This window comes from Salmo salar, chromosome ssa09 (assembly GCF_905237065.1).
Source record: "Salmo salar chromosome ssa09, Ssal_v3.1, whole genome shotgun sequence".
Lineage (NCBI taxonomy): Eukaryota > Metazoa > Chordata > Actinopteri > Salmoniformes > Salmonidae > Salmo > Salmo salar.
In genome coordinates this window covers 115223107-115295195 of record NC_059450.1, presented here as the reverse complement: position 1 = coordinate 115295195, position 72089 = coordinate 115223107, and the positions used below count along the sequence as shown (strand labels likewise).

General features: G+C 42.1%; 1 protein-coding gene across 2 annotated transcripts; it reads right to left on the bottom strand.

Moving 5' to 3' along the window:
- Positions 1-39132: 39132 nt before the first annotated feature.
- si:ch211-195m9.3 (uncharacterized) lies at positions 39133-54140 on the bottom strand. 2 transcript variants are annotated; one of them, XM_014213460.2, is made up of 13 exons: positions 53955-54140; positions 52734-52766; positions 51134-51191; positions 50727-50869; positions 50442-50576; positions 49916-50106; positions 49781-49812; positions 49293-49426; positions 48564-48664; positions 47578-47807; positions 41737-42059; positions 41429-41485; positions 39133-41292 (listed from the first exon to the last, which is right to left on the bottom strand). In XM_014213460.2, the coding sequence occupies exons 1-13, from the start codon at positions 54001-54003 to the stop codon at positions 40994-40996; spliced, it is 1785 nt and encodes a 594-aa protein (XP_014068935.2). In that variant the 5' UTR covers positions 54004-54140; the 3' UTR covers positions 39133-40993. The 2 variants fall into 2 exon arrangements, with proteins under 2 accessions (XP_014068935.2, XP_045580328.1); XM_045724372.1 differs by lacking the exon at positions 53955-54140 and adding an exon at positions 52867-52929.
- Between the last annotated feature and the right edge of the window lie 17949 nt (positions 54141-72089).

The window sequence follows — 72089 nt, the reverse complement described above, 5'->3', positions numbered from 1 at the left end:
GAAGCACAAACATTAAAGGTGTTCAGAGGTTGTAGCAAGAAAGGTGTCCACAGGTGGTAGTCGAAGGATGGGAGAAGTCCAGAGGTGAAGGTAGCAGCACAGAGATACAGGAGCAGTTGAAAAAGGTCAGGGTGGTGAGAGAGTTCTACAGCCAGACACACATTGTAGAGGTCTGCCGTGGCACAGGCAGCTACGCAGATGGATCAGCTGACTCAGGATCCAGTGCATCCCGTTTGATGATGACAGAGAGGGCATTGAAGAGGGAGTAGGTACAGCATACCCCCAGGAGCATGAGGAGGTAGTTTGAGAGTGACCGAATACACAGAGGGCCTCCACCCTTCTTTCCCACCCTCCTTGGTTGTTGTTGCCCCCTAGCCTGATATTGTGTGTTCTCTTCTGGTGGCACCATCGCATGAGGAAGCCCAACATGGTGATGATCTTCTCCAGGAAGAGGTTGAAGAAGAGGATGGTGGCAGAGCAACCCAGCAGGCCGTAGATTACCAGGAGGACTTTGCACTCTGTTGTGGATGGGGCCGTCATCCCAAAATCTGCCCGAGAGGGAATTGGAAAGAGAGAGAGACGGAGAGAGATAGTTACATCTGTGAGAGAAATCAAATTTCAGACATGATCTCTTTTCAAATAAACCTACCATTAAAATTATAGACTGATCCTTTCTTTGTCAGTGGGCAAACGTACAAAATCAGCAGGGGATCAAATACTTTTTCCCCCCACTGTATTTTCTTGCTCACTATCCTCTAATTTCTTGCCAAGTCACCTAAATTGTTTCTGCCACGTTTCAATTCCCATTACGTTTTCTTTGACCGTTATATTACTTCTCATGCACTATTTTTGAACCACGTCATAATTCCGACAGTTCCGATCTATTTTTTGGCGCCAGGGGAAAACCGGCGTAGGATCCGCTAACCGGTGGTATATCCTATTGCTTTCTTCAATCATCTACAGATCAGAGGCAGGAAGCCTATACAAAGCCGACCCTGGCCCCACTGCCTGTAGGTGTCTCAGGGGGCGTTGGGATGTGCAAAAAAACACATTTCCATTACAGAACAAATAAAAGCACCCCGCCCCCCAGGGAGAACCTTACGGAAGAGGAGATATACTTTTATTTATCAAACACCCTTGAGAAACTGTCAAATCAGTCCCTTCCATTATTTTCAGAATATTTGTAGGAATTTTTTACGACTTTTTTAGGAAGACTATAATTATAAGACTAGAACATGTTTGCAGTGTATACAATTGTTTACCCTGCAATTGCATACCACCATTCATGGAACTGGACAGCTTTGATTAGTTGTTTATGTCGAGTTGTCTTTCACACAGTAATTCTGTTATCATGCAGATGCCAGATTGGCTGTGGCCTCCCACCCAGCCATGTAAAATAATCAGCCTATACTTAGATTGTGCTGAAAGGATTACACCTTTATTTTTAAACAGTTGTTCAACAGTTGTATTTTTTACAGTCTATGATTTAGCCTTATGCAGAGATCAGATATCTCTTTGTCTTTTAAGGCTACTGGGCTGTACCCTGAATTCCGGATGACTGACATGCCCAAAGTAAACTGCCTGCTACTCAGGCCCAGAAGCCAGGATATGCATATAATTGGTAGCATTGGATAGAAAACTGTTAAAATAATGTCTGTGAGTATAACAGAACTGATATGGCAGGCAAAAGCCTGAGGAGAATCCATGCGGAAATATACTTTTTTTTTAGGTCACAGGCCATTTCAATGCAAGCCTATGGGATATTCAAAATAATTCCTCCCAGATAGTAGTTCCTATGGCTTCCACTAGATGTCAACAGTCTTTAGAAAGGGTTTCAGGTTTGTTTTTTGAAAAACGAATGAGTAGTTGTAGTTTTTCCAAGGTGTCTCTCATTAGAAAAGTAGTCTTGTTGCGCGCGAATGAGGTGTGCGCTCTTCGTTATTATCTTCCCTATTGAACATACTATTCGCAGTCATAAACTTGATAGTTTATTTAGATATTAGAGTACCTGAGGATTAATTAGAAACATTGTTTGGCTTGTTTGGACAAAATTTACTGGTAACTTTTTGGATTCATTTGTATGCATGTTGAACGAGTGGATTACTGAATCAAGCAACCCAACTAACATTTTTTGGATATAAAGAAGGACTTTATCGAACAAAACGACCATTTGTTGTGTAGCTGGGACCCTTAGGATTGCAAACAGAGGAAGATCTTCAAAGGTAAGGGATTTATTTTATCGCTATTTGTGATTTTGTGATGCCTGTGCTGGTTTGGAAAAGTATTTTGGTGTGGGGCACTGTCCTCAGATAATCGCATGGTATGCTTTCGCCGTAAAGCCTTTTTGAAATCTGACAACGCGGTTGGATTAACAAGACGTTACGCTTTTAAACGATGTAAGACACTTGTATTTTCATGAATGTTTAATATTACGATTTTTGTATTTTGAATTTCGCGCTCTGCAATTTCACCAGATGTTGTCGTGGTGGGATGCTAGCGGGACACCTAGCCCAAAGAGGTTTTAACTCAAGTGGGAGAGAGCATCAGCAAGGCTATTAAATCAAACAACAGTGAGTTAATGTCACATAGCTTTGATACAGACTGTATCCTGTCGATACATGCTTTGTGTGTTTGTTTAGCAAAGAAAATAATAATGATATCCCAAGATATGTATAATTGAGTGCATTATATGAAAATAAAACAGCAATTTTTACAATAAATTAAATAACTTAATTCCCACCAAAATGCCTGAACATTCATTATTTGTCCATGCCAGCACCATGCTGTAATTCATTTAATATCTGATGGATTAAACAAATTAAAAGTTTGGAGTATCTTCAGCCAATATCCAACTGCTGCATTTACAGTGCATTCAGAAAGTATTCAGACCACTTCCCTTTTCAACATTTTGTTACTTTACAGACTTATTCTAAAATTGATTAAATAACATTTTTTTCCTCATCAATCTAAACACAATACCTCATAATGACAAAGAGAAAACAGGGTTCTGGAATGTTTTGCTATTTTTTTATTTTTTTTAAAGAATACCTTTACATAAGTATTCAGACCCTTTGCTATGAGACTCAAATTGAGCTCAGGTGCATCCTGTTTCCATTGATCATCCTTGAGATGTTTCTACGACTTGATTGGAGTCCACCTGTGGTAAATTCAATTGATTGGACATGATTTGGAAATGCACACACCTGTCTATATAAGGTCCCACAGATGACAGTGCATGTCAGAGCAATAACCAAGCCAAGAGGTTGAAGGAATTGTCAGTGACCACCAAGACAGGATTGTGTCGAGGCACATATCTGGGGAAGGGTACCAAAAAAACGACTGCAGCATTGAAGGTCCCAAAGAACACAGTGACCTCCATCATTCTTAAATGGAAGAAGTTTGGAACCACCAAGAATCTTCATAGAGCTGGCCACCCGGCACAACTGAGAAATTGGGGGAGAAGGGCCTAACTAAAAGGCTAATGTTAATGCTAATGTTGTCCATGATGAAATTTGAACACGCAACCTTTGGGTTGCTATACGTTCAAGTTATTCGGTGCACTCCATAATTATTAGGACAGTGAATAATTTTTTCTTCTTTTGGCTTTATACTTCAAAATGTTGGATTTGAAATCAAACAGTGGCTATGAGGTTAAGGTGCAGACTGTCATCCATATCGGTTCAACCACTTAGAAATTACAGCAGGGGTTCAAACTTTAGAACCCAGTTCCTACATTTGAATATAAAAATTGATTTTATCAAACAAAACTATGCTACATGATCCAGGCTGTATCACAACCGGCGTGATTGGGAGTCCCATGGGGCGGCATACAATTGGCCCAGCGTCGTCCGGGTTTGGCCGGTGTAGGCCATCATAGTAAATAAGAATATGTTCTTAACCGCTGAAGGCTCTGGGCTGCAGACCACCGCTGAAGGCTCTGGGCTGCAGACCACCGCTGGAGGCTCCGGACTAGGGATGCGCACTGGAGGTCCGATGCGTGGGACTGGCATAGGTGGAGCCAGACTGGTAACACGCACCTCAGGTCGAGTGTGGGGAGCAGGAACAGGACACCCCGGACTGGGCAGGCGCACTGGAGGCCTGATGCATGGAGCTGGCATAGGAGGCGCCAGACTGGTAACACGCACCACAGGGCGAGTGTGGGGAGCAGGCACAGGACGTACTAGGCTATGGAGGCGCACTGGAGGGAGAGTGCGAGGAGCAGGAATCGGTCTTGCCGGACTGGGGAGACGCACTACATCAATGAGTCAAAGAGCTTCCCTTAAAAGGAGATTGGCAAGAACATTGGAAAGCACTTCAAAGGCCAAAGTATTAAGTCATGTTTCCTTTCATTCTGTGCTTCAAGCTGGAGGCCTTATCTCTGAAAGTAAACAACAGTCTAATCAAATGAGCTAAGACAGAAACAGAATCCAGGCAGGGACCCATCAAAAGACAACCCTTTATCTTTTATGAACTACACATAGAATCTTCATATCACTCGTCTGGCCTGTAAGTTGGTCTTTCGGTGACCATTCAGAGATTATTTGGTATTTTATTATGATCCCTAATAGCTGTTGCGAAAGTAGCAGCTACTCTTCCTGATGTAACATCTGCTTGCAACTCACACTTTCAAACACATAGATCCCCTGAACGCAGCTCACTCTCCAGATCCCAATCACATGAATTCTGATCACCTGTTCACACACCTGTATGTCATTATCACACACTATTTAGTTCAGTTCTTTGCACCCCACCATTGTGAGGTATTGTTTGTTTTGTGACACACTTCTATTTGGAGCGCTGGTTTTCCCTGGAATGTACTCCTCCTGTGGATGATCGTTTTTAGCTGACTCACTATTGATGCCTTTTTGCCTATTCCCTGCCTGTACTTTAGCCTATCAGATTTCCCGGATGACGTTACTAGCCTTTTCCCTGCCTGTACTGTTGCCTTTTTGGACCCCCTGTGTATGACTTTCTGCCTCTGGACCCAATTACCTGCTGCCTCCTGTGGTCCTTTACAATAAACACCTGCTGTGCCCTGCGCTTGAAACCAGGTCTCTGTCTCCCATCGTGTTCATTGCAAATGGGGTGCACACAAAACATGGCATAATACACAACATTAATAGCCAAGAACAACTCAAGGACAGAAATATATTAATACAAAAAGGCTCACGTAGCCTACATATCAATACATTCACACAAACTATCTAGGTCAACTAGGGGAGAGGCGTTGTACCGTGAGGTGTTCCTTTATCTGTTTTATAAAACCAGGTTTGCTCTTCATTTTAGCAATGTGAGATGGAAGGGAGTTTCATGCAATAACGGCTTTATAAAACACTGTACTCTTTCTTGAATTTGTTCTGCATTTGGGGACTGTGAAAAGACCCCTGGTGGCAGGTAGCCTAGTGGTTAGAGCATTGGACTAGTAACTGAAAGGTTGAAAGATCAAATCCCTGAGCCGACAAGGTAAAAATCTGTCTTTCTGCCGCTGAACTGTTCCTAGGCCGTCATTGAAAATAATGATTTGTTCTTAACTGACTTGCCTAGTTAAATAAAGATAAAAAGGTCTTGTATGTGTAAGTTGACTATGCAAACAATTTAGAATTTTCAACTCATTAATCTTTCTTATAAAAAGAAGTGATGCAGTCAGTCTCTCCTCAACTCTTAGCGATAGAGAGACTGGCATGCATAGGATTTATATCAGCCCTAGGATTACAATGAAGAGCAAGACATGCCGCTCTGTTCTGGGCCAGCTGCAGCTTAACTAGATCCTTCCTTGTAGCACTCGACCACATGACTGGACAATAATCAAGATAAGACCCAACTAGAGCCTGCAGAACTTGCTTTTTGGAGTGTGGTGTCAAAAAAGCAGAGCATCTCTTTATTGTGGATATACCTCTCCCCATCTTTACAATATTGAATCTATATGTTTTGACCATGACAATTTACAATCTAACGTAACACCAAGTAATTTAGTCTCCTCAACTTGTTCAACAGCCACACAATTCATTACCAGATTCAGCTAAGATCTAGAGCTTAGGGAATGATTTGTACCAAATACAATGCTCTTAGTTTAGATTGACAGCCGTCACTCAAACTGTGACATAAATCATGGATCGATGAAAAATGGGAATCAAGTTCAGATTGTATCCTGTTCCCACTGACCTGGAATCATGTTTTTGCTGGTGGTGTGTGATTCAGGCCTTGGGTGCAGGACCCCCACGCAGCAAGACCACAGAGTGGTGTTGGGGTAGCGGTGCCCACGGCAGATGAACCCTGGCTGGGTAGGGTAGAGCAGGTCTTGCCCTGGGGCAGAGCAGCAGGTCTGGGTGGAGCTGACCTCCATCAGGACACTCCCAGAGCACTGGGCCTCCTCCGAGAGCCTGTCCTGAACCTGCAGGTTGTACAGAGTCCCTTCACAGCACATATTCTTGCCACTGCTGGGGTCGTAGGCCTTCCCTCCAGATACGTTTTTTGGACGTCCCAATACCAAAAGAGCCCATATCATCTCTCAGAATTTGGTGCCTATTGTGGTGTCATGTTGGGTGAAAAAGGGCCATGTACTGATGATTATTTATAATTGATTGGATTTTACCCGTTATATTTCGATGAATAGCACTCAAGGAAATAAAATCTAGAGAGTTCTAGCTATAAGAATTATGAGTTTTACCCCATTGATTACTTGAATAAACAGATTGAGCAATGTAGAGAGATGACCAAAACCAGCAGACACTGCCATCCTCAAGTGGGGAGGCCTTCCATTTAGGCAATTAAGAGAAACAAATCACCAAAATCTATTTTATATTGTCTTTTTTTGGTTAGGACAGTGTATTCAAACTTTTACTTTTGAAGCCACTGTACATCATTCAGGGAATCCCAAACCAGCCCCACGCCCCTACCAACCCGCTCGGAGGGCCCTCCATTGTCACATGTTGCTGACGAAACTCAGAGGGTGACGTCAAGAGTGGCGAGGGGATCAATAAACCCTTCAGCTTCCGGACACACTCAATTCATGTTCCACATTCAAATAATAAAACAAGCATAAAATTCAAATGAACAAATTTCCCCCTGTGATTTTCCAATATATAAACCTCAGTAACAGTTAAACATTTAATTTGGGGTGTATTTATTTTGTTACATGTCATAACTCGAAATCAGAGACAAACAAAATACATGTGGCTCATAATTAGAAACTCCTTTCATTCTTTTGTATGAAATTGTGCAAACTCCAAAACATGCTGGCTCAGTCAAAGTGGCTAAGGGTCCAATTCAAAACTGAAGCAGATTCAAGTGCGTCACCACAGCACTGTTCTCACAGACTATCCGCTTGTTTCATTGCCAAGGTGTTGAATAATGGGTATAAATTCAGACAGCCAAGCAAGTCCCTGGGGAAAGCACTAGGGATCGTAACCCACAGTTTGAATGTCAGGATTCGAGACTTTCTTCTCTTGCTTTACAGGAAAGTAGACAACACCCCTGTCTGAATGCCTCTAAGGAGACAGGGAAATGGGAATACGCCTTTTCAAAGATGCCAGAAAGGCTAATTTACAGTAGTCTTTGCCTCTCTGGAGACATGGTGCATTTCATTGAGCCGCTGCCACCCACACAATTCTCTCACATATGGGGATTGGAATTGTCGGGATGTCTTTTTTTCCCAATGTCTCAGACAGAGAAAATTGTTTCCAAGGTTTGTCATAGTGCAAACACGCATGAACGCACACACAAACACACACTCATCAACTCTTAAGAAAGGGAGGCTGGATACAGTCTGCTGTAGAAAAAGTGATCCAATCGTTTGCCCTTAGGCACTATGAACTGTGTTTTTATACAACAGTTGGTCTAATGCTGATTGGTTAAAACCGCCATCCAGTCAGTGTCTATTGCACAAGTTGCCACCAGCTAAATCTATGACGTTATAATGCCTATTTACTCTGTTCCATCTGACTGCGCAATCCACTGTCTCATCAGCCCAGGCAGGCAATATATAAACTGGGACGCGTCTCTAGCAACCCTAGATTTGTGTTGGGAATATATCTTGTGGAAGGACAAAATTGTATGAATAAATTAATCAAAATAATGTTTTTAATGTAAATTATTTGAATATGTCAGTAAACCATTGTATTAAAGTGATAATGCCCTCAAAGCCAGTGTTTGGAGGATATATTGGCACGTTTTGCCACAGTTTGCTCGACTTCATCTTAGGCCAAACACCCGTGCCAATATATCCTCCAAACACCGGCTTCTTTTGTCATTTCCACTTTGAAATTTCAGACTGGATTTTCCCTTACGAAAAATGTACCAACCATTTAAAAAATGTCCATTCATTATCATTTACATAATAATTAACATTTCCTGTTGCTGCAGGATTATTTTCTTGCTGTTGCAAACTGGCTCAAATTAAAATCCTACATCTGCACAAACCTTAACAGTTTCCACCCTACAGAGCAACTCACTTGAGTCCGTCGCAACAGATTTCATCCTGAGTGTCGTATGTCTCCTCTCCACAACAGTGTTTGCTTGGATCATCGAGATGAACATGTGACACACACACCATGTCACGGGATGGCAGATACAAGTGGTCACCTGGGGACCACTGGTGCCCAGCCTCCACCCCACGGTGCAACGTACAGCACAGCACCCGTCGTTCCTCTACAGCATAGGGAGTTTTCCCTCAGCACTGGGAGAGAGAGACACACCAGTCAGCAGGGTAACACACACACACACACACACACACACACAAATAACAGACACACATACAGACACCTTCATGCACTAACACACCGTAGTACGCACAAACACAAAATTTACACACAATCAAAAAAGAAAGGCCACATGCTAGAAAGTTCCAAGCGATAGAAAAGAGATCCAAAGCGAGCTCTCGTTGCCCACTGTCTGATACACCATCACACAGAATAGAATCCGCTCTACTCTAACTTGCTACGGGGTGGGGCTTACATAACTAACTGTGCAGCCAAAACTGACATAGTACCGCATATAGCCCAAAATAAAGCAAGCACCACTTTAACGAGTCATTGTTACTGGCAACATTAGCAGATGTTAATGCGAGTGTCACGGGCGTCGTATGAATTGGACCATAACGCAGCGGGAATGTGAATGCTCACCATCTTCTTTATTAAAAAAAAATGAACACTGAACAAAAAGAACGACGAAAACACTCGTCAGGTGCAACAAACACTAAACAGGAAACAACTACCCACAAATCCCATAGAAAAAACACCCCTACTAAATAGGACCTTCAATTCGAGGCAACGAGGAACAGCTGCCTCCAATTGAAGGTCAAAACAATAGACTAGACATAGAAATAGAAAAAATAGAAAATAGAACATAGAACATAGAAATACAAAACATAGAACACAACCCAAAAACCCCGACAACACAAAACAAACTCACCCCTGCCACGTCCTGACCAAACTACAATAACAAATATCCTCTTTTACTGGTCAGGACATGACAGCAAGTGTAGCGAAGTGCTTGTGCTTCTACTTCCGACAGTGCAGAAATATCTAACTAGTAATCCAACAATTCCCGAACAACTACCTAATACACACAAATCTAAAGGGGTGAATGAGAATATGTACATATAAGTATATGAGCGATGGCCGAGCGGCATAGGCAAGGTGCAATAGATGGTATAAAATACAGTATATATATATATATATATATATATATATATATATGTGTGTGTTGTGAGTAATGTAAGATATGTAAACATTATTAAAGTGGCATTATTTAATGTGGCATTGTTTAAAGTGACTAGTGATCCATTTATTAAATTAAAAAGTGTCCAGTGATTGGGTCTCAGTGTAGGCAGCAGCCTCTCTGAGTTAGTAATTGCTGTTTAGCAGTCTGATGGCCTTGAGATTGAAAAACAGCTTCTATCTCTCGGTTCCAGCATGGATGCACCTGTACTGACATTTTTCCTTTTTTTTTTTTTTTTTTTTACATTTTAGTCATTTAGCAGACGCTCTTATCCAGAGCGACTTACATTTCATACATATTTTTTTTCTTCCCCGTACTGGCCCCCCGTGGGAATCGAACCCACAACCCTGGCGTTGCAAACACCATGCAATGCAAACACCATGCTCTACCAACTGAGCTACAGGGAACCCGCCTTCTGGATGATAATGGATGATAATGGTGTGAACAGGCAGTGGCTCGGGTGGCTGTTGTCCTTGATTATCTTTTTTGGCCTTCCTGTGACGTCGGGTGCTGTAGGTGTCATGGAGGGCAGGTAATTTTCCCCCGGTGATGCGTTGTGCAGACCGCACCACCCTCTGGAGAGCCTTGCGGTTGAGGGCGGTGCAGTTGCTGTACCAGGCTGTGATACAGCCCGACAGGATGCTCTCGATTGTACATCTGTAAAAGTTTGTCAGGGTTTTGGGTGACAAGCCTCCTGAGGTTGAAGAGGCGCTGTTGTGCCTTCTTCACCACACTGTATGTGTGGGTGAACCATTTCAGTTTGTCTGTGATGTGTACGCCAAGGAACTTAGAACTTTCCACCCTCTCCACTGCTGTCCATTCGATGTGGATAGGGGGCTGCTCCCACTGCTGTTTTCTGAAGTCCACGATCATTTCCTTTGTTTTGTTGACATTGAGTGAGAGGTTATTTTCCTGACACCACACTCCGAGTACCCTCACCTCTTCCCTGTAGGCTGACTCATCGTTGTTGGTAATCAAGCCCACTACTGTTTTGACGTCTGCAAACTTTATGATTGAGTTGGAGGCGTGCATGGCCACGTAGTCATGGGTGAACAGGGAGTACAGGAGAGGGCTGAGCACACACCCTTTTGGGGCCCCAGTGTTGAGGGTCAGCGAAGTTGAGATGTGTTTCCTACCTTCACCACCTGGTGGTGGCCCGTCAGAAAGTCCAGGACCCAGTTGAACAGGGCTGCGTCGTCTGCGGACCTGTTGGGGCGGTATGCAAACTGAAGTGGGTCTAGGGTGGCCGGTAAAGTGGTGGTGATATGATCCTTGATTAGCCTCTCAAAGCTAGGGATGCCGTCTGGACCAGCATTCTTGCGAGGGTTAACAAGTTTAAATGTTTTACTCACGTCAGCCACGGAGAAGGAGAGGGGGTGGCGCAGTATTTGTTAGCGAGCCGCGACGGTGGCACCGTATTATCATCAAAGCGGGCAAAGAAGGTGTTTAGCTTGTCTGGAAGCGTGGCTTCGGTGTCTGTGATGTGGCTGTTTTTGTTTTTGTAGTCGTGATTTCCTGTAGACATACGTCTCGTGTCTGAGCCGTTGAATTGCGACTCCACGTTGTCCCTGTACAGGCATTTCGCTTGTTTGATTGCCTTGTGGAGGAAATAACTACACTGTTTATATTCAGTCATATTTCCAGACCTCTTTCCATGGTCAATGTTGTTCTGAGGCTGACTGGAACATATTCCAGTCCATGTGATCAAGACAATCTTGGGGCGTGGCATCCGATTGGTCAGACCAGCAATGAATGGTTCTCGTCACTGGTACATCCTGTTTGAGTTTCTGCCCATAAGACGGAACGAGCAAGATGGCGTCGTGGTCGGATTTGCCAAAGGGAGGGCGGGAGAGTGCTTTGTATGCATCGCGGAAGTTTTAGCCCTGCGTGTCGTGCAATCAATATGCTGATAGAATTTAGGTGGCCTTGTTCTCAAATTTGTCTAAACATTCTGAGCTAACTGAAATGGGTCTGTGGACAACATATAGTTTGAGCGTTGTCTTACAATGCTGCTTTTTAATATTTTGACCATTTAAAACATTTACAAATACATAGATACAGTATATATATATAAAAGTATGTGGACACCCCTTCAAATTAGTCGATTTGGCTATTTCAGCCACACCCGTTGGTGACAGGTGTATAAAATTGAGCACACAGCCATGCAATCTCCATATACAAACATTGGCAGTAGAATAGCCTTACTGAAGAGCTCATGGACTTTCAATGTGGCACTGTCATAGGATGCCATCTTTCCAACAAAGTCAGTTTGAAAAATTTCAGCCCTGCTAGAGCTGCCCGGTCAACTGTAAGTGGTGTTATTGTGATGTGGAAAATGCCTAGGAGCAACAAGGGCTCAGCCGCAAAGTGGTAGGCCGCACAAGCTCACAGAACAGGGCCTTCGAGAGCTGAAGCGCATAGCGCAGTAAAAACCTGTCTGTCCTCGGTTGCAACATTCACTACCGAGTTCCAAACTGCCTCTGGAAGCAACGTCAGCACTATAACTGTTTTTTGGGAGTTTCATGAAATGAGTTTCCATGGCCGAGTAGTCGGCGACAAGATCACCATGTGCAATGCCAAGCGTCAGCTGGAGGGGTGTAAAGCTCGCCGCCATTGGACTCCGGAGCAGTGGAAACGCGTTCTCTGGAGTGATGAATCATGCTTAAACATCTGGCAGTTCAGCGGACAAATCTGGGTTTGGCAGATGCTAGGAGAACGCTACCTGCCCAAATGCATAGTGCTAACTGTTAAGTTGTGGAGGACAAATAATGGTCTGGGGCTGATTTTCACAGTTCAGGCTAGGCCACTTAGGACCAGTGAAGGGAAATCTTAACGCTAAAGCATACAATGACATTCTAGATTTACATTTACATTACATTTAAGTCATTTAGCAGACGCTCTTATCCAGAGCGACTTACAAATTGGTGCATTCACCTTATGATATCCAGTGGAACAACCACTTTACAATAGTGCATCTAAATCTTTTAAGGGGGGGGGGGTTAGAAGGATTACTTTATCCTATCCTAGGTACTCCTTAAAGAGGTGGGGTTTCAGGTGTCTCCGGAAGGTGGTGATTGACTCCGCTGTCCTGGCGTCGTGAGGGAGCTTGTTCCACCATTGGGGTGCCAGAGCAGCGAACAGTTTTGACTGGGCTGAGCGGGAACTGTGCTTCCTCAGAGGTGGGGGGTCAGCAGGCCAGAGGTGGATGAACGCAGTGCCCTTGTTTGGGTGTAGGGCCTGATCAGAGCCTGAAGGTATGGAGGTGCCGTTCCCTTCACAGCTCCGTAGGCAATCACCATGGTCTTGTAGCGGATGCGAGCTTCAACTGGAAGCCAGTGGAGAGAGCGGAGGAGCGGGGTGACGTGAGAGAACTTGGGAAGGTTGAACACCAGACGGGCTGCGGCGTTCTGGATGAGTTGTAGGGGTTTAATGGCACAGGCAGGGAGCCCAGCCAACAGCGAGTTGCAGTAATCCAGACGGGAGATGACAAGTGCCTGGATTAGGACCTGCGCCGCTTCCTGTATGAGGCAGGGTCGTAGAGCATGAACCTACAGGATCTGGTCACCGCCTTGATGTTAGTGGAGAACGACAGGGTGTTGTCCAGGATCACGCCAAGGTTCTTAGCACTCTGGGAGGAGGACACAAGGGAGTTGTCAACCGTGATGGCGAGATCATGGAACGGGCAGTCCTTCCCCGGGAGGAAGAGCAGCTCCGTCTTGCCGAGGTTCAGCTTGAGGTGGTGATCCGTCATCCACACTGATATGTCTGACAGACATGCAGAGATGCGATTCGCCGCCTGGTTATCAGAAGGGGGAAAGGAGAAGATTAATTGTGTGTCGTCTGCATAGCAATGATATGAGAGACCATGTGAGGATATGACAGAGCCAAGTGACTTGGTGTATAGCGAGAATAGGAGAGGGCCTAGAACAGAGCCCTGGGGGACACCAGTGGTGAGAGCGCATGGTGCGGAGACAGATTCTCGCCACGCCACCTGGTAGGAGCGACCTGTCAGGTAGGACGCAATCCAAGCGTGGGCCGCGCCGGAGATGCCCTACTCGGAGAGGGTGGAGAGGAGGATCTGATGGTTCACAGTATCAAAGGCAGCAGATAGGTCTAGAAGGATGAGAGCAGAGGAGAGAGAGTTAGCTTTAGCAGTGCGGAGAGCCTCCGTGACAGAGAAGAGCAGTCTCAGTTGAATGCCCAGTCTTGAAACCTGACTGATTAGGATCAAGAATGATAGATGATTCTGTGCTTCCAACTTTGTCGCAACAGTTTGAGGAAGGCCCTTTCCTGTTTCTGCATGACAATGTCGCCGTGCACAAAGCGAGGTCCATACAGAAAATGTTTGTTGAGAACTTGACCGGCCTGCACAGAGCCCTGACCTCAATCTCATCGAACACCTTTGGGATGAATTGGAACACTGACTGCGAGCCAGGCCTAATCGCCTAACACCTTTGCTGTTATGGCAGCAAAGGCGGGACCAAATCCATATTAATGCCCATGATTTTGGAATGAGATGTTCGACGAGCAAGTGTCCACATACATTTGGTCATGTAGCGTATGTTACACACACACTACATTGACACTCCAACAAAACCCACACGCATAACGACACAACACAAATACATAAACATTACATACACACACGGCGCATGTGACAAATACAATTCGATTTGATTTACTTGTTAAAAACAGGATTCCCAAAAAGCAGACATTGAATATCTCTTTGAGCATGGTGACATTATTAACTACACTTTGGATGGTGTATCAATACACCTAGTCATTACAAGGATACAGGCCGCCATCCTAACTCAGTAGCCGAAGAGTTAGGAAACTGCTCAGCGATTTCACCATGAGGCCAATGGTGACTTTAAAACAGTTAGAGTTCAATGGCTGTGGTAGGAGAAAACCGAGGACGGATCAACCACATTGTAGTTACTCCACAATACTAAGCTAAATGACAAAGAGTGAAAATAAATCCTATACAGAATACAAATATTCCAAAACATGCATCCTGTTTGCAATAAGGCACTTAAGAAGTTTAAGTAAAATTGCAAAACATTTAAATAAATGACCTTAATACAAAGCATTATGTCTGGGGCAAAAAGCACATAACTGAGTACCACACTTCATATTTTCAAGCATGGTGGTGGCTGCATCATGTCATGGGTATGCTTGTTGTCGGCAAGGACTAGGAGATTTTTGGGGGATAGAAATAAACGTAATAGAGCTAAGCACAGGCAAAATCCTAGAGGAAAACCTGGTTCAGTCTGCATTCCAACAGACACTGGGAGACAAATTCACCTTTCAGCAGGACAATAACCTAAGTTGTCTAGCTACAGTTTTGACTTTAAAAAAAAAGAAATTGGCTTGGAAATCTATAGAGACTTGAAAATGGCTCTCTAGCCTGTTGGGGATAGGGGGCAGTATTTGCACGGCCGGATAAAAAACGTACCCGATTTAATCTGGTTACTACTCCTGCCCAGTAACTAGAACATGCATATAATTATTGGCTTTGGATAGAAAACACCCTAACGTTTCTAAAACTGTTTGAATGGTGTCTGTGAGTATAACAGAACTCATACGGCAGGCAAAAACCTGAGAAGATTCCTTACAGGAAGTACCCTGTCTGACCATGTCTTGCCCTCCTTGATCATCTCGAACAAAAACAGGGGATCTCTGGCATGACGTGACACTTCCTACGGCTACCATGGGCTCTCAGAAGGCAGGAAAAAGCTGAACGATGTAATTCCATCCCCAGGCTGAAACACATTAGCGCGTTTGGCAAGTGCTCTATCAGAGGGCCATCAGACTGAGGCTCGTGCATGCTTTTACTTTCACTCTTTGTATTAAAAAACGATTTCCCGGTCGGAATATTATCGCTTTTTTACGAGAAAAATGGCATAAAAATTGATTTTAAACAGCGGTTGACATGCTTCGAAGTACGTTAATGGAATATTTAGAAATTTTTTGTCACGAAACGCGTGCTCGTCACCCTTATTTACCATTCGGATAGTGTCTTGAACGCACGAACAAAACGCCGCTATTTGGATATAACAATAGATTATTTGGGACCAAACCAACATTTGTTATTGAAGTAGAAGTCCTGGGAGTGCATTCTGACAAACAGCAAAGGTAATAACATTTTTCTTATAGTAAATCTGACTGGTGAGTGCTAAACTTGCTGGGTGTCTAAATAGCTGTGATGCCGGGCTATCTACTTAGCACATTTTGCAATATTCTTTCACCGAAAAGCTATTTTAAAATCGGACATATCGAGTGCATAAAGGAGTTCTGTATCTATAATTCTTAAAATAATTATATTTTTTTGTGAACGTTTATCATGAGTAATTTAGTAAATTCACCGGAAGTGTTCGGTGGGAATGCTAGTCACCTGCTAATGTAAAAAGCTGTTTTTTGATATAAATATGAACTTGATTGAACAGACATGCATGTATTGTATAACATAATGTCCTAAGATTGTCATCTGATGAAGATCAAAGGTTAGTGCTGCATTTAGCTGTGGTTTGGGTTTATGTGACATTATATGCTAGCTTGAAAAATGGGTGTCTGATTATTTCTGGCTGGGTACTCTGCTGACATAATCTAATGTTTTGCTTTCGTTGTAAAGCCTTTTTGAAATCGGACAATGTGGTTAGATAAAGGAGAGTCTTGTCTTTAAAATGGTGTAAAATAGTCATATGTTTGAGAAATTGAAGTAATAGCATTTCTAAGGTATTTGAATAACGCGCCACAGGATTCAACTGGCTGTTGAGTAGGTGGGACGCAAGCGTCCCACCTAGCCCAGAGAGGCTAGCAATGATCAACAACCAACTTGACAAAGCGTTATATGCAAATACTGTAAAATCTACAGTTGAAGTCGGAAGTTTAGATACACTTAGGATGTAGGCATCAACTCATTTTTCAACCACTCCACAAATTTCTTGTTATCAAACTATAGTTTTGGAAAGTCGGTTAAGACATCTACTCGTGCATGACACAAGTATTTTTTCCAACAATTGTTTACAGAAAGATTATTTAACTTATAATTCAATGTATCACAATTCCAGTGGGTCAGAAGTTTACATACACTAAGTTGACTGTGCCTTTAAACAGCTTGGAAAATTCCTGAAAATTATGTCATTAAAAGCTTCTATAGATTAACTAACATCATTTGTGTAACGGCTGTTGAATGGAGTAGACCAAGGCACAGCGTGGTTAGTGCTCATCATGAAATTTAATGAAAAATGAGAACACTTTACAACTAAACAAAAGACATCAGCCAAACAGTTCTGTCAGGTAACAAATGACTAAACAGAAAATAACCACCCACAAAACCCAAAGGAAAACAGGCTACCTAAGAATGGCTCCCAATCAGCGACAACGATGTACAGCTGTCCCTGATTGAGAGCCATACCAGGCCAAAACAAAGAAATACAAACACATAGAAAAAAAGGACATAGAATACCCAAAACCCCAGAAAAAAAACCCTGCCACGCCCTGACCAAACTACAATAACAAATAAACCCTTTTACTGGTCAGGATGTGACAGTACACCCCCCCCCCCAAAGGTGCAGACACCAAATGCACCTGAAACAAAAACTCACAAAACAATAACCCAAAACTAAAGGGAGGGAAGGGAGGGTGGCCATCGTCAATGACGGTTCTTGTGCTACACCTCCCCTTCCCAATCCTCCCCCCTACAGAGGTGGCTCAGGAGCGGGACGCAGACCCCGCTCCACCACTGGCTCACCCCACTTAGGTGGCGCCTCTAGAGCGGGATCCCTCGCCGCCGGACAGGCGGGCGGCTCTGGCTGCGCCCTGGACTCACCAGGCTGGGGAGACATGCAGGAGGCCTGGCTCTGGGCGCAGGCACAGGACTCACCAGGCTGGGGAGACATGCAGGAGGCCTGGCTCTGGGCGCAGGCACAGGACTCACCAGGCTGGGGAGACATGCAGGAGGCCTGGCTCTGGGCGCAGGCACAGGACTCACCAGGCTGGGGAGACATGCAGGAGGCCTGGCTCTGGGCGCAGGCACAGGCACAGGACTCACCAGGCTGGGGAGACATGCAGGAGGCCTGGCTCTGGGAGCAGGCACAGGACTCACCAGGTTGGGGAGACATGCAGGAGGCCTGGCTCTGGGAGCAGGCACAAGACGTGCAGGGCTGGCGCACAGGAGGCCTGGTGCGTGGGGCTGGCACAGTCTTCACCAGACGGCTAGCACGCACCTCAGCACGAGTATGGAGAGCTGACATCAATTCGAGGACACGCTCCGTAGTGCGAATGACGTGCCTCATGCACCAACACAGCAGCTCTCATATCTCTCTCCTCCAATCTCCCCATCAACTCCTTCACTGTCTCTGCTTCGCTCACCTCCAACTTCACCCCGACTGGCTCTGGTTCCATCCTCGGCACCGCCGACCTTCCTGTGTGCCCCCCCCAAAAAAAATCTTGGGGCTTCCTCTCCTCCTCTTGCCGTGCCAGCCGATGCTCCCAGAAAAGCTGTTCTGCCTTCGCTGCCTCTATCTCCTCCGGTGGGCGGCAGTATTCTCCAGCCTGTCTCCAGGGACCCTTTCAGTCCAGTATCTCTTCCCAAGTCCAGGAGTCCTGAACCCTCTGCTCCTCCATACCACGCTGCTTGGTCCGTTGAAGGTGGGTGGTTCTGTAACAGCCATCGTTGAAGAGAGTAGACCAAGGCGCAGCGTGGTTAGTGCTCATCATGAATTTATTAAAGATAGAACACTTTAACCAAAAAAAAACAAGAAACTGACAGCCACACAGTTCTGTCAGGTGCAAAACACTAAACAGAAATTAACCACCCACAAAACCCAAAGGAAAACAGGCTACCTAAGTATGGCTCCCAATCAGCGACAACGATGTACAGCTGTCCCTGATTGAGAGCCATACCAGGCCAAAACAAAGAAATACAAACACATAGAAAAAAGAACATAGAATGCCCAAAAACCCCAGAAAAACACCCCCTGCCACGCCCTGACCAAACTACAATAACAAATAACCCCTTTTACTGGTCAGGAAGTGACAATTTGAGTCAATTGGTGGTGTACCTCAAATCAAGTTGATTTGTCACGTGTGCCGAATACAACAGGTTACAGTGAAATGCTTACTTACGGGCTCTAACCAATAGTGCAAAAAAGGTATTAGGTGAACAATAGGTAAGTAAAGAAATAAAAACAACAGTAAAAAGACAGTGAAAAACAGTAGCGAGGCTATATACAGTAGCAAGTCTATAAAAGTAGCGAAGCTACATACAGACACCGGTTAGTCAGGCTGATTGAGGTAGTATGTACATGTAGATATGGTTAAAGTGACTATGCATATATGATGAACAGAGAGTAGCAGTAGCGTAAAGAGGGGTTGGTGGGTGGTGGTTGGCGGGTGGCGGGACACAATGCAGATAGCTCAGTTAGCCAATGTGCAGGAGCACTGGTTGGTCGGGCCAACTGAGGTAGTATGTAGATTAATGTATAGTTATTGCACGTTGGCGATTAATATTGACGGTAATGGCAGCTTTCCCACTCGCCTTCTGCGGGTCCTCACGAGGCATCCCGCTCTGTGTCCCCTGTACCTGCGTTTCTTCCTCTTGCAAATAACCGGGATGTTGGCCCTGTCAGGTGTTTGCAGAATGTCCTGTGCGTCTTGCTTGTTGAAGAAAAAATCTGTCTAATCCAGGTGAGTGATCGCTGTCCTGATATCCAGAAGCCCTTTTTTGCCGTAAGATAGGGTTGCAGAAACATTATGTATAAAATAAGTTACAAAATAACGTGAAAAAAAAACACATAATAGCACAATTGGTTAAAACTGCCATTTCCTCCGGCGCCATTTGTCATGTATTACACCTGTGGATGTATTTCAAAGCCTACCTTCAAACTCAGTGCCTCTTTGCTTGACATCATGGGAAAATCAAAAGAAATCAGCCAAGACCTTAGAAAAAGTCTGGTTCATTCTTGGGAGCAATTTCCAAACGCCTGAAGTTACCAAGTTCATCTGTACAAACAATAGCACAATTGTATTAATCACATGCGCCGAATACAACAGGTGTAGAGGGGGTGGCAGCGTAGCCTTGTGGTTAGAGCGTTGGACTTTTAACTGAAAGGTTGCAAGTTCGAATCTGTTGTTCTACCCCTGAGCAAGGCAATTAACCCACTGTTCCTAGGCCGTCATTGAAAATAAGAATTTGATCTTAACTGACTTGCCTAGTTAAACAAAGGTTAAAAAAAAGGTCACTGTTTGAGTTGCATCTGTATATCTTAACTAAGAGCATTCTATTTGGTACAAATAATTCCCTAAATTCTAGACCACAGCTGAATCTGATAATGAATGATGTGGCTGTTAAACAAGTTGAGGAGAGTAAATTACTTGGTGTTACCTAAGATTGTAAATTGTCATGGTCAAAACATATAGGGTCAATGGTTGTAAAGATGGGGAGAGGTCTGTCTGTAAGAAAGAGATGCTCTGCTTTTTTTTACACCACTCCTGCTTTAGTTTTGTCTTATCATGATTATTGTCCAGTCGTGTGGTCGAGTGCTGCAAGGAAATACCTAGTTAAGCTGCAGCTGGCCCAGAACAGAGCGGCACGGCTTGCTCTTCATTGCAAACAGATGGCTAATATAAATACTATGCATGCCAGTCTCTATTGGCTAAGAGTTGAGGAGAGACTGACTGCATCACTTCTTCTTTTTATAAGAAACATGAATGTGTTGACAATTCCAAGTTGTTTGCATAGTCAATTTACACAAAGCTCTGACACACACACTTACCCCACCAGACAAGGCATCAAGGGTCTTTTCACAGTCTTAAGATTAACTTAAGATTCTACCACTGGGGGGCCTGAAGATGGAAGTCCTGTGTGACACCAGTTTGAAGCACAAGATGAAAGGAAACATGACAATACAGTGGGAAGCACTTGAATCACTATGGGAAGCACTTTGACTCATTGATGTACAGTAGCTTCACAACACTGATCTAAAGTGTGTGTGTCCAGTTCTTCTAGGGACAGTGGAGAGTGTCTATGAAGACGAACGAGCGGTCCATCGTGATGGTGAACGTCATGTCCATGCAGGCCACGTGTGGCCCTGTCAACAACCCTGCCTGCCCCTCAATACCTCACATTACCCGACCACTGCAGTTGCCCTGAACTGGTGCCGGGTAACAATTACATCTGGGTGAAAACAAGACATTTCTCAGACACCATAAACGTCATCTCTGATCTCAGCGACCATTCCTCCCCTCTCCATTCCATCCTCTTCAGGTGCGCAAAATTATACTTTTGACCATGTTTTGAGGATATACATGTTTTGAGGCTATACAAACTATGGCTTAAAAAACAGCTTATATTTTGTCTTCTGATGGGGTAGGACAGTTTAAACTAAGCTCATGAGGCATACGTTATATTCTTCAAGAGTCAATTTGTATATCTTTCAAATAAAATTCCGAAAAATGTATGTAGCCATCACAGATTAATTTAAACTATCAGTATATCTTTAATCAATTTTTATTTGCTTACAAAAAACAACCATATTTTATTATGTTTGTTTGGGTAGTGTTTTCTGTTATATTATAATAAAAGTTCCTTTAATGTTAATGCAATTTTATTGTCTTAATAATGACTATTCCATAGTGGAGCTATTTCTTCGCTGAAAGTTATTTTTGATCAATGTGACACTAACACCGTAGGCGTAAACCTGTCTGTGAAGTGATTGCACCACGTTGTGAAACAGAAATAAAGCCAATTTTTCTAAGCAAACATTTGTATGTAGGTGTGTGACTTCATCATGCATCAATAAATGTGGCTTTGATGGGTGTTCCCTTTATGCTATTTTATGACACTTGAAATCAGAGGAGGCAAGGGGTAAATAATGTGTATAAGATTTAAGAAGAACAAATTGGATAAGATGTTAGTGCTCACCCACTCCCACAAGATGTTCCAGAAATGAAGAAATGCAATAACATCGCAGGGCGCTGGGCGTTTTGGCTAAGTGAAAAAAGTATTGTGAAACTCTAGGTAGAAATTGTATTTTTATTTATTTATTTCACCTTTATTTAACCAGGTAGGCAAGTTGAGAACAAGTTCTCATTTACAATTGCGACCTGGCCAAGATAAAGCAAAGCAGTTCGACAACATACAACAACACAGAGTTACACATGGAGTAAAACAAATATACAGTCAATAATACAGTAGAAAAATAAGTCTATGTACAATGTGAGCAAATGAGGTGAGATAAAGGAGGTAAAAAAAAAGTCCATGGTGGCAAAGTAAATACAATATAGCAAGTAAAACACTGGAATGGTAGATTTGTAGTAGAAGAAAGTGCAAAGTAGAAATAGAGATAATGGGGTGCAAAGGAGCAAAATAAAATAAATAAAACAAATAAATAAATAAATACAGTAGGGGAAGAGGTAGTTGTTTGGGCTAAATTATAGATGGGTTATGTACAGGTGCAGTGATCTGTGAGCTGATCTGACAGCTGGTGCTTAAAGCTAGTGAGGGAGATAAGTGTTTCCAGTTTCAGAAATTTTTGTAGTTCGTTCCAGTCATTGGCAGCAGAGAACTGGAAAGAGAGACAGCCAAAGGAGGAATTGGCTTTGGGGGTGACCCGAGAGATATACCTGCTGGAGCGCGTGCTACAGGTGGGTGCTGCTATGGTGACCAGTGAGCGGAGATAAGGGGGGACTTTACCTAGCAGGGTCTTGTAGATGACCTGGAGCCAGTGGGTTTGGCGATTATGAAGCGAAGGCCAGCCAACGAGAGCGTACAGGTCGCAGTGGTGGGTAGTATATGGGGCTTTGGTGACAAAACGGATGGCACTGTGATAGACTTCATCCAGTTTGTTGAGTAGGGTATTGGAGGCTATTTTGTAAATGACATCGCCAAAGTCGAGGATCGGTAGGATGGTCAGTTTTACGAGGGTATGTTTGGCAGCATGAGTGAAGGATGCTTTGTTGTGAAATAGGAAGCCAATTCTTCATTTAACTTTGGATTGGAGATGTTTGATGTGAGTCTGGAAGGAGAGGGAGTGCTTGTTATTGTCACATGCGTCGAAAGGAGTGGACCAAGGCGCAGCGTGTTGAGTGCTCAGAACACTTAAACAAAATAAACAAACGCTAAACAACAGTTCCGTAAGGACAACGACTATACGAAAAACAACCACCCACAAAACCCAAAGGAAAACAGGCTGCCTAAGTATGGCTTCCAATCAGAGACAACGACAGACACCTGCCTCTGATTGGAAACCATACTCGGCCAAACCTGGAAAACGAAGACTAGAACACATTCCCCTGGAAACAAACAAACCCCAAAACACACAAAACAACCCCCCTGCCACGCCCTGACCATTCTACTATGGCAAATGACCCTTTCACTGGTCAGGACGTGACAATTATGGAGTTGATGAACGTCACTTACTATGAATCTGAGGTACTGTAACCTCATAAAAGAGACATTGCCTGAACAAGCAAGTTTTGTATCCATGAGCCATACTTTTCCTCAAGGTACACCTTCACGCACAGAGGTCAAAAAGTTTTTTTGCTTTTTATCTGAAATCGGTTTGCTTGTCAGAGAAGACACAGGAGCATCTGTCAACGGTCATAAAAAAAAATATATAGTTTAATAAAAGCTATCCTAATAAATGCAACAGTTGGACAATGTACATAAAACATTGTACTAGCACAAACAAATAATTAATGGAGTTCAGGCATTTTGGTGGGAATTATTTCATTTATTGTAACAGAACTACTGTATGAAAGAAAAATTACATTTGGTTCAGTTCAATTCTACATAAACAACCATCAAACAAAACTGTCCAGTTCCATACATAGAGGTATACAGTTAGGGGGCAAACAACTGTATACATTATGAACACATTATAATCTTATAATTATAGTCTTGCTGAAAGTAATGTGAGGAACTGATGTGATGGTGTCTCAAGAGGTTTTGGTCAAAAAAAGCATATTTCCCTCCTCTCTTCTGTAAGGTAATCACTGATCTGTAGGGGATTGAAGAAACCACAATGAAATGATATCAAAATAATTGGTTGACAATGGCGCCCAAAAATAGCTTGAGTGTTATTTTAGCGATCAAAGAAAACGGAATGGAAATGGAACCTTAACAGACAATGCACAGTTTTTATATAGCTGATACCCAGATTGCTTAGTCAGTCATTTCTAATCTTCCCATAAACCACCTTGGTTATATACATAGGATGGTGTTTTACTTATTTCCCCAGATGCCAGGAAGACGAGACATTGTTCTACTCCCCTCTATCCCAGTTACAATCACCCCACATCCTGTCACTGGAATACCATCTGTAGGTTTTATCACCAGGTCAATCAATTGTCAGCTCCAGCTATCTCTAGTAAAATCCATGTCCACGACACCCAGACTACCGGCAGGAAGCTAGAGTGGACACCATAAAACTCAACATTAGCAGGACAGAAATATCTTACTGTTTGTTATTAAGTAAATAATTGTTACATATCCAACAAACAAGGTGAATGCATCATTTTTCCCTCACACCTTCAAGGGTCTTGTTGTTTGTTGTTTGATGTACGAAGCTCTGACTGAAAGTGTCTCAAAGAAAGCCCAACGTGACATTATTCTAAAACAGATCTAACACAGCAGATCTATGTTCTCTATGACCTACGCAGAGAAAATACAACGTTTTGAGCATCACATATGTTTTGTTTAACACAAATTGTTTACATTTACATTTACGTCATTTAGCAGACACTCTTATCCAGAGCGACTTACAAATTGGTGCATTCACCTTATGATATCCAGTGGATCAACCACTTTACAATAGTACATCTATACATCTATTTTTTTTGGGGGGGGGTGGGGGGTGTTAGAAGGATTACTTAATCCTATCCCAGGTATTCCTTAAAGAGGTGGGGTTTCAGGTGTCTCCGGAAGGTGGTGATTGACTCCGCTGTCCTGGCGTCGTGAGGGAGCTTGTTCCACCATTGCGGTGCCAGAGCAGCGAACAGTTTTGACTGGGCTGAGCGGGAACTGTGTTCCGCAGAGGTAGGGGGGCCAGCAGGCCAGAGGTGGATGAACGCAGTGCCCTTGTTTGGGTGTAGGGACTGATCAGAGCCTGAAGGTACGGAGGTGCCGTTCCCCTCACAGCTCCGTAGGCAAGCACCATGGTCTTGTAGCAGATGCGAGCTTCAACTGGAAGCCAGTGGAGTGTGCGGAGGAGCGGGGTGACGTGAGAGAACTTGGGAAGGTTGAACACCAGACGGGCTGCGGCGTTCTGGATGAGTTGTAGGGGTTTAATGGCACAGGCAGGGAGCCCAGTCAACAGCGAGTTGCAGTAATCCAGACGGGAGATGACAAGTGCCTGGATTAGGACCTGCGCCGCTTCCTGTGTAAGGCAGGGTCGTACTCTGCGAATGTTGTAGAGCATGAACCTACAGGATCGGGTCACCGCCTTGATGTTAGCGGAGAACGACAGGGTGTTGTCCAGGGTCACACCAAGGCTCTTAACACTCTGGGAGGAGGACACAATGGAGTTGTCAACCGTGATGGCGAGATCATGGAACGGGCAGTCCTTCCCCGGGAGGAAGAGCAGCTCCGTCTTGCCGAGGTTCAGCTTGAGGTGGTGATCCGTCATCCACACTGATATGTCTGCCAGACATGCAGAGATGCGATTCGCCACCTGGTTATCAGAAGAGGGAAAGGAGAAGATTAATTGTGTGTCGTCTGCGTAGGAATGATAGGAGAAACCATGTGAGGATATGACAGAGCCAAGTGACTTGGTGTATAGCGAGAATAGGAGAGGGCCTAGAACTGAGCCCTGGGGGACACCAGTGGTGAGAGCACGTGGTGCAGAGACAGATTCTCGCCACGCCACCTGGTAGGAGCGACCTGTCAGGTAGGACGCAATCCAAGAGTGTGCCGCGCCGGAGATGCCCAACTCGGAGAGGGTGGAGAGGAGGATCTGATGGTTCACAGTATCAAAGGCAGCAGATAGGTCTAGAAGGATGAGAGCAGAGGAGAGAGAGTTAGCTTTAGCAGTGCGGAGAGCCTCCAATGAGCGAGAGGGAAAAGGATACAAGGTAGTGATCGGAGACTTGGAGGGGAGTTGCAGTGAGATTAGTAGAAGAACAGCATCTAGTAAAGATGAGGTCAAGCGTATTGCCTGCCTTGTGAGTAGGGGGGGACGGTGAGAGGGTGAGGTTAAAAGAGGAGAGGAGTGGAAAGAAGGAGGCCGAGAGAAATGAGTCAAAGGTAGACTTTGGGAGGTTAAAGTCACCCAGAACTGTGAGGGGTGAGCCATCCTCAGGAAAGGAGCTTATCGAGGCGTCAAGCTCATTGATGAACTCTCCAAGGGAACCTGGAGGGTGATAAATGATAAGGATGTTAAGCTTGAATGGACTAATGACTGTGACAGCATGGAATTCAAAGGAGGAGATCGACAGATGGGTCAGGGGAGAAAGAGAGAATGTCCACTTGGGGAGAGATGAGGATTCCAGTGCCACCACCCCGCTGACCAGATGCTCTCGGGGTGTGCGTGAACACGGGGTCAGGCGAGGAGATGGCAGTAGGAGTAGCAGTGTTTTCTGTGGTAATCCATGTTTCCGTCAGCGCCAAGAAGTCGAGGGACTGGAGGGTAGCATAGGCTGAGATGAACTCTGCCTTGTTGGCCGCAGACCGGCAGTTCCAGAGGCTGCCGGAGACCTGGAACTCCACGTGGGTCGTGCGCGCTGGGACCACCAGGTTAGAGTGGCAGCAGCCACGCGCTGTGAAGCGTTTGTATGGCCTGTGCAGAGGGGAGAGAACAGGGATAGACAGACACATAGTTGACAGGCTACAGAAGAGGCTACGCTAATGCAAAGGAGATTGGAATGAAAATTAACTAAACAACTGGGGAAGCGCAGGGCCTCCCTCACTAACCATTCACTGAAACACTCAGATATAACTCTTCCAACTTCCACTTTAGAAATTATAATTGATGTAAACTACAGTGGTTCACAGATCATAGACAGGAATGCATAAGCCTACATAGGATAAAGTAATCCTTCTAACCCCCTCCAAAAAAAAAAGATATAGATGTACTATTGTAAAGTTGTTGTTCCACTGGATATCATAAGGTGAATGCACCAATTTGTAAGTCGCTCTGGATAAGAGCGTCTGCTAAATGACGTAAATGTAAATGTACATGTCAAATGTAATTTCATGCTGTTTTAGAGACTAATGAATATACTGTATCATATTTTCTAGATCCTCTACAAATAAGCGTCATTCATACCACTACTGTGTGTAGGGTAAAGCATAGCGCCAATATTCCCTGAGTAAACTCAGGGACAGTAAACTAATTTGAGCTGGCGAAGGTTATAAACTGACAATAAAAGGTGATTATGGAGACAAAGATAAGCTGTGTTAATAAAGAAGTCAATTCGCTGAAAGCAACTTGGAGAAAGTCAGAGAGTAGACATGTCTATTCATATACACTACCGTTCAAAAGTTTGGGGTCACTTAGAAATGTCCTTGTTTTTGAAAGAAAAGCTAATTTTTTTGTCCATTAAAATAACATAAAATTGATCAGAAATACAGTGTAGACATTGTTAATGTTGTAAATGACTATTGTAGCCAGAAACTGACAATTTTGTTATGGAATATCTACATATGTCAGGCGGTGGTTAACTGGTGCAGTGAATCAGGCGCAGGAGAGCAGAAATGAGTGTACAAGGTATTTATTTCCACGACAGCACCAGTATACAGACAATACTCAAAGTGCGGAGAAATACCGGTCACTTGAAAATAACGGGCGTAAGTTCATAACCGGCAAACATAACCAGCCGACAAGTACCGCCATGAACAATCAGTAAACACATACACTAACATGTGGGAAACAGAGGGTTAAATAATGAACATGTAATTGGGGAATAGAAACCAGGTGTGTAGAAAACAAAGACAAAACAAATGGAAATGAAAAGTGGATCGGCGATGGCTAAAAGACCGGTGACGTCGACCGCCGAACGCCGCCCGAACAAGGAGAGGGACCGACTTCGGCGGAAGTCGTGACAACATAGGCGTACAGAGGCCCATTATCAGCAACCATCGCTCCTGTGTTCCAATGGCATGTTGTGTTAGCTAATCCAAGTTGATCATTTTAAAAGGCTAATTGATCATTAGAAAACCCCTTTTGCAATGTAGTACAGTACTTAGAGTTTACCATGTACACTTGTTTGTGGTTTCATGATGCAATTTGTCTCCACAAGACAGAGCACATGTATAAGGCCATGTGGATTTTATTTTGGTGGACTAGATAGTCTACTAATACTTTTTCTAACTGTTGTTCTGACTTTTTTGTGTGCAAATAAATGAAAAGACAGAAAAGACTAAATTCTACAGCAAATTTCTTATTTGACATTTCCTCCTCGTTTCCTCTCCATAACTGGTCCAGGGTCTGTTATGTCGATGACTAAGATACAAATCAGGCGCGGAACTCACGGAGTTGACAAAATGTGTTTCAAAAATCGCCAAAGACAAAAAAAAATTGCCTCAAACATTTTAGAAAGACATTTATTGTACAATATTACGGGCAATGGGAATGTTGATCACAGATCACAGCAGCGATTGACTGAGGGTATGATGCATGTGTAATGTGGTGCGTGCTGGTGGCAGGGAAGTCAGGTATCAGGAGAATGAACTTAAAAACGCTGTTTAATAAACATCAAACCTCCGAAAAACAGAATATACAAAATAACAAATAGAGGGTGCAAAACCTGTCGCACACCAGAATAAACAATAAACACCTACATACAACAAACAATCTTTGACAAGGACATGAGGGGAAACAGAGGGTTAAATACACAACATGTAATTGATGGGATTGGAACCAGGTGTGTAGGAAGACAAGACAAAACCAATGGAAAATGAAAAGAGGATCAGCGATGGTCAGGGACGTCGACCGCCGAACACCGCCCGAACAAGGAGAGGGACCGACTTCGGTGGAAGTCGTGACAGCATGAGTTGAGGTGTTCAGAGGCTTGACCAGTGCAGGACAGGATTTCACTGGGAAGACAAAAAACAATCACACAACACACTACACAGTTAGACAAAAGATCTAAGAATGAGTTAGTCTAAGCAAAGACTAAAATCATTGTGTAATAATGTGATTATGTTTGTGATTGACTCTGCATACAGTAATGAGACAAAATTGATAGGGGTACTCACAGTGCTTGGAGGAGAAACATTCAATGTGCCAGTGGATGAGCGGGCACATGAGACGTGGCTTCAGTTCATGTCAGAAGAAAGTTGACAATGGTAGTGGAGTGGAGTAGTCATCACCTCTTAATCAGGGAACAAGAGGGGACTTAGCTGTAAATACAAATAGCAGATACATTCCATTGCAGCTGCGCCATCTTAGGTTTGGACAACGAGTTTCTCTATGAACTTAAACTCAGACATCTCAAAATTCATCAAGTCAAACAGACTGTATCTCACCCACTTGACACATCAAAGTATCCCAAGAAGCATTCCTGACTAAAACCCTGATCATCCACATACCTGACAACTGCAAACAGACTGGTGACATCATAGGTCCCAGAGCAGTGGGGCAATTTTTACCCTCTGGGGCCTGGAGTTTTTCCTTATATATTAATCTAACTAGGAAAAATCTGGACCCTATAAAGTATGACAGTGATTAATCAGTTGTTAAAAGGTTTTATATGGGCTAGGATGAGACCAGTTTTTCCTAATCGGGTCATATGGTTTTAAAAAATCCTGAAAAAAACTCCTGGGCTTGGGGGGATGAAAACCCGTCAAACTGCAGCTACCTTATATTTGTTCATATGAATTATATTTAGACTAGAGAAGAAGGGGGATTTCCTCTACCCAGACAACAACTGATAGACAATAGAACTCACAGGTCTGAGCTTTATGCATGTTTGCATGATGCAGGCCTATGCAACTGTAGGCCTTACGTAACATTTACTCACATCTGTCATCACTATTATGTTGACTGCTTAATTCCAGTTAATAATTTTGGATTAAAAACGTACAGGCAGCCTAGCCAGCCCCACTTTGAATATAAACTACATTTGATCACGTTCACATTTTCTCCTGACACACAATTGGACTATTAAATACATAACATTACCAATTAGTTACCCTGACCAGATGGACTGGGCACATAGGCTGTATGTAGCTGCTCTTATTAGTAACCTACATTTGATCAGACTGAAAAATAGTCTCGTTTTCATCCCATACAGCAAGTTAGATCTCTAATGTTTCGGTGTAGCCTAGGCTGCTACAACATTTATGCCATTCGTTTTTTCTTGTGTCTGTCCGGAGTGATTATGTGTTATCATCTTTGCTAAATAAATACTGGAGGAAAGTGGAAAGCCTACTTGAGCGCACGTGAAAAATTGCGCTGCATTAACCTCTAATATTTTAATGGGTTACAAGATAGATGCAACCTCAGAGATGACATACAATGGCGTACAATGACGTACAATTCCAAACACCAAAAGGACATATTTCGTTACTTAGTCTCCACCTTGCTAAAAAGGGAACCAAGGGAGAGGACAATCTCCCCCAAGGCCCAAGAAGGGGGTGACTGACGCACAGACAATGTGGAGAAAGTGATTGGTTCCCCATTACTCACACCATCCCTTCACATGGTTCATATTAGATACACATTTCCTTTGCCCTATTCTCTTTCTGATATTCTGCATAGCAACAGGGACATGTGATAGACAAGCCTGACTTCTCCCCTCTCTGGGCCCCAGGGCCCATACGGGGAAGGAAGTGCAGCTGCTAACACAAAGGGAGACATTCTAATAACAAGAGGTCAACAGTTCAATCATATAAGCATATTCTGCAGATAAGACATCTTAATTATCTATGTTACTTAGCTAATTTTGATTCTCCTACCACAGTACCCCAGAGAATGAAAGGGGTTCTTCAACAAAAAGTCCACAACATTTTCGGCAGCTTTGGCCATTCGACCATTCTGGCGGGGGAAAATTGCACACTCTCGCTGGTAGCTAGCTAGCTACTGAAGTTAGCAAGGCAAATTTAAATAAATTGCACTAACTGGACACAAAAATAAAGTTTCAAAATCAAGAAAACAATTTATAATATACCTCCTCCGTCTCCTGTAATTTGAAAAAACTCATTTAAATGTAATAATATCCCAAAAATGCTCAACTAACACTTTTCACTCTTAATCTCTATCCAACAATGTCACCAAGCTTTTCATTACATTGAACCCCATAATGCTCTGTGGCAATATCCCAGTACTGAGCTAAAATATATACTCAACATCATAAATATCTACAAAGCATGGAAGGGTTGTCTTCCTTATCACATAGGTCTACATGTCAGACCACTACTACTAGACTAGGCTACTGCAACAGTTAGCATATTGACCAATTAGTCATATCGAAAATCATCATATTCAAAATCAATGATAGCACACAGTGAACGATTTATACAACAAAAAAGTATAAACTCATTTGTATTTGTTTAGTTCTGCAATGGATAAATCCAAATCAGTTTCCAACCAGCCAATTACAAAACTGGGTTTAAGGATCTGCGTTACATTGACGAAGCTGAAGCTCATTAAAAAAATATTTATCCAAGTGTTTTTTGGGGGCAGAAATGCCTTCTCAAACATGTGAACTTTCATGTGCCTTAATAACAAACTTGTATGCCATCTGTAAATACGAATAAAATTGTTAAATTACGAGCCTAGTTGGTTTAGCCACAAAAAAGACAGCAACCATCCCACTAGCCATGATTGGCTGAGATAATGAGTGGGCTGGACATGCCGAGAGATGAATTTGTATTGGTCTGCCATTGGTCTGCCACTGCTCCTGCTCCCGCTCCCCCTCTCTGGTGCTTGAGGGCGCCAGGCTGCCCATCATTACGCACACCTGTCACCATCGTTATGTGCATCAGCGCTTCATTGGACTCACCTGGACTCTATTACCTTATTGATTGCCTCCCCTATATCTGTCACTTCCTCAGTTTCTTCCCTGTGTCTGCATTAATCTTGTTTTTGTTCCCCCTGCCCAGACGCTGTCCTTGTTTTGGTTCATGTCCGTTATGTATTAAATATTCACTCCCTGTACTTGCTTCTCGTCTCCCAGCGTCTGTCCTCACAGAATGCAGATACCAATATTGCAAGCATCAGGGCGTTTTTTAGTTTTTTGATGGGTTGGTTATGTCGTGCCGCTGCCGAAGCAACCGGGGATGCCTCAGCTGGCTCGTCATGCTTCCATGCCTTCGCTGGCTCGAGAGGTTTTCTTGCCTCGGGTGGCTCGGCAGCCTACCATCCCACATCACGCCTCAGCCGGCTCGTCGGGCTCCCACGCCTCAGCCGGCTCGTCGGGCTTCCACGCCTCAGCCGGCTCGTCGGGCTTCCACGCCTCAGCCGGCTCGTCGGGCTTCCACGCCTCAGCCGGCTCGTCGGGCTTCCACGCCTCAGCCGGCTCGTTGGGCATCCATGCCTCAGCCGGACCGTCGGCTAGCCTCTCTGGCACTCAAGGGCGCCAGGCGGTCATCATTATGCACACCTGTCACCATCGATATGCGCATCAGCACTTCATTGGACTTACCTGGACTCCATCACTTTATTGATTGCCTCCTCTATATCTGTCTATTCCTAAGTTTGATCCCTGTGTCAGCATTAATGTCGTTATGTTTCCCTTGTCCTGACGCTGTCCTTGTTTTGTTTCATGTCGGTTATTTATTAAATATTCACTCCCTGTACTTGCTTTTGTCTCCCAGTGTATGAATCGCTTATTAAAACTTAACAAAAGACTTGACTATGCAAGTATCCATTTCAATAGAACTTCACTATAACAACTGTTTCAGAGTACTTTCGTCTGAATGTGCCAGAGCACTGAATAACTGATTTCCGAACACTCAACATCGGTTGAATATGGCAGGTGTCAGTAAACATCGCCAAAAAAACGTAATTAAATTGTTGCCAGGAGCACAGTTACAGTCACCAATGCTCTGGATAACATGAAAACAGCCTAACCAGCTCTGCTAGGGTGAGTGAAACGGTCAGAGTTTGGGTGGGGGATGATTCTAGACCTTTTGCACAACGTAGCAACGGCCACTTCCACACAACTTCCTACCCGATACATAGCTTCCTGTCCCGATCACGTCCTGTCAGCCTGATTGTAGCCATACTAGCCTTGAAGTCGCTCGTTTTATCATTACCTCAGTATATTAAAATATTTCTATACCAATTCTTTATCATTCATGATTAAAATTGTGTTGATCCATTCAGTTAGTGATTTTTGTAATTCGATTGTCTTATGTGGGTTTTCTTGTATCTTAGCTAGCTATTGATGTGCTAACTAGCAAGGTGGCTAGCAATTAGTCAAAGCCCCCCTTCCTTACCAACCATGGCACTGTTTTACACAAGGTGCTTGCAAGAGCTGCCAATGATAACGTTGACGGATGTACATCATCTGGCCAAGACAAGTAGCGAAGCACCGACCCCCAAGTTGGAAAAAGATTTCAAACTTTATATCTCCAGTTACCTTTTCAACTATGAAGGTAAGTTTAGCCAAGTTGCCTATCAAGACCAGACAAGGATGTTTACTCAAAGCTGTAACGTATTTTAAGACATGCCTTTTACAGTAGCTAGCTAACATGATGATTGCTCATTCTTTTTATTCAAAACAGTTTTGAACAGGGACAAAGTGACAGGAGAGGTCAGCATAAAGGCTTGCTACTACAGGTCCGTGAGGAAAAATGAGAAACCACACAGTTTGAGTGTAGGGTGAAAAGTCCGCTGTTTGTGACACACTACATGCATGTTACACAGTCAGAGATGAAGCCTAGTCTTTGACAAAGAAGTTCCTGTCAATTAAGATCTGCATTAAGAGGCATTGCTTAGTCTAGGACTAGGCTTAACAAAAGTCTATGAAACCGTTCTTAGTGTAGTAATTGTTCAGTCGTCGTCCTTGCTGTTTCTGTAAGATCTGTTATGTTGGACGCATTAGTTTACATTTAAACAAGGGCATATTACTTTAATAGAAAAGTTCAAATCCTTATTTGTCACACCCTGATCTGTTTCACCTGTCTTTGTGCTTCTCTCCACCCCCCTCCAGGTGTCACCCATTTTCCCCATTATCCCCTGTGTATTTATACCTGTGTTCTCTGTTTGTCTGTTTGCCAGTTCGTTTTGTTTCGTGAAACCTACAAGCGTTTGTTCCCCTGCTCCTGTCTGTTCTTGTTCCTGTTTTCTAGTTTTCCCCAGTTTTGACCATTCTGCCTACCCTGACCCTGAGCCAGCCTGCCGTTCTGTACCTTGCCACACCACACTGGATTATTGACCCCTGCCTGCTCTAACCCTGAGACTGCCTGTCGTTCAGGATCTTTTGCACCCTATCTGGATTACTGACCTCTGCCTGCCCTTGACCTGTTCTAGTAATAAACTTTTGTTACTTCGACACTGTCTGCATCTGGGTCTTACCTGGAACATGATAGTATTACTGTAATGAATTTAGTGACTGTTTCATGTTGTGCCAGTGACTTCTGTTTGCTATTCATGACACACGTTGAGTGATTTTATAGTCTAATCATTTTCTTTTTATAACCCACGTAGGTCGTACTGAAGCCCTCTGAGTCAGTAACAATGACACAACATCATTGTCCATGTGTTGTTGGCACTGCATTATGCAACCACACAGATGCATTACTATTCCAGTCTGCACACTATTCCCAGATGGGAACACCAGTCGTCCCACCTGTGCAGAGCTGCACAGAGGCTGAGCAGCAGTGGTATAAGCCAAGGACTATGGTATGTTTTAATAGCTATTACCACATATTAACATCATATGGTTATAATCACATCATAATGCTAAGAAATGATTTAATGAAAACTTAAATCGACTCATGATTAGATTTAGAATAGTGCCCTTCTACTAACTTTTTACAGGGTCTGAAACCTGGGCCCATACGCAAAATGACCATCCCCAAGCCCACCAAAAAGCGCATGTCAGAAGGAGGGATTAGGTGAGTATCCCTAATAGCCAGTATAGTAGGTAGTAAGTAGCTGGTCATATCCTATTACACTTTAACCATATAAAATGATTTCATTTCAACTGATTTCAAGTACATTGCTTAGATTGGCTAACCACAGTGGCTGCTTTGCTTAGCAGAAGTACACTCTACAGCGCCCTTCTTGGACCACTCCCAGACCTCTCAGTTCTCCAGATAGAAGAGGCATACAAGAACTTTGACCCTGCATCCAAGCCATTGATCTGCAGGATGGGGATGTCTGTTGAAAAGCTTTTAGTCGACTCCCACTTTGGAAAGGTACAGGTGGGGAGCCTCCTGTCTTATCAGCAGATTTTGTTGTGTGTGCGCATAAGGACATTCTGATCGAGAGAATACATAGAGACCCAGTGGTGTTCTCACTAATTAGAGAGAAGGGTGACTGGTACTAACTATATGTGTACATGCAAAAGTTCTTAGGCAGGAAAGACCAAAACACTACTGACACTCCTTTATCTTTCAATGAATAAAAGAGAAACAAACCAACAAATCTCTCTGTGCAATTTATTAATTAATAACTCATTTAAATAATTCAGTAAACATTTTTCTGTTCTTTTGTCACATTAAAAAAAAATAGTTTGGAGAATAAGCAGTGGTGTCTACCAGAGCTGTTGCCAGAGAATGTTATGTTCATTTCTCTACCATATGAGAATTTGGCAGTATGTCCAACCAGCCTCACAATTGCAGACCACATGTAACCACGCCAGCCCAGGAACTCCACATCTGGCTTCTTCAGCTGCGGAATCGTCTGAGACCAGCCACCCAGACAGCTGATGAAACTGAGAAGAATTTCTGTCTCTAATAAACCAGTCCCTCCTGCACCAGTCCCTCCTGCAGTAAAGCACCCCCACAACATGATGCTGCCACCCCCGTGCTTCACGGTTGGGATGGTGTTCTTTGGCTCCCCTTTTTCCTCCAAACATAACGATGGTCATTATGAACAAATAGTTCCGTTTTTGTTTCATCAGACCAGAGGACATTTCTCCAAAAAGTACGACCTTTGTCCCCATGTGCAGTTGCAAACCGTAGTCTGGCTTTTTTATGGCGGTTTTGGAGCAGTGGCTTCTTCCTTGCTGAGCGGCCTTTCAGGTTATGTCGATATAGGACTCGTTTTACTGTGGATATAGATACTTTTGTACCTGCTTCCTCCAGCATCTTCACAAGGTCCTTTGCTGTTGTTCTGGGATTGATTTGCACTTTTCGCACCAAAGTACGTTCATCTCTAGGAGACAGAAAGCGTCTCCTTCCTGAGCGGTATGATGGCTGCGTGGTCCCATGGTGTTTATACTTGCGTACTATTGTTTATACAGATGAACATGGTACCTTCAGGCGTTTGAAAATTGCTCCTATGGATGAACCAGAAATGGGGAGGTCTACAATTTTTATTCTGAGGTCTTGGCTGATTTCTTTTGATTTTCCCATGATGTCAAGCAAAGAGGCACTGAGTTTTAAGGTAGGCCTTGAAATACATCCACAGGTACACCTCCAATTGACTCAAATGATGTCAATTAGCATATCAGAAGCTTCTAAAGCCATGACATCATTTTCTGGAACTTTCCAAGCTGTTTAAGGGCACAGTCAACTTAGTGTATGTAAACTTCTGACCCACTGGTATTGTGATACAGTGAATTATAAGTGAAATAATCTGTCTGTAAACAATTGTTGGAAAAATGACTTGTGTCATTGTCACGGTTGTCGTAGAGAAGCGGACCAAAGTGCAGCGTGTGTGTCGTTCCACATTTTATTTACACTGTGAAACTAAGCAATACATAAATAAACAGAATGACAAAAACAACAAACCGTGACACAGAGGTGAAACATACACTACTCAAAAATAATCTCCCACAAACCCAGGTGGGACAAACACCAACTTAACTATGACCTCCAATTAGAGACAACGATGACCAGCTGCCTCTAATTGGAGATCATCTCAAACAAAGCCCAACATAGAAATACAAAAACTAGAACAACCCAACATAGAAATACAAAACTAGAACATAACAACATAGAAAAACTAAACAAGAAAATCCCCCAGTCACGCCCTGACCTACTCTACCATAGAAAATAACAACTTACTATGGTCAGGGCGTGACAATCATGCACAAAGTAGATGTCTTAACCGACTTGCCAAAACTATATTTTCTTAACAAGAAATTTGTGGAGTGGTTGAAAATTGAGTTTTAATGACTCCAACCTAAGTGTATGTAAACTTTTGACTTCAACTGTATGTGGATTAATATATGTACCTACTGTAGGTCCTAGAATACAACAATGAAAAATGTTGAACTAAAATTCCATGAAGGGATATGTTACAATTTACAACAATGAAACAGCTGTGAAAACCAATCTGGCAAGATTTAAGATTTGTCAATTCATTTTCAAATATTTTTAGTACACTCACTTGGCAATCATAGACTGAAATACTGAATTCTGGTGTGTGGAATAGAGAGGAGGTGGGTACTGTGTAGGTGGAAGGGGGACTTGTCTTGGAAGGGGGACTTGAAGAGGGAGACTCCGAAGTCCAGGCATTGCAGCTCTTTGTTCAGAGTGTTTGCAGTGCTAGTTTTTTCAGTTCATCTGTGCATCTCACATATGTGCTCAGTATGATACGGCAAGCAAACTTTCTTAGCAGATAATGACAACAGTTGCTGTAGATGATGTGATGAAAAGTTGGGAGGGTGGTTGGTAACAGAGGACATTAGGTGGATCCACGTCTGGGAGTTAGGCAGAAACCCTTACTGTAGCTCCTGGAGAACAGGATCAGAGTTAAAGGGAACAGGGGAGGAGACAGAGACGTAAACAAGTAAACACACAGGTTACAGGTAGATCAGGTATGTAAAAATACAGTTATTGATTTATTTAATTGAAATTAAATGTTTGATTAGAAATGCTATAAGGTTAATGGCAGTAATAGAAAAGAAACAAAGGATACCTTTGACATCAGAGGGTTTGATGAGGGTGGCAAGGAATGGGAGGAGGTCTCCTGGGATGGAGAAGGGAGGATGTGATGAGTGGGCAGATTGTTGGGCAATCAGACGTCACTAGATGCAGGATTTCATCTGGAGGGAGAGGAGAGAAAGAGACCGGTGCTGCGGCTAGTTCTTGCTGTGACTTGTCCTTGACAGGCAGCTAGTCTTGGAAGAGGGGCTTAAATTTTACTCAAGCTGGTTATCGTCTTGTCGCCTCCGTTTTGGAACATGGCAGAACCCCTGGAGACCAAAAGCAGACTAAAGGGAAGAGGGGAGGAGGCAGGATGAAAAAGCAAAAACAAAGGTTACTTAATTTTCAATAACATGGACCTGGTTTAGTTAAAAAGCTCTCTCACCACATCAAAGTTTAATTAAGCCCTTATTTTTTTCAGTGTGTCTCCAACCTGCTGTTTAATGGGCTCCAGGACACTTCTGTCATATTACTTACACAAATCTAGAACCTCCAGATATGTAAACCCTAACTAGAAACCAATGTCCAATTCCAAACCAACCCTGATCTAGTTTGATTTGGAATTGGACACAAAAGAGTAATGGCTAGGGAGAAGGGATAAGAACCAGTAAGGAAGTGGGCAACTGAACAGTTCATTTCAGTTCATTTAAAATTGTACTTGCAATAAATACATTTACTATGCAAATGTGAACATTCACATCCAATTCGAGCAAGTTTCAAATATTTACCAGAAAGCAGACTCATTCAACTCACAGACAATATACAAATGGAAAAATATAAAATGATGTACATGCTTATAAACGATACCTGCAATACAATACATGTGCTATATACTTACAAACCAACTTACTAACTACTAACAACAACTTACTTTCACACAGTCAATGTCTGCAAGAAAACACATTATACAAATGTAAAAACATTAGTACAACATTTAGGCTATTTACAATAATGTACAATTTACAACTAGAAGTAATGTAATAAAACACCTAAGGTCTTGAGGGGTCCACCCCTAACATTTAAAGTGTTAGAGAGAAGATTACTTTATTCTTCAAAGTATCTATGTAATACAGTATGCAGATTTTCATATTAGTAAGAATACTGACAAACACACCGTCTATAGTAATGAGTTCTGCTGTGCAAAAAAATAAAAAATAAATAACCATTACAAAACAACTTATCAATGTAACATTTGTATTGTGACACTTACCGATCATGTGCCATGGTGAACAACTTTGATGGGCTTCAACTCCGGCACCACGGGCTTCAACCTCATTGTGTAAAGGTGTACCCTGAGGAAAAGCATGGCGACCCAACTTCCTTTTTCAGGTAACGTCTCTTCTGTCTGAGGTCACCTCAGATTCAGTCAGTTGTGATGAACCAAACGGTTATCAACTACATAATAAGCATTCCGTCTCATTTCTACATAGAGTTTCACAATACTTTATTCATTAACATACTCTGCTCATTGGCACAGTGCCCTGGGATGTTATTGCATTGGTGGAACGAGTCTCAGAGGCAACTTGTAGGAGTGGGCGAGCATGTAACAACCTGCGGCCCCCCACCCCCACCACCACCACAACAAATCACTTCACAGACAGGTTTACTCCTACGATGTTAGTGTTACGTAGAACAAGTTAACTTTCAATTAAGAAATAGCTTCAGAATGGAATTGAAGGAGGGAATCGAAGACAATACAATTCCACTAACATTAAAGGAACTTTTGTCATAACAGAAAACACCACCCAGACAAACATAAAATATGGCTTATCCTGAGATATGACTCCTGAGAGACCATAAACTGTGGTCGATTTTTGTAAGCAAATAAAAATAACTTAAACATCTATTGATAGCTTAAAGGGGCAATCTGTGATAGCTACTATACATACATTTTTGGACTTTTAAATGAATGACATACAAATTGTTTCTTGAAGAATATAACGTCTGCCTCATTTGCTTAGTTCAATTGTCCTACCCCATCAGAACCAAAAATATAAGCTTTTTGCTAACATTTTACTTGACACCCAGTGTCATATGGTAATAACACTGTCATGACCAATACATTTATACCTGTTGTGGCATACAGTAGATTGCGTTATTATATGGCTGATAATGACACCTAAATAAGAGTGTAATTTCCTTTGGTTTGAAAGTTTGTTTCTTACATCCGTTGTTGTTATGAATTCTTTACAGTCACGTTTTTTTTCATATTTTAAATAACTTTAAGAAAATGCCCTTTAGGACACTGTCATGAAGCTTGATGGCCATCCTGTCACTTTAGCTGGACTAAGAAAATACACCTTATGACAATGTCAAGAAGCATTATGACCATCATAATTATATAAGCCAGAAACACTTATCACGTACATGCCCTTATATCATTCAAAAAGAGGGTGCCTTGTCCTGCTCTTGAAATCATCCCAGTCATCAGTAACAGAGCATTGGGGTATGGGCAGGTGTGTCATCAAAGTGTGCGTAACCACAATGATAATTTAATATGGTCAATTAAAAAAAGATATACAGTGTGTGCATATATATATATATATATACACGTATATATATATATATATATATATATATATATATATATATATATATATATATATATTAGCATAAACATACTGTTGACATGTAGGCTATGGTGTAATGGAATGTTCTGCCCTGTGTGGTAGGTTTTGTGTGTTTTTACTCTCTTATGTAGGTGTCGTAACCAGCTATAAAATAACTACTGTAGTAGGTTTTGTGTGTTTTTACTCTCTTATGTAGGTGTCATAAGCCATAAAATAACTACCGTAGTAGGTTTTGTGTGTTATTACACTCTTATGTAGGTGTCGTAAGCCATAAAATAACTACTGTAGTAGGTTTTGTGTGTTATTACACTCTTATGTAGGTGTCATAAGCCATAAAATAACTACTGTAGTAGGTTTTGTGTGTTATTACACTCTTATGTAGGTGTCATAACCAGCCATAAAATAACTACCGTAGTAGGTTTTGTGTGTTATTACACTCTTATGTAGGTGTCGTAAGCCATAAAATAACTACCGTAGTAGGTTTTGTGTGTTTTTACACTCTTATGTAGGTGTCATAACCAGCTATAAAATAACTCAATATATGTCACAACAAGTTTAAATATATGTCATGACAGTGTTATGACCATATCATAAACGTTATGACAGGTTGTCAGCTGTTATGACATATTATGAAATGGTTATGACTGTGTCACTGGGTGTCAAGTAAAATGTTACTGCTTTTTTTGTGCCATTATTTATAAAGAAACACTGTATACCCTCAACATGGTTCAATGTATAATTTTGAGCACCTGAAGAGGATGGAATGGAGAGGGGAGGAATGGTCGCTGAGATCAGAGATTACGTTTATGGTGTCTGAGAAATGTCTTGTTTTCACCCAGAGGTAAGTGTTGCCCGGCACCAATTCAGGAGAGCTGCAGTGGTCGGGTAATGTGAGATATTGAGGGGCAGGCAGGGCGTTGACAGGGCCACACGTGGCCTGCATGGACATGACGTTCACCATCACGATGGATCGCTTATTCTTATTCACAGACACACTCTCCACTGTCCCTAGCAGAACTGGACACACACACAATTTAGATCAGCATTGTGCTTCCCTTAAATGTAGATTCAATTGCTTCCTAAAGGTTCTTGCTAAAGGTCAAAGTATAGAGTCATGTTTCCTTCATTCTGTGCTTCAAACTGGAGGCCTTACCTTCGGTGTAACACAGATCTTCAGTCTTCAAATCCCCCAGTGGTAGAAGCCTGGGTCCTGAGGATAGTAAACAACAGTCTAATCAAATGGGCTTAGACAGAGACAGAATCCAGGCAGGGACCCATCAAAAAACACCCCCTTTATCTTTTATGAACTACATATAGACTCATCATATCAATCGTCTGACCTATGGGTTGGTCTTTCGTAGGGCCTTTCAGAGATAAACAGACGCAACTCAAACTGTGACATAAATCATAGATCGATGAAAAATGGGAATCAAATTCGGATTTCATCCTGTTCCCACTGACCTGGAATCATGTTCATGCTGGTGGTGTTTCGTTCAGTCCTTGGGTGCAGGACCCCCGCACAGCAAGACCACAGGGAGGAGTTGGGGTAGCGGTGCCCACAGCAGGTGAACCCTGACTGGGTAGGGTAGAGCAGGTCTAGTCCTGGGGCGGAGCAGCAGGTGGATCCGGCCTCCATCAGGACACTCCCACAGCATTGGGCCTCCTCTGAGAGCCTGTCCTGAACCTGCAGGTTGTACAGAGTCTCTGCACAGCACTTCATCTGGCCACTGCTGGGGTCGTAGGCCTTCCCTCCGCAGCAGGACATGTTCCCCAACCTGCGGTGTCTGTGCAGAGAAAGATATTTGACCTCCCAATACCAAAAGAGACCATATCTCTCAGATTTTGGTGCCTATTGTGCTGTCATGTTGGGTGAACTCAGAGCCCTGTGTAATGATGATTATTTATAATTGATTGGATTTTACCCATTCTATTTCAATGAATAGCAAGGAAATGGAATGTGGAGAGTTCTAGCTATAAGAACTATGATTTTTATCTCATTGATTACTTGAATCAACAGATTGAACAATGAAGAGAGATGACCAATGGGGTGCATTCATGGATGCCATGGGAAGCCAGCCTTCCACAAAAAAATTTACAAGAAAAAAGAAAGTAATGGTTCTCTCGTGTCTGTGTTTTCTTCTTTTTCCTTCAATTCACAAGAGGATGAATATACAGTGCCTTGCAAAAGTATTCATCCCCCTTGGCATTTTTCCTATTTTGTTGCATTACAACCTGTAATTTAAATCGATTTTTATTTGGATTTCAAGTAATGGACATACACAAAATAGTCCAAATTGGCGAAGTGAAATGAAAAAAATAACATGTTCAAAAAAATTCGACTAAATAAAAAATTAAAAAGTGGTGTGTGCATATGTATTCACGCCCTTGCTATGAAGCCCCTAAATAAGATCTGGTGTAACCAATTACCTTCAGAAGTTACATCATTTGTTAAACAAAGTCCACCAGTGTGCAATCTAAGTGTCACATGATCTGTCACATGATCTCAGTATATATACACATCTGTTCTGAAAGGCCCCAGAGTCTGCAACACAACTAAGCAACGGGCACCACCCAGCAAGCGGCACCATGAAGACCAAGGAGCTCTCCAAACAGGTCAGGGACAAAGTTGTGGAGAAGTACAGATCAGGGTTGGGTTAGAAAAAAATATCTGAAACTTTGAACATCCGATGGAGCTACATTAAATCCATTATTAAAAAATGGAAAGAATATGACACCCCAACAAACCTGTCAAGAGAGGGCCGCCCACCAAAACTCACAGACCAGGCAAGGAGGGCATTAATCAGAGGCAACAAAGAGACCAAAGATAACCCTGAAGGACCTGCAAAGCTCCACAGCGGAGATTGGAGTATCTGTCCATAGGACCACTTTAAGCCGAACACTCCACAGAGCTGGGATTTATGGAAGAGTGGCCAGAAAAAGACATTGCTTAAAGAAAAAAATTATCAAACACGTTTGTTGTTTGCCAAAAGGCATGTGGGAGACTCCCAAAACATATGGAAGAAGGTACTCTGGTCAGATAAGACTAAAATGTAGCTTTTTGGCCATCAAGGAAAACACTATGTCTGGAGCAAACCCAACACCTCTCATCACCTCGAGAACACCATCCCCACAGTGAAGCATGGTGGTGGCAGCATCATGCTGTGGGGATGTTTTTAATTGGCAGGGACTGGGAAACTGGTCAGAATTGAAGGAATGATGGATGACGCTTAATACAGGGAAATTCTTGAGGTCAACCTGTTTCAGTCTTCCAGAGATTTTAATCTGGGATGGAGGTTCACCTTCCAGCAGGACAATAACCCTAAGCATACTGCTAAAGCAACACTCAAGTGGTTTAATGGGAAACCTTTAAATGTCTTCGAATAGCCTAGTCAAAGCCCAGACCCCAATCCAATTGAGAATCTGTGGTATGACTTAAAGATTGCTGTACACCAGCGGAGAAGTTTTGCCTTGAAGAATGGGCAAAAATCCCAGTGGCTGGATGTGCCAAGCTTATAAAGACATGCCCCAAGAGACTTGCAGCTGTAATTGCTGCAAAAGGTGTCTCTACAAAATAGTTATGCACGCTCAAGTTTTCAGTTTTTTGGTCTTAATTCTTGTAAATTTCACAATAAAATATATTTTGCATGTTGTGTAAATGAAATGATACAAAATACATTTTAATTCCAGGTTGTAAGGCAACAAAATAGGAAAAATGCCAAGGGGGGTGAATACTTTCGCAAGCCACTGTATCTCACCGGAGAAACAGTGTCAAGGGAAGCCAGTTGGCTTCACTCCTATCACATTGCATCAAGAAAAATATGTAATTGACAGAAACAACTTGAATTGTTACATCCTGTTGTGATGTAGTTCTCCGGTGGCAAGCTAGGTAGCTACAAATGTCTCTTTCCTAAATTTGGACTTGTGGTTTTAGTTCATTCTCCGTAGTGGCCAGTGATTAAAACAGTGAACCTGATTCAGCCTTAAATTCATACATTGTGCACCTGGACTAAGAGGATATACAGTTGAAGTCGGAAGTTTACGTACACTTAGGTTGGAGTCAATAAAACGTGTTTTTCAACCACTCCACAAATTTCTTGTTAACAAACTATAGTTTTGGCAAGTGGGTTAGGACATCTACTTTGTGCATGACAAAAGTAATTTTATCCAACAATAGTTTACAAACAGATTGTTTCACTTATAATTCACTGTATCACAATTCCAGTGGGTCAGAAGTTTACATACACTAAGTTGACTGTGCCTTTGAACAGCTTGGAAAGTTCCAGAAAATGATGGCTTTAGAAGCTTCTGATACGCTAATTGACATCATTTGAGTCAATTGGAGGTGTACCTGTGGATGTATTTCAAGGCCTACCTTGAAACTCAGTGTCTCTTTGCTTGACAACATGGGGAAATCAAAAGAAATCAGTCAAGACCTCAGAATAAAAATTGTAGACCTCCACAAGTCTGGTTCATCCATGGGAGCAATTTCCAAATGCCTGAAGGTACCACATTCATCTGTACAAACAATAGTATGCAGTATAAACACCATGGGACCACGCAGCCATCACACCGCTCAGGAAGGAGACGCGTTCTGTCTCCCTGAGATGAACGTACTTCGGTGCAAAAAGTACAAATCAATCCCAGAACAACAGCAAAGGACCTTGTGAAGATGCTGGAGGAAGCAGGTACAAAAGTATCTATATCCACAGTAAAACGAGTCCTATATCGACATAACCTGAAAGGCCGCTCAGCAAGGAAGAAGCCACTGCTCCAAAACCACCATAAAAAAGCCAGACTACGGTTTGCAACTGCACATGGGAACAAAGATTGTACTTTTTGGAGAAATGTCCTCTGGTCTAATGAAACAAAAATATAACTGTTTGGCCATAATGACCATCGTTATGTTTGGAGGAAAAAGGGGGAGGCTTGCAAGCCGAAGAACACCATCCCAACCGTGAAGCACGGGGGTGGCAGCATCATGTTGTGGGGGTGCTTTGCTGCAGGAGGGACTGGTGCACTTCAAAATATAGATGGTATCATGAGGAGAGAAAATGATGTGGATATATTGAAGCAACATCTCAAGACATCAGTCAGGAAGTTGAAGCTTGGTCACACATGGGTCTTCAAATGGACAATGAGCCCAAGCATACTTCCAAAGTTGTGGCAAAATGGCTTAAGGACAACAAAGTCAAGGTATTGGAGTGGCCATCACAAAGCCCTGACCTTAATCCTATAGAACATTTGTGGGCACAACTGAAAAAGTGTGTGTGAGCAAGGAGGCCTACAAACCTGACTCAGTTACCCCAGCTCTGTCAGGAGGAATGGGACAAAATTCAGCCAACTTATTGTGGGAAGCTTGTGGAAGGCTACCCGAAACGTTTGACCCAAGTTAAACATTTTAAAGGCAATGCTACCAAATACTAATTGAGTGTATGTAAACTTCTGACCCACTGGGAATGTGATGAAAGAAATAAAAGCTGAAATAAATCATTCTCTCTACTATTATTCTGACATTTCACATTCTTAAAATAAAGTGGTGATCCTAACTGACCTAAGACAGGGAATTTTTACTAGGATTAAATGTCAGGAATTGTGAAAACTGAGTTTAAATGTATTTGGCTAAGGTGTATGTAAACTTCCGACTTCAGCTATACGTTCAATATGTAGCTAGATGTAAAAGGCAAATGTTAACTAGCAAACGTTGCCCATGTAAGGAAGTTAGGCTAGCGAGCAAGCATTTTAGCCAGGTGGACTAGGACAACAAAAAATAAAAGCGTGTACTCTATGACAGACCATGAAAGAGAGGAAGATGGCAATGGTGTTTCTCAAAGTATGGTGAGTCAACATATTTTTACTACTCGCATGAACTTATGCACGCAAACACACAAATCAGAAACATGGACAGCCACATCATATTTAGCTTATGATGATTGTTTTTGGCATCTTTTACTTGTCACTGCATTAGACTAAGCATAGGTGATTTGATGTTGAAATGGTGCTGGAATAGTTGAGGCAGCTCCTGTTTTCTTTGCGACTTGCGGTAACTCTCTGTGGTTCTAAATCAATAGCTGTTTAGTAGTCCGAAAATGTCAGAAGCATTAACTTGCTTGACCATGTAATATGCTTTGTGGACTTCACTGGACAGAGGTTGCTCTACGTTTAGTGATGAAACAAAAGGTGTGGTTGAATTTATTCTGCCACTTCTTATTGTCTCGGCCTTGGGCATATATATATATATATACATATACATATACATATATATATAAAATCATGGTCACAAGACCGATGAACTAACAGGTTAGAGAGCAAACAACGCAATTATCAAAACACATAGGTTGTAATATGGCAATTTCTTCTGGCTTGGTTTCCCCAGTGATTTTACCCACCCACCACTACTGGAGATGCCCAAAACCAGCAGACTCTGCAATCCTCAAGAGGGGAGTTCATCCATTTAGCTAATCAATTAAGAGAAACCCATCAGCAAAATCCATTTTTTTGGATCCTCTTTTTTGGTTAGGACAGTGTATTCAAACTTTTACTTTAGATCAGCGTCTTGAAGCCGCTGTACATCATTCAGCGAATCCCAAACCAGCCCCACGCCCCTACCAACTTGCTTGGAGGGCCCTTCATTGTCAGATGTTGCTGACGAAACTCAGAGGGTGACTTCAAGAGGATCAATAAACCCATCAGCTTCAGGTCACACTCATTACTTTAATGATGCAATTCATGTTCCACATTTAAATAAAATGAACATGATATTTAAATGAACAAATGATCTCATAATTTTACAATATATAAACCAAAGTAACAATTAAACATTAAAAAAATATCTATATTTTTTTTTTATGTGTCATACCTTGAAATCAGAGACAAACAAAATACACATGGCTCATAATTAGAAATTAGCCTTTTCATTCTTTTGTATGAAATTGAGCAAACTCGGTGCATGTTGGGAGCGGTGCGTGTTGGGATACCACCTGGCTCAGGAGCCGGCAGCCTTGCTGGGTGGTCAAATTGGCCCCTACACCCTCGATAATGTTCACTCCCTCAGCTTTGAGACACTTAGAGAAGGTGCGTGTTAACGTGCAAATGGAAGGGTGAGGGGAAAGGAGTGATTTGGGATTCAGCCACAGAGTCAAAACAAAAGTAGGTTCAAATGCGTCACTCACAACTGATGTAATAGTTAGCCCTTAGGCACTCTGAAGTGGGATTGCAGAAAGTGATAACCCCACCCACGTCTTTGGGATAAACTGCCTGGCTAGGTTGAACTACCTACAGTTATCACCCTACAAAGAAACTCACTTGTGTCCGTTGCAGCAGATTTCATCCTTAGGGTTGTATGTCTCCTCTCCACAGCAGTGTTTGCCTGGATCGTTGAGATGAACGTGTGACTCACACACCATTTCACGGGATGGCAGATACAAGTGGCCACCTGGGGAACACTGGTGCCCAGCCTCCACCCCACGGTGCAACGTCTGGTTACAGCACAGCACCCGTCGTTCCTCTACAGCATAGGGAGTTGTACCGCAGCACTGGGAGAGACACACACCAGTCAGCAGGGTATCAACACACATACAACATGAATAATAGACACACATACAGACATTAATACAGATAATTCACACACAATTATAAAAGTCTACTTGCGAGAAAAGAAAGTCTTACTTTCTTACTTACCAGGGGACCTGTGCAGACATCCTCTACCGACAGTGTCAAGCGGTAGAAAAGAGACCCAAAGAGAGCTCTCGTTACCCGTCAGGTACACTCTCACACTGAAGAGGAACTGCTCTACTCTAATTGGTTGTGGAATGGGGCTTACGTAACTAACTGTGCGAACGAAACTGACAGTGTAGAGCATATAGGCAAAGTAAAGCTCTCACCACTATAAAGAGTCATTGTTACTGGCAAATCATGGGGCAGATTTTCTCCCTGATAGACTTTTAGATCAAACAGCACTCTAGGACATTGGCTTTGAGTATAGGACACCCTCTTCCCACAGGGGCCCTGTCTAAACATTCTGAGCGAACTGAAATGGGTCTGTGGACAACATATAGTTTCAGCCTTGCCGCTTTTAGTTATTTTGACCATTTAAAAAATGCACAGATACATCCCTGTGTACAGCATTGTCTTCATGCCTTGACCAACAACTAATCAACAGACAGATGGATGATTTAGCTGTTTTACTTCAATTTGACTGAGATGAGGAGAACTCATTTTAACATAGCGTAGGATGTTCAATGAACTAGGCTTTAGCTGTAGGCCTAAGCTCTGTCGGCTAATGGACTCACCAGGTTTTTTCCGAGCACCCTATTGGACAGCTTCCCGGCACAGCAGATCTTGATGTCTGGATTGTAAACCTGAGAGCCACAGCTTGCACCATTGTAGACACCTGGTTAGAGAGATGGGAAGGAGGAAGGACAGAGATGGTGATGGAGGTGATGATTAGATCAAGAATGGTAAATGATTTGTCTAACCTGGCAGCGTATACTGTTCATATGGTAAAATCAGCATCCTTACAATACAGTGTGATGACTGCTGAACAAAACTGGTAATCTGTTAGAATCTGTTAGACTCCTCTTTCACCTACATACTGTATTGGGTGCAATATGGACTTATATATATATATATATAAATTCATATAAATACATAGACACATATATTATTGAAGTCTCAGTGAATGCATTTCCAATGTCTCCATTGCGTGTGTTTCTCTGTCTTATATGTTTATGAAGAATAAAGATCATACAAAGATAAAAACCCAGTCAAATAAAGTGGGAAAAAACTTCTCTCCTCGTTATCTACAGTAGGTTCAGTGTTGACCCAGATTCCAGCTCTAAGATACCATCAGTAATTAAGCGACCAGGGAGACGTGCTCTGGGACGTGCTCTGGGACCCAGCCAAAATTACACACACACACACACACACACACACACACGCACACACGCACACACGCACACACGCACGCACACACGCACACACGCACACACGCACTAGTAGGACACTTTATGCTGTCTTACCTGGGTTGTGGCGGCGTGTTCCCGCAGAGTTCGGGTGGTGGGAGTAAGGCTGCACCAGGAAAGATGGAGGGTTCACACAGCAACCCTCTGTTTTTGGGTTAACACCTCGACCACAGGGCCTCTCCCCTGGCATACTGGAGGCATGTGGGGAAACAGACACACACAATTAGACGCAATACAAACACATTCACATAAAGACACACGTAAACAGACCATAAACATACCTGTGTATATGTATACAAATACGCACAGGCAAGCATAGTTAACTACTTGTTTAAACATAATCCATCATCATGTTTCTAATTATTCCACCACTCCTTGAAATCTATTAAAGAACATTCAGAAAAGCTGACATGTAGTGTGTGTGTTTTTGTGTGTGTTTTAAAATGGATGCCAACCCCACTGTGACATTGAGCCATTAGACATCAAATAAATTATTTTTAAAACTGACTGTTAATTATATGGTTCAAGTCCAAAGGCAACCTTACCAGTTTGGAGAACTCGCATCAATTTCCGTCAGCTGAAAAAAAATAGAGAACAAAATACACACAAAGATGACAAACTATCATAATGTGAAGTTTCATTACAGCCATACAAAACTAGCAGGTTGGCTTTTCACTAACATTAGAACTTGATGATTCACAGCAGCTTGCATTGAGAGGCTCTGGGGACAGTGGTTCAGAGCAGCAGCAGTGGCTTTGCTGGTCAAACTGGTGGTCTCCACAGCATCGGTGGTGACTGGACATTTTGGTCAGGACCTTCCTTCCTTTGACAATATTTCCACAGCAAAGTTGGTGGTCTTCATTGTAACACTCTGTGGGACAAGTAATAACAATTGATGAGATGTAATGTTAAAAGCACAGAAGTGCTTTCAGGTGCTCAAGTGTTACAAGCTTGAGATTGTGAAGGGGAGTGAGTGAGCATAGAAACCATGATGTTGTCACAGGGAGTCAGCATGAGAGAATTGGGAAACATCTCCCTAACAGCTTTCGAAGTAGACAGACCTCTATGGGAAAGACAGTTTGAGAGCCAAGTCTAAAATGCACACTACAACACCATCTCTGTTTATGCCTTTGTGAAGAATAAAACAAACACAAATACATCATCTATGATGACAGCAAAGATGTCAATAGACCGGACCACACAGACCTTTTCCACAACACTTGGCATGGGGATGGGTCCTGTTTAGGATCCGTGAGTTACAACACAGTTGGTTGAGTGGGTCGTAGGCCCTAAACCCACAGCAATCTGACACCAGCTGGCTCACATTCAGAGTCAGTTGACCTGCAATGGTTGAATCACAGATAAACACCCACACAGCATATCAATTCAAATTCAGGAGGTGCTGAAAAAACTATGATTTTAACCCAGTTACCAGGTTTAAGTGAATAGATTTTGTGGGATACCGCTAGGAGATGCGACTGTCTATATCACCTTCACAACAGGAAGCCTGGGTGAGGTTAAAGGCCCTGTTTCCACAGCAGGACAGCCCCGCCCCGTTATGAGGTACTCCTTCACAGCAGGTGTATTCTAGAACGTCATAATTCAGCCCGCCGCAGACGTGATCTCTGGGAGACCTGAAAGGTAGAGACTCATCTTCATGTCTAGAGGGCATTATCTTCATCTATATGCAGCACATAAACTCGACATAGACAAAGTGGAGTCACAATGCTCACACATACAGTTACATCATGATGACACATCTTAATTAAACAAAGGTAGTAGGATGAAGTTGCCCCTAAACACTGTTAAGGTCAGTTTTGCATAACCCCACTAAAGATCTGGGCCCAAGGGCAGCTTCTAACCAGAGCAGAGATCATAAGGGCACTTGCTATACTCACGTGCCGTAGAACTTCCCAGCATGGACGGAGACTGGAATTCCAAAAGGATTGACCTGCCCTGTGAGACAAGTAACATCCCCACATCAAGACAATGTCCTGGCTACGTATTCAGTGAGAAGCTCTATCTCAGATCATGCTATTAATCTAAGTGTGATATTTGCAAAACACACACTAAGAAAATATTCTAAATGTAAATTGCTTTACAGTAAAAAATAATAATAATAATCAAGCCGTAAATAATTTGTTTTAAAATAACATTTTTGCATTTTACAACTGCCTATCTCAGTGACTGAAGTTGATAGAATTATCTCCATGTGTTTTATCCTATGATAAAACGGCTGAAAAACTAAGTACTATCAGGAAACAATGGTATCTATTGCAGCAGTTAGCACTCCCTAAAGTTCTCTGCAGCTCCATAGAAGTAACATACCCATAGCTCTGTAAACCACACAGCCAGTAGTATGCTCTAGAAGGCTTTACTGTTTAGAGTATTGATGGCAACTCATTTCACTGACTTATCATCTAGAGTGCAGTATCATCTAGAGTGCAGATATCTCTATACAAGCAGAACTCTGTCTGGGATTCTGAACCGACATGATCCTCTGCATTCCCAGTTGACATTTTTTTTTCAGGAGGCCTTTCAGGGAAGCACGGTACATGATGTGTAGACTCTGAAGTCCAAATCACAGATGAATAATTCACAAAATCCACGTGGCTTATCGTAAATGAAGAGGAGCCCACACTACAATACCATCTCTGCTGTATACTGTACACACATCAATCTGAGAGGCAGAATAGTAGCCCACATTACAACACTATCTCTGCTGTATGCTGTACACACATCAATCTGAGAGGCAGAATAGTAGCCCACATTACAACACTATCTCTGCTGTATGCTGTACACACATCAATCTGAGAGGCAGAATAGTAGCCCACATTACAACACTATCTCTGCTGTATGCTGTACACACATCAATCTGAGAGGCAGAATAGTAGCCCACATTACAACACTATCTCTGCTGTATGCTGTACACACATCAATCTGAGAGGCAGAATAGTAGCCCACATTACAACACTATCTCTGCTGTATGCTGTACACACATCAATCTGAGAGGCAGAATAGTAGCCTACATTACAACACTATCTCTGCTGTATGCTGTACACACATCAATCTGAGAGGCAGAATAGTAGCCCACATTACAACACTATCTCTGCTGTATGCTGTACACACATCAATCTGAGAGGCAGAATAGTAGCCCACATTACAACACTATCTCTGCTGTATGCTGTACACACATCAATCTGAGAGGCAGAATAGTAGCCTACATTACAACACTATCTCTGCTGTATGCTGTACACACATCAATCTGAGAGGCAGAATAGTAGCCCACATTACAACACTATCTCTGCTGTATGCTGTACACACATCAATCTGAAAGGCAGAATAGTAGCCCACATTACAACACTATCTCTGCTGTATACTGTACACACATCAATCTGAGAGGCAGAATAGTAGCCCACACAGCCGTACACCTCTCAACAGCTGGCCCCATTTAATTTATACAAACAGATGCAAGAGATGACAGTGCTTTCCACTTACCATGTGCGCTGTAGCTGGGTAGAGTCAGAAGAACTGCACAAATGAAACAAACAAATGTAAAGGAAAGGAAGTCCAGAGATTGTACACACAAATTCGAGCAAATGTGCAGAGTTTGATAGTGATGGTCACATACCAAACATCAGTAGTGGAGTTGTCATGGTGTTTCTTTCCATAAAGCAGTCTCATTCATAGGTGAAAAACTAAGATGCACTGACATAAGTAGTCCAATTCAGCCACACCTACAAGCACCACCCCTGACAACAATATCCAATTACCTTGCCATCCCAAAATATCCATAGTATGACCCCATCTCAATCATTAATATGTTGTATGAGTCATTGTTTGGCTGGGACCTGCTTATCAGGTGGCAGTTGGTGAAAGTGGAAAAAGGGATTTTCTTCCTTAACTTGATTTAATGGCGTTGCAGATGACTATATCAAACCGCTATTATTATATATTTTAGCACCTCTACTTCCTGCGGCTGTGGATATAAGTGTATAGCCGGCTGCATACATTCCCTTTAGATGGTAAGAGGAAACGACTCATTGCCATCTGCCGGTCTTTGGGCTAACACTGACAACAGTGTACAGACCACTGATTGAGATTGTTCTCACATTAAACATCTTCTCCTGGTATGGGAAGCTCTCAGTCAGGAACATGAGTAAACTGGCACAAGGTGTCTATCAGGCCAGCAAAACAATCTGCAGTGAACAGCCACAACTCCAAGAAATCTACACACACAAGGAAAGCACTCCAGGTCTTCAACGACAACATCCTTCAAAATGCTGCGATCCGGTTGGCAGTGCTTCATTTTGTAAATCTGCAGGTGCCGTAACAAAATGTAAGAGGGGGGTGGGAAAATGCACCTTTATAAAAGAGGATTGTGTGCATACCATCGCATTTGCGTAGTGGCACAGAGTAGGCCTAGAGCAGAGGAGCTTACAGAAGTTGTACACATGGGGAACATTTTTAGTAGCCTAGCCTTTATAAACGCATTTCATGCAACTCTACGTCATTTAACATGACTAGAGACGTAAGCGGAATCTTTTTTGAATCCATCAAAAATGACAGGCTACTTTGACACTGACAAATTGACATAGATAAAAACGTCCTCACCTGGAATTGATCAATATCCTAGACAGACAAGTGGAGACGCGTATAGAGCAATATGAGGAGGAAACTATTGTCCTAAAAAAAAACGTTCTAGTTCCACTGACTCACCCAATGATGAGTACTTTGTAACACAGTGCTTTTCGCTCCATAGACCCATTTGGAAGTTGATCAAATATTTTGACCGACAGACAGATTAGAGTCTTCTCTTTTCAGCAGCAGCCATTTGCTTTCCAACCTGTGTTTAGTGTTTTCCCGTGATTGTATTTGAAATCATTACTGTGAAATGATTTGGCTGCATGCTGTTCATTGACAGTCGTAACGCAAAAATCAGCTGAATGATGTTAGGTGGCTCCTGACTGTAGGCTATAAATGCCTTGTGATTGGGCTACACACAATCCACAGCTAGATACATTTTTAAAAGCTATTGATCCTCTGTGGCTAAATTATACTCGTTGGTATAGTAGGTTATTCTAAATTATTTAATTTATTTCTGTACAGACAGCAGTAGGCTAATTGTATAATTTTGGCAAATGTATTTGAATTTATCAGGGGGTGATGCAGCACCTTCAGCAGCCTTCCCGTGGCTATTATTCTATAGGCCATCAGGAAAAAAAAATTGAACTAACTGCATATTAAATAATTGTAAAACAAATACCAAAAAATTATGGCCCAAAACTAATACATTCTTAGAATATCAGGTGTGGGCTAAAAATCTACATTTTCATAATACGTTTTCTTGGGGGTCAGGAGAATTAGCAAGGAGGCAACTCAAATTATTTCATTACTTTTATTAGAATTGTTACAATGCAAACAGTGACAATTAATTTTCATGCCACGAGAGGTAGGCTACCGAATCCGGACAATAAATCATGTTTTCTTATCTATTCTATCTTATCATACCAAACATTAGTATTGTACTGGTCATGGTGACTCTTTCCATAAAGATAGATAAGACGCACTGAGATAAGTAGTCCATTACAACAATATCCAATTAGGTAGCCATCATACATACATACATACATACATACTGTCGTGTCTTTGGCTATGCCGGATTAAGTGATATGACATGCTAACCTATAAAATCCTTTCTCTGTAATTAATATTACCTGATTAAGCTAATCATGTAAATGTAATTAACTAGAAAGTCGGGGCACCACGGAAGAACGTTTATAGAGCCGTTATCTTCCGAATAAACTCTTAAAATACTTAGTCATATTTTACATCGATAGCAGTCAATATTAACCCTTATCTTATTTTCAGTCTCATAATGAAAGTTGTAAATTCTTGGCTATCTTCACGAACCCTGGCTAACAAGTTGAATCAGCAATACAAAATTGGGTTTAATTATTTATTTACTAAATACCTAAACTAATCACACAGAATTACAAATACACCGAATACAAATGATGTCATACATGATGGCTGGTTACACAAAGGAAAGGGGGTTGGGCTTGAATGAAAGAGCGGGAAGATTTAGGAACAAAGAAACAGCAGCTATGCTATCGTAAATACATTATCTTATGCATTCTAAATTACCGCCCATTTGGAAAAGGAAAATGCAATAAATATTTACTCTGAGCTGCGCTTCGGTAGATTGGTCGTAGATGCTGGCCGGGTTGGCCAACAGATCTTCCTGTCCTCGGAAGAATGTCTCTGGTGGTAAATTGGATACGTGGTGGTATCTTCGTCTGGTTGTTAGACTGGATCCGTCGTCCGTCCTTTCCTAGCCCACGTCTACAGCGGCCGCTGCTAACTCAACGGCTAGGAAGTATCACTTCTGTAGTGAATAAGCTCAAAGTTCATACCATTCGCCACCAAAGCTCACGCCGAGGTTGGCTTAGTTCTGTACTTGACATGTGTGTCCTTCTAACGTAGAGGCTGCAGACCTCACGTACTGGAACATGTGGTTATCTTTTCATCAAAGGCTTATAAAGTGGAGAGGGGGAAGGATGTGTTTCATCGTTTATAACCCCTGTCTCTTCACAGGGGTGGGCCACTGATCAAGCAGGGCACTTTCCTTATGAAAACCCAATTCTCTCATTTGGAAGCTAAAATTACATTTAATCTCCTAACAAACAATTTCAATATCAAACATTTCAATTGCATAACAATTCCATGTTACTCTGATAACTAGAGGGTGTATACTTTCTCAGGTACAGTTTATGTCGTCCTGTCATCAGTCATAATGTCTCAGATGACAACCAAACTGACATCCATACTCATTACGTTCCCAAGCATATTTCCAACTGGTTTTATTACCAAAATATGGTTCCTTTTTCCCATTTGTTTGATGTTCCCAGACTCTCTATATTTAACACAGGCTATTCAAGTCCTTCAGTAGGGTCAGAAAGAGAGGGGAAGGGAGAAAGGTATTTATGGGGGGGGGTCACAAACCTTACCCACAGGCCAACGTCATGACAATACATACATACATACAGGATGAGTCACACACTGGCACCTGGAGACTATACAGACAGAGTCCCAGTTGTCCTTAATTTGGACACTAACCACTGGCACGCAGAAGATATATTTGGATGACTAAGGTCAACACACAGCTGCTGAAGATACTGATCACGAGGACGCGAGAGACACCACAAACCTGGGTGTGGAAACAGAGTGGGTGGCTCAGAGCCACCTCTGCAGGAAGTGCAAATCAGAGTGAGGTAATGCACAGGAAGTTAATAAACTGGAAAAAGTGAAGCTATTTGTTTGTCAGTACAACCGGATCCACAGTTTACCAGGGGGAAAACCAGCAACTTCAATGGATTCCTAAGCACACCCACATACACAGACACAAACACACACACAAGGGGAAAGTTATTGTTCAACAGGTCATTGACAGTTCATGGGAAATCTATTGAAGGAAGTAGAGATGACGGTATGGATGCAATGTCATTGGCTGTTCGGGAGGGGGCTTTCCTAAATTGTCTCTTGTTATGTCAGTCACTGACAGTCACTCAATTAGCCCATGTCAACAAAAATTTTTTCGATTGGTAGCTCATCTAAACATAGTAATTGTAAGGGCTGTCGTTATGTAGAGAGGACCAAGGCACAGCGGGTTGCATGTTCAACATATATATTTATTAAATAAATGTGAACACGAGAAAAAACAAAGAACAACAGACCGACAGTTTCACAGGCTATACTTACAACAGCAGTGCAAAATGCAACTACCCACAAATGACAAACCAAACACACACCTACTTATAGGACTCCCAATCAGAGGCAACTAAAAACACCTGCCTCCAATTGAGAGTCCAGCACCCAAACCTAATCATAGAAAAACTAACCTAGACAGAATGTAGAAATAAATACAAAACACAAACCCTCTGCCACGTCCTGACCAAAACTAATACAATTACTCCCTCTGCTGGTCAGGACGTGACAGTAATCAAATCAAATGTTGTAAGTCACATACACACGGTTAGCAGATGTTATTGCGAGTGTAGCGAAATGCTTGTGCTTCTAGTTCCGACAGTGCAGCAATATCTAACATGTAATCTAACAATTCCGCAACAACTACCTAATACACACAAATCTAAGTAAAGGAATGGAATAAGAAAATATACATATAAACATGTGGATGAGCAATGACAGAGCAGCATGGACGAATTACCGGCCCGGGGGCCCCCATTGATTTTGTTAGTCAGTCTCACTCAGATATCATAATAAAAACGGCAAACGTTTCTGTCCACTCTATGGCAAAATGTCTAGAATTGCATGAAATTAGTTATGCAATTACTAAATATTCTCTCTGCCCCATGGCAAAATGTTTAGAATTGCAGAAAACTTGTTTTAAAACTGTGATGTTATCTGAATCTAGTTTTGTCAAAGGGTCGGTGTTGGTACTGTAAATCAGAGTGAGGTAATGCACATGATTAATAAACTGGAAAAGTGAAGCTATTTGTTTGTCAGTACAACCGTATCCACCGTTTACCAGGGGGAAAACCAGCATTTTAAATGTATTCATAACCACACCCACATACACACACACACAGACACACACACACAAGGTGAAAGTTATTGTTCAACATGTCATTGACGGTTCATGGGAGATCCATTGAAGGGAGTAGAAATGACGGTATGAATGCAATGTCATTGGTTGTTCTGGACGGGACTTTCCTGCTGGATCTCTTGTTGCTAAGCTGATAAGAATGAATGTAATAAGAGAATAAATTGATTTATTGCTCTATGTGTTTTGTGTTGTGTACAAGGATATCACAGTGTGATTGTATGGTATCCATTTTAAAAGAAAATAGGAAGTATGACAGGAAAATGTTTATTTATTTTTTACCTTTCTTTAACGAGATTAATTAGATGTTACTCCTAACCGGCACCGGTTGTTTTAGTTACAGTTGTCTTGGCAGTCTTGGCATGAGGCCCGCGACCCCCCGTTTTGAAGGCCCTCAGATCAACAAAACATTTATTCGCAACTCACTCGGAGTCTCAACATACATACTTAAGTCAGAATAGTAAAATACACAAGGTGCAATTTCTAAATTGTCTCTTGTTATGTCAGTCACTTTTTCGATTGGTAGCTCATCTAAACGTAGTAATCAAATCAAATGTTGTAAGTCACATACACACGGTTAGCAGATGTTATTGCGAGTGTAGCGAAATGCTTGTGCTTCTAGTTCCGACAGTGCAGCAATATCTAACATGCAATCTAACAATTCCGCAACAACTACCTAATACACACAAATCTAAGTAAAGAAATGGAATAAGAAAATATACATATAAACATGTGGATGAGCAATGACAGAGCAGCATGGACGAATTACCGGCCCGGGGGCCCCCATTGATTTTGTTAGTCAGTCTCACTCAGATATCATAATAAAAACTGCAATTGTTTCTCTCCAGCCTATGGCAAAATGTCTAGAATTGCATGAAATTAGTTATACAATTACTAAATAGTCTCTCTGTGTCACGGCCGTCGTAGTGATTGGACCAAAATGCAGCGGGTAGGTGAATGCTCATTTTCTTCTTTATTAAAAATAAATGAACACTGAATAAAAAGAACGACAAAAACAGTCCTGTCAGGCACACAGCTAAACAAGAAACAACTACCTACAAAAACCCCATGAAAAACACCCCTACTAAATAGAACCTTCAATTAGAGGCAATGAGGAACAGCTGCCTCCAATTGAAGGTCAAAACAATAAACTAAACATAGAAATAGAATAACTAGAAAATAGAACATATAAATATAAAACAGAACACTACCCAAAAACCCTGACAACACAAAACAAACACACCCCTGCCACGTCCTGACCAAACTACAATAACAAATAACCCCTTATACTTGTCAGGACGTGACACTCTGCCCCATGGCAAAATGTTTAGAATTGCAGAAAACTTGTTTTAAAACTGTGATGTTATCTGAATCTGGTTTTGTCAAAGGGTTGGGTTTGGTACTGTAGGAATTACCCTAAAATAATCTTCTCATCAACTGTGGACACATTCCTACCTTGTGAGTTGCGTTGATTGAGACAATGTAACGCCCTGGCCATAGAGGGGTTTTTGTTCTTTATTTTGGTTAGGCCAGGGTGTTACATTGGGTGGGCGTTCTATGGTCATTTTTCTATGTTTTTGTATTTCTTTGTTTTGAGCCGTGTGTGTGTGTGTGTGTGTGTGTGTGTGTGTGTGTGTGTGTGTGTGTGTGTGTGTGTGTGTGTGTGGCTCCCAATCAGGCACAGCTGTAGTTTGTTGTTGCTGATTGGGAGTCACACATAAGTAGCCTGGTTTTCCTTTGGGTTTTTGTGGGTGACTGTTTTCTGTTTAGTGTGTTCCTGACAGAACTGTTGCTAGTCGTTTTTTTGGTTTCTTTTGTATAGTGTTCGTTGATCATTAAATCCTTTCATGATGAACACATCCTCCGCTGCACCTTGGTCTCATTTGAACGACGGCCATTACAGACAAACAGTAGTGTGGAATGGGGGTGTAGCTAGTCAAACCATACAAGTCAACCTGCAATCAGTCCTGCAACTATGTGGGTAAAAACAATCAGATATGTTCAATCAACAACTCAATGACTTATCAAAAACCAAAAAAGCTGATTAAAAAATGTTTAAAAATTAAAAACACTTGAAAAATTAAACACCTAAAATATGTACAACATTTACAAAGCTCTCTCTTTAGGCTGAGTTGGACCACAGGTGAGTCAGGGAAGGCTGACAATAAAGATGACACATTTTAAGAATTGCAGCTCATAACGAGGGGTTATCAAAAGACTTCTTAACATGTGTGTGTGTGTTGTTTTTATTTGATCATGTTTCTTAGAAAGAATAACAGCTACTACAGCTTTTCTTTTCTTTTTTCACCTTTATTTAACCAGGTAGGCTAGTTGAGAACAAGTTCTCATTTACAACTGCGACCTGGCCAAGATAAAGCAAAACAGTGCGACACAAACAACAATACAGTTACACATGGAATGAACAAGTGTGCAATCAATAACGCAATAGAAAAAAAGAAAGTCTATATACAGTGTGTGCAAATGGTGTGAGGAGGTAAGGCAATAAATAGGCCATAGTAGCGAAGTAATTACAATTTAGCAAATGAACACTGGAGTGATAGATGTGCAGATGATAATGTGCAAGTAAAAATACTGGTGTGCAAAAGAGCAGAAAAGTAAATTAAAAACAATATGGGGATGAGGTAGGTAGATTGGATGGGCTATTTACAGATGGACTATGTACAGCTGTAGCGATCGGTTAGCTGCTAAGATAGCTGATGTTTAAAGTTAGTAAGGGAAGACCCCCCTGAAATGGACAAAAATGAATGGGAACATATTGGTACCATACAAAACATATACACGATGTACTACCACTCATTTGGACGCCGTTTCATTCAAAACATATTGCAAATGTCATATGGCAAATGTCAAGTGTCACACAGCAAAAATCCAATAGATGGCGAGCGCGCTCCACCGTGAATTTTCTTATTGCAAATGTAACACAAGTCAAGACCCAAGACTAACATTTTGAAAATATGAAATCAATTTCAAAAACTTATCACCCCCTTAAAAAAGTGCTTTCTGGACCGTTTTTCGAAATTCTTTAGATTTTTTGGTCAATTATACATGTTTAAGAACTGTATGAACATACTTTTGTCATATTTTATTGTCATAATCTTCTTTATTTTTTACTTGTCCATAAGGCATATGTTTTGTCCATTTGCAATATGATTTCATAGGAAGTCAAAAGTCGAAGTCAAAAGTCACATTTTTTTTCTTTTTTTTGCCAAATGCCATAAGAAATGTCCAAATGCAATATGAAAGTATTGAATGTGCCAAATCAGGATGTTTTGTCCATTTGCCATATACGATCATAGGAAGTCGGTTTCCAAACCCAAAAGTCAGTGAACCATGTCCAAATGGCATTTATACTGCCCAAATGATATATAGCCCTATGTTAAGCCATGAATCAACCTAGATGGTCTATTTGTCATGTATGATGAGGGAAAAGTGGGACTGTTGTTTTTTAACGATTTTTTGAAAAACGTCCAAAATGGGCATGGGTGGGGGGGTGCTCCCTACCCAACCGTAGACCCCTTGCTCCCCCCTAAAGGCATTAAAAACCATTTTAAAAATGTGCTTCTGATAACCCATTCCAATCACCAGGTGCACGGCTGTCCATTTGCAATATGTTTCAATGGGCATTTACCATCACGAATTTGACAAGCGCAAAAATACTGTAGAAATGCAGAATTGACTGGCCCGATGAACTCGAGATGGCCGGGCAGTGCTAGTGGTTCCTCTCCATCGCTCAATGGTGACATGAGAGAAGTGGGACTCTGTCGTTTATTAACAGTTTTTTGAAAAATATCCAAAATGACTAGGGGCACCCCCTATTGGATGGGCACGGATGGGGGGTGCTCCCTACCCAACCGTGGACCCTTTGCACCCCCCTATAAGCATTTAAAACCATTTTTAAAAAATATCCTGGTAACCTGTTTCAATCACCAGGCGCACGGCTGTCCATTTGCAATATGTTTCAATGGCCATTTACCATCACGAATTTGACATGCTCAAAAAAACTGCAGGAATGCGATATTGACTGACCCGATGAACTCGGGATGGCCAGGCAGTGATTCTGGTTCCTCTCCATCACTCCTTGGTGTTGATTTCAGAATGTAATTTTGGTGATGGTCTATCACTGTTTAACCTCTTACATCTAGATGTTCCGCTAGCGGAACACCTGCTCCAATATCCAATGATGGGCGTGGCGCGAAATACAAATTCCTCTAAAATCCGAAAACGTCCATTTTTCAAACATATGACTATTTTACAGCATTTTAAAGACAAGACTCTCGTTAATCTAACCACACTGTCCGATTTCAAAAAGGCTTTACAGCGAAAGCAAAACATTAGATTATGTCAGTAGAGTACCCAGCCAGAAATAATCAGACTACCCATTTTTCAAGCTAGCATATAATGTCACAAAAAACAAAACCACAGCTAAATGCAGCACTAACCTTTGATGATCTTCATCAGATGACACTCCTAGGACATTATGTTATACAATACATGCATGTTTTGTTCAATCAAGTTCATATTTATATCAAAAACCAGCTTTTTTACATTAGCATGTGACGTTCAGAACTAGCATACCCCCCGCAAATTTTGAATTTACTAAATTACTCACGATAAACATTCACAAAAAACATAACAATTATTTTAAGAATTATAGATACAGAACTCCTCTATGCACTCGATATGTCCGATTTTAAAATAGCTTTTCGGTGAAAGCACATTTTACAATATTCTCAGTAGATAGCCCGGCATCACAGGGCTAGCTATTTAGACACCCACCAAGTTTAGCACTCACCAATATCAGATTTACTATTAGAAAAGTTTGATTACCTTTCCTGTTCTTTGTCAGAATGCACTCCCAGGACTTCTACTTCAATAACAAATGTTGGTTTGGTCCAAAATAATCCATCGTTATATCCAAATAGCGGCGTTTTGTTCGTGTGTTCTAGACACTATCCGAATGGTAAATAAGGGTCGTGCGCATGGCGCATTTCGTGACAAAAGATTTCTAAATATTTCATTACCGTACTTCGAAGCATGTCAACCGCTGTTTAAAATCAATTTTTATGCCATTTTTCTCGTAAAAAAGCGATAATATTCCGACCGGGAATCTGTGTTTCGGCAAATAGAGGGAAAAACACAAAGATGGGGGCGGCCAGTGCACGAGCCTAAGCCCTTTGTCCTCTGATAGACCACTTAGCAAAAGCGCTCGTGTGTTTCAGCCAGGGCTTTGAATTACGTCATTCAGCTTTTTCCCGGGCTCTGAGCGCCCATGGAAGAAGTAGGAAGTGTCACGTTAGAGCAGAGATCCTTTGTAATGGATAAAGATGGCAAAGAAGTTCAAGAAATGGTCAGACAGGGTACTTCCTGTACAGAATCTTCTCACGTTTTGGCCTGCCAAATGAGTTCTGTTATACTCACAGACACCATTCAAACAGTTTTAGAAACTTTGGAGTGTTTTCTATCCAAAGCTAATAATTATATGCATATTCTAGTTTCTGGGCAGGACTAATAATCAGATTAAATCGGGTACGTTTTTTATCCAGCCGTGAAAATACTGCCCCCTAGCCATAACAGGTTAACCTGTTTAGGATAGGGGGCAGTATTTTCACGGCCAGATAAAAAAACGTACCCGATTTAATCTGGTTATTTCTCCTGTCCAGAAACTAGAATATGCATATAATTGTTTGATTTGGATAGAAAACACCCTAAAGTTTCTAAAACTGTTTGAATGGTGTCTGTGAGTATAACAGAACTCATATGGCAGGCCAAAACCTGAGAAGATTCTATACAGGAAGTGCCCTCTCTGACCATTTCTTGGCCTTCTATAGCCTCTTTATCGAAAACAGAGGATCTCTGCTGTAACGTGACATTTTCTAAGGCTCCCATAGGCTCTCAGAAGGCGCCAGAACGAGGAATGATGACTCTGCAGTCCCTGGGTGAAAAACAGTAGCGCATTTGGAAAGTGGTCGATCTGAGAACAATGACACGGGTGCGCGCGTGCATGTGAAGATACCATTTTCTTCTTTCAGTCTTTGAACGAAAACAACGTCTCCCGGTCGGAATATTATCGCTATTTTACGAGAAAAATGGCATAAAAATTGATTTTAAACAGCGTTTGACATGCTTCGAAGTACGGTAATGGAATATTTTGAATTTTTTTGTCACGATATGTGCCGGCGCGTCACCCTTCGGATAGTGTCTTGAACGCAAGAACAAAACGCCGCTATTTGGATATAACTATGGATTATTTGGAACCAAAACAACATTGGGTGTAAAGTAAAAGTCCTGGGAGTGCATTCTGACGAAGAACAGCAAAGGTAATCCAATTTTTCTTATAGTAAATCTGAGTTTGGTGAGTGCCAAACTTGGTGGGTGTCAAAATAGCTAGCCTGCGATGGCCGGGTTATCTACTCAGAATATTGCAAAATGTGCTTTCACCGAAAAGCTATTTTAAAATCGGACACCGCGATTGCATAAAGGAGTTCTGTATCTATAATTCTTAAAATAATTGTTATGTTTTTTGTGAACGTTTATCATGAGTAATTTAGTAAATTCACCGGAAGTTTCGGTGGGTATGCTAGTTCTGAACATCACATGCTAATGTAAAAAGCTGGTTTTTGATATATGAACTTGATTGAACAAAACATGCATGTATTGTATAACATAATGTCCTAGGAGTGTCATCTGATGAAGATCATCAAAGGTTAGTGCTGCATTTAGCTGTGGTTTTGGTTTTTGTGACATTATATGCTAGCTTGAAAAATGGGAGTCTGATTATTTCTGGCTGGGTACTCTCCTGACATAATCTAATGTTTTGCTTTCGTTGTAAAGCCTTTTTGAAATCGGACAATGTGGTTAGATTAACGAGAGTCTTGTCTTTAAAATGGTGTAAAATGTTTGAAAAATTGAAGTTTGGGGATTTTTGAGGAGTTTGTAATTCGCGCCACGCCCTATCCTTGGATATTGGCGAGGTGTTCGATGTAAGAGGTTAACTTCCCAGGTTAACTTCCCCTAGTCAACAGCCAGTGGAATCGCGTGGCGCGAAATACAAAAACCTCAAAAATGCTAAAACTTCAATTTCTCAAACATATGACTATTTTACACCATTTTAAAGACAAGACTCTCGTTAATCTAACCACATTGTTCGATTTCAAAAAGGCTTTACAGTTTTAGAAACTTTAGGGTGTTTTCTATCCAAATCAAACAATTATATGCATATTCTAGTTTCTGGGCAGGAGTAATAAACAGATTAAATCGGGTACGTTTTTTATCCGGCCGTGAAAATACTGCCCCCTATCCATAACAGGTTAAAGCATAATAAAAACATAAAACACGTAGTTACGTTCTAGCTGCGGGTCCAGTTCTGACATTATGTGTAGGCCTAGCTGAGGCGACCCCGAATGCCAAGTTTCGGCTCGATAGGTCATTTGGAGCCCGAGCAGCGACCTCAATTGGTGCTGAAAATCCAAATTTTCCAGGTGTTGCTATGGGGTCCTTGAATGAGCTATCAGACAGAAACATTGGGGTCCATCTCTATGGGCGATTTCAATGCACCTAGTATTGCAACTCTGGGACTTTTCCAAATGTCATCATTTTCGTAATGGTCAAAATGAATTGAAGTTATTGCAAATGTACGAGGCTGTTTCTCGGTCTGAGAACCTTCTAGAGCCACATAACTCACCGTGCATTATCGACTTGAGCAGTAGAACAGGTTTCTAAAGTTTCAAAGCTCTAGGTCTGAAGGTTCTTTGATAGTTCGAACATAGGTAACCATTGCAGGCTCTGTGTGTCTCTAAGCCCCACACTGGGTCACTCCATCCTTGCTATGTGTGTGTGTGTGAGTTTTTCTTGGAAATCTGATGGGATAAATGACTGATTTACAGTTCATGAGGGTTACCTACTCACACATTTAAAGTTTTGGAAAGATGTGACTTTTTTAACCCTTCGAAACAGTCACTATGACCCCAATTTGCTTAAGGTAAACACATATCCTCATTGGGGGAGGCTTTTACAGAATCCTGAGTTTAAAGTCTTTATGTTAAGATCTGACTGATTTACACAGGGTTGAATGCAGTGATTTTCACAATCTGTAGGTTGGTTATATCAAAACACCTTTAGGGTGTTTTTAACAACTTCCAGTTGCTCCAGGAAGCTTAGAATCGACACAGGTAGACCTCACAGTGGCCTGATGGATTGTTATCGAAGACAGGTTCATAAGGCATTCATAACCCACATAGGCTTCAGGTTGAATTTAGGGGGAATAGGCAATGTATTCCTGTGGGGAGAGAAGTCATTGCAAACTGTTTGATGTAAACACCTTCTTTTCACTGTTAAGGGTTAATGCCACACGGTAAAGGTTAGGCTTGCATAGATCCAGAGGACCTCAGGAACGTTCCTGAGGTCGAACTGTGCTTCTAACCCTAACGGTTCTCCCGCTGTCACCCAAAAGTACTTGACATTTAGGTCCAGGCTTCATTTTTTGGCCTACTTTTTTCACGGTCGCTGCGCTCAGACCGAGCGAGCTACGGTCAAGCGGGGCCTTTCGTTGAACTCAGCACAGCCTAGAGATAATGGTAATGCCATTGCAGGCTCTGTGTGTCTTTAAGCACCGCACTGTGTCACTCCATCCTTGCTGTGTGTGTGTGTGTGTGTGTGTGTGTGTGTGTGCTTTTCTTTGACATCTGTTTGGAGAGATTACTGATTTACAGTTCATGAAGGTTGCCTAATCACACATATGAAGTTTTGAAAGGATCTGACCTTTTTAACCCTTCGAAACATCACCTATGACACCATTTTAAGGCACTGCAGGTTGGCACAAGAAGCTAAAAGTAAACACATACCCTGATTGGGGTAGGCTTTTACAGAATCCTGAGTTTAAAGTATTTATGTTAAGAACTGACTGATTTACACAGGGTTGAATGCAGTGATTTTCACAATCTGCAGGTTGGTTATATTAAAAAACCTTTAGGGTGTTTTTAACAACTTCCGGTTGCTCCAGGAAGCTTACAATCGACACAGGTAGACCTCACAGTAGCCTGATGGATTGTCATCGAAGACAGGTTCATAAGGCATTCATAACCCACATAGGAATCAGGTTGAATTTAGGGGAGCAGGCAATGTATTCCTATGGGGAGAGATGTCATTATAATCTGTGAGATGAAAAAACCCTGTTTTTTACTGTTAACTTGTTATGGATAGGGAGCAGTATTTTCACGGCCGGATAAAAAAACGTACCCGATTTAATCTGATTATTACTCCTGCCCAGAAATTAGAATATGCATATAATTATTAGCTTTGGATAGAAAACACTCCAAAGTTTCTAAAACTGTTTGAATGGTGTCTGTGAGTATAACAGAACTCATTTGGCAGGCCAAAACCTGAGAAGATTCCAAACAGGAAGCCCCCTCTCTGACCATTTCTTGGCCTTCTTGATCATCTCTATCCAAAACAGGGGATCTCTGCTGTAACGTGACATTTTCTAACGCTCCCATAGGCTCTCAGAAGGCGCCAGAACGTTGAATGATGACTTTGCAGGCCATGGCTGAAAAACAGTATCTCATTTGGATAGTGGTCGATCTGAGAACAATGAGACTGGGGGCGCGTGCACGAGACGACTCCATGTTTTAATTTTCAGTCTTTGAACGAAAACAACGACTCCCGGTCGGAATATTATCGCTTTTTTTACGAGAAAAATTGCATAAAAATTGATTTTAAACAGCGTTTGACATGCTTCGAAGTACGGTAATGGAATATTTTGAAGTTTTTGTCACGAAACGCGCCGGGCGTGTCACCCTTCGGATAGTGTCTTGAATGCAAAACAAAACGCCGCTATTTGGATATAACTATGGATTATTTGGAACCAAACCAACATTTGTTATTGAAGTAGAAGTCCTGGGAGTGCATTCTGACGAAGAACAGCAAAGGTAATCAAATTTTTCTTATAGTAAATCTGAGTTTGGTGAGTGCCAAACTTGGTGGGTGTCAAAATAGCTAGCCCGTGATGGTGAGCTATCTACTCAGAATATTGCAAAATGTGCTTTCACCGAAAAGCTATTTTAATATCGGACACCGCGATTGCATAAAGGAGTTCTGTATCTATAATTCTTAAAATAATTGTTATGTTTTTTGTGAACGTTTATCGTGAATAATTTAGTAAATTCACCGGAAGTGTTCGGTGGGAATGCTAGTTCTGAACGTCACATGCTAATGTAAAAAGCTGGTTTTTGATATAAATATGAACTTGATTGAACAAAACATGCATGTATTGTATAACATAATGTCCTAGGAGTGTCATCTGATGAAGATCATCAAAGGTTAGTGCTGCATTTAGCTGTGGTTTTGTTTTTTGTGACATTATATGCTAGCTTGAAAAATGGGTGTCTGATTATTTCTGGCTGGGTACTCTGCTGACATAATCTAATGTTTTGCTTTCGCTGTAAAGCCTTTTTGAAATCGGACAGTGTGGTTAGATAAAGGAGAGTCTTGTCTTTAAAATGGTGCAAAATAGTCATATGTTTGAAAAATTGAAGTTTTCGGATTTTCGAGGACTTTGTATTTCGCGCCACGCCCATCATTGGATATTGGAGCAGGTGTTCCGCTAGCGGAACGTCGTCTAGATGTAAGAGGTTAACAGTTTTAGAAACTTTTGAGTGTTTTCTATCCAAATCTACCAATTGTATGCATATTCTAGCTCCTGGGCCTGAGTAGCAGGCAGTTTACTTTGGGCATGCTTTTCATCCGGATGTCAAAACACTGCCCCCTACCCCAGTTAAGGACAACAAAGTCAAGGTATTGGAGTGGCCATCACAAAGCCCTGACCTCAATCCTATAGAGAATTTGTGGGCAGAACTGAAAAAGCGTGTGTGAGCAAGGAGGCCTACAAACCTGACTCAGTTACACCAGCTCTGTCAGGAGGAATGGGTCAAAATTCACCCAACTTATTGTGGGAAGCTTGTGGAAGGCTACGCGAAACGTTTGACCCAAGTTAAACAATTTAAAGGCAATGCTACCAAATACTAATTGAGTGTATGTAAACTTCTGACCCACAAGGAATGTGATGAAAGAAATAAAAGCTGAAATAAATCATTGTCTCTACTATTATTCTGACATTTCACATTCTTAAAATAAAGTGGTGGTCCTAACTGACCTAAGACAGGGAATTTTTACTCTGATTAAATGTCAGGAATTGTGAAAAACTGAGTTTAAATGTATTTGGCTAAGGTGTATGTAAACTTCCGACTTCAACTGTAGATGTCCTCAGCACAGCCCAAATTTTTATGGACACCAGATCCGGATGTGCACACGTGCGAAAACGTGTCCCCACGTCTTTGTTTGGAGCCCTTACTGTTTGTTTAAAGCATTACGAGCACCTTCTGCGTTGGATGTATGAAGCAGAAAAAACGATGTCCAGTCATCAGGATTAGGGGATCAGAACACGTTGGCCCTGGTAAGCCACTGCATTAATCCGGACCTGATTGTATCTGGCGGTCTGCCTCATTTGTTGCAAAGGAGGCACACTGTTTCTCAATGTTATCTACTCTGAGTTTCTCTAGTGGAAAAACATCTCCGTGTGTGTGTAATACCCTGTTAAAACAATGTGTTAAAAACACAACAAGGCGATACTTGGGCCTGGCTCCCCATTGGGTGGGCCTGTGTCTACCCAGGCCCAGCCCTGCCTATGCCCCCGGGTTGTAAAAAGGATGAAAAAAAGCGAAGAATTTTTTTTGCCAATGTATTAAAGAATAAAAACAGAAAGACCTTATTTACATAAGTATTCAGACCCTTTGCTATGAAACTACAAATTGAGCTCAGGTGCATCCTATTTCCATTGATCTTCCTTGAGATGTTTCTACGACTTGATTGGAGTCCACCTGTGGTAAATTCAATTGATTGGAAATCATTTGGAAAGACACACACACCTGTCTATATAAGGTCCCACAGTTGACAGTGTGGACTCCAATCAAGTTGTGACTGGGAGACAAGTCAGAATCAAGGGAAAGATGAACGGAGCAAAGTACAGAGATCCTTGATGAAAACCTGCTCCAGGGCACTCAGGACCTCTGACTGGGGGGCGAAGGTTCACCTTTCAACAGAACAATGACCCTAAGCACACAGCCAAGACAATGCAGGAGTGGCTTTTGGACAAGTCTCTGAATGTCCTTGAGTGGCCCAGCCAGAGCCCGGACTTGAACACGATCGAACATAGCTGTGCAGCAATGCTCCCCATCCAACCTGACAGAGCTTGAGAGGATCTGCAGAGAAGAATGGGAGAAACTCCCCAAATACAGGTGTGCCAAGCCTGTAGCGTCATACCCAAGAATGCTGAGAAACTCCCCAAATACAGGTGTGCCAAGCCTGTAGCGTCATACCCAAGCAATGCTCCCCATCCAACCTGACAGAGCTTGAGAGGATCTGCAGAGAAGAATGGGAGAAACTCCCCAAATACAGGGGCGTGGATCAGAAAAACAGTCAGTATCGGGTGTGACCACCATTTGATTTGGCTCATCCAGAGTGACACATCTCCTTTGCATACAGTTGATCAGGCTGTTGATTGTGGCCTGTGGAATGTTGCCCCACTCTTCTTCAATTGTTGTGCGAAGTTGCTGGATATTGGAACTGGAACACGCTGTCGTCCACGTCGACACCAGAGCATCCCATACATGTTCAATGGGTGACATGTCTGGTGAGTATGCTGGCCATGGAAGAACTGGGACAGTTTCAGCTTCCAGGGGGTGTGTACAGATCCTTGAGACATAGGGCTGTGCATTATCATGAAACATAATGTTTCATGAATGTTTCATAAACAAGGTGATGGTGGCGAATGAATGGCACGACAGTGGGCCTCAGGATCTCGTCACAGTATCTCTGTGCACTCAAATTGTGTTCGTTGTCGTTAGCTTATGCCTGCCCCACCACCATCATGGGGCACTCTGTTCACAACGTTTACATCAGCAAACTACTTGCCCACACGACGCCATACACATGGTCTGCTGTTGTGAGGCTGGTTGGACATACTGGCAAATTCTCTAAACTGATATTGCAGGTGGCTTATAGTAGAGAAATTAACATCTATTCTCTGGAAACAGCTCTGGTGGACATTCCTGCAGTCAGCATGCCAATTGCATGCTACCTCAAAACTTGAGCCATCTGTGCCATTGTGTTGTGTGACAAAACTGCACATTTTAGAGTGCCCTTTTATTGTCCCCAACACAAGTTGTCAGGATAGGATGGTGGTTTATTGAACTCTGGTCCTTTGGGTTGAAGTCAAATACCTTTATAAATTACAACATGACACCATAGTGCCTCTTCATTTACACCATTGGGGGAATGAGTCTGGAAATGATGTTACATTATGCACAGCCTCCATTCTTATTTAATGCACCACTGGGTTACCCTATGCCTACTCAAATCAGATAGAGATGCTCAGGCCATCTGGATTGTGGTAATTTGAGACATAAACAGTAAGTACACTTCTTTGAATAGCCTAATGTTGTGTTTAGGCCACTGTTGCATTTAGGCCACTACAGTTGACCAAATGTAGCCTATGAACAATCCAGTACCACTGATTCTTTTTTTTTTATCGGGAAAACAAATGTTAAAATAAGTAACAACATGCACATTGAAAAAAGAATGAAAGCAGTTACTGAGCAGTTAACTATCCAATACGGTATATCTGACCCTATGGTTTGACATAGGAATGTAGGAATATTTGGTTTGTTTGGTACTGTGTGTGTGTGTGTGTGTGTGTGTGTGTGTGTGTGTGTGTGTGTGTGTGTGTGTGTGTGTGTGTGTGTGTGTGTTTGGTGTTGAAGATAGATGAATAAAAGCCTTGAACGGAGACGAAAGCGCATCCACCTATTCTGACCAGACGTCCTGTAGTAGACGATCAGAACCTAAGAATCCGCTTGAGCATACTAGCAGGTGAGGGCATTCACAGGCGACCGCTCAGACGGGTGAGGCCAAAACACACACACACACACACACACACACACACACACACACACACACACACACACACACACACACACACACACACACACACACACACACACACACTTTGAAAAGTAATTTGAAGCCCCCCTCGTTATAAGCTGCAATTATTTACATTCAAATGTATCATAGTTGTTATTGTCACCTGAATCTGAACATAGCCCACATTATTTAATATCCAACCATGTCTAATTCAATTTGACTCATCATTTCTCAGTGGA

What these genes read in the sequence shown, in the direction of transcription:
- si:ch211-195m9.3 (XM_014213460.2), bottom strand. Translation starts at nt 54,003, where the DNA reads ATGGGTCTATGGAGCGAAAAGCACTGTGTTACAAAGTACTCATCATTG. An exon ending in ACCCAGCTACAGCGCACATG is followed by an intron (nt 51,192 to 52,733) that starts GTAAGTGGAAAG and finishes CTTGTCTCACAG; the next exon opens with GGCAGGTCAATCCTTTTGGA. An exon ending in GATGCGAGTTCTCCAAACTG is followed by an intron (nt 49,427 to 49,780) that starts GTAAGGTTGCCT and finishes ACATGCCTCCAG; the next exon opens with TATGCCAGGGGAGAGGCCCT.